We start from the raw sequence: 69,666 nt of genomic DNA, 5'->3' as shown, positions 1-69,666 counted from the left end.
ATTCCTGTGTCAGATTGGCCCTTACATGTTTTCTATCAAACCAGTCCTATTTAATTGAAGAAAATTGATTATAATATTGCACTCTGATCTTCCTGTTTTACAGGGTGCTACCTACCTTGTTCCTTTCCTACAAGTTCTTATTTGCTTTTAATTATTCATAAATATGTTTGCTGATCCTTAAGCATTCATTCCTTGAGTGGATTCCTCAAGATTTGTTTCCAATATTTAGCAGTTAGAATTGCTGTTGTAAAAATGAGCAAGTTTACTACTAAATGTATTTTTTCTAAACAGTCTTTATACTACTAGTCCACTCCATTAGTGGTTGTTGTAACAAAACTGCTTCAAAATCTTTCAATAGGTATAATTATATGTGCATAGAAGAGCTGTGGAAATGGCTATAGGAAAAACTAGTTGAAAATGTCAGTCAGGAAAGTGTTTACACTGCTGGTCTTCATGAAGATGAGGATCTTGTAGCAAGCACAGCTCATGAACATTCCATGCTGTACCCTATTTCGTGCTCTGACTTGGATTTTCCATTGAGCCTCTATAATTTCCCTTGAATTTAGCAATGCTTGCTTCCTGGGATTGGATTATGTATGTTTCTAGTACTACACAAAGCTAATGGTCTTGAATTTCTTCTCTCTAGATTTCTTTGGCCAGTGATTGAACAGACATTCAAACATGGGAAATATTTTTGCCAATCTCTTCAAAGGCCTCTTTGGCAAAAAAGAAATGCGTATACTTATGGTCGGGTTGGATGCTGCAGGAAAGACTACTATTTTGTACAAACTTAAACTCGGTGAAATAGTCACTACCATCCCTACTATAGGTAAGACTTGAGTTGTTTCCTATTATGGATGTCTTTAAGATAAAAGATACAATCCTATGCACTCTTATGAGAATAAGATAGGACAGTGAGACCTGTTTTTAATTAAAAATGTATAAAACTAGCTTGCATGTGTTGGGGTATGTTTGTAGCAAAGCCCTTGTTGCCCAACTGTAGCAGTGGACTAGTTGTGGTGCTGCATTTGTGTGATTACTGTGATGGTGATGTGAGGCAGTGTTCTTGGATGTGTTGCTATTCAGCCATGAAGAGAACAAGGTAGAACTCCCAAGACCTTTCAGGTCATTCCTCTTCATTTAGCCACCTTTAAGAGAAATAGTTCTGGAGATGAAGATGGTAGAAGGTAGAATATAGGATGGGTCTTATGAGGTGTATATGTGAATCTGCTTGTTAAGATGTTGTTGAAAACAGTTTCACTGCTTTGGTTAAAGAATCTGCTCTTACTGAGGCACAAACCAGGATTATTGGGAGAATGGTAGCCCTAAAATTAAGGTCAGTAGTATTTCTGTTTTAAAGGTGGGAGACTGACAGGTGGCATCCAAAAATCCATGAATGATCAGGACAGGGCGGTCCAATTTATTACTAAGAGGGCTATCAGACCTGGCTCCACATCCCAAGTACCCAGATGCAGAAGTAATTGGTAGTGTCATGATGATATCACTACCAATTATTTCCAGGTTCTGAGCTGCCAAAGTCACTGGAAGGAAGCAGTGGCAGGAGAAGAAGGCTGTGGCAGGGCGTCTTGATCTCCCTGCTATGCAGTTTCAGCTTCTCCTAAGGAGAAGCTGGAACAGAGCAACAGGGTGATCGAAAAGCTACTGAATCAGGAGGAGGTAGTGGGGCTTTTCAAGGGCCGCCAAAAGAGGCCTTGCAGCCTGTGGACCACATATTAGACCATCCTGATCTGGGGTTTATGTCCCCCATTTGTCAGGCCTGTGTATATAAAAAAGTCTCTTGGGTTACAGGTGTATTGGAAAATGTGATGGAAGGAATACGAGTCCGTTCAACTCCTGTTCAGATGTGTGGCAAACCATTTCAGTCAATGGATATTGCAAGATAACTTACCCAGTCGGAAGTTTAGTGCCTACCTTCATGAGAATACCAAATTAACACTACTTAAAATTATGGGGTCTGCCAGTGGCATTTTAGCTGGCACTATGTTTTGTCATCTGTCTGTGCTGAAGAAGTTTCAAACTTCTAATCCAGCAATTCACCTTTTAGGCAGTGCTTTTGCCTTTCAGATGCAGAATTCTGTGTTGAGCAACTGTTTGAAGCTCACTTGTGAAGAGTGGATAGAGTGTGTGTGTGTGTACCAGCATATGAATGAACATTTGAGACTGACAATTTAAAAGTGGTTAAAAGTACTCTGAAGGCCAGTGGGTGAGGAGCATATTGGAAATCTGAATTCTGTATCCACTTTAGTATTACTCACATGATTAATTATCCTTTTGCGTATTGACGATATTCTTTCCTACCTTTCTGTTGCAGGTTTTAATGTAGAAACAGTAGAATACAAGAACATTAGCTTCACAGTGTGGGACGTGGGCGGCCAGGATAAAATCAGGCCACTTTGGCGCCACTATTTCCAGAATACACAAGGTGGGTAGTCTTCAATAATGTTCACATACTTTTAGTAATTAGAGAATCCCATTTTGTTTGGCCAGTGCATTAAGACCCCCTTCAAATTAAATAAACTTGTCAGCTGTCCTCTGCCTGTATTTGAATGGAGTGTGATAAGCTGCATCCAAGTCTTCTGCATCACATAGAAGTTTGTGAACTGGAATGAAGTGAAGCATGCTGCAGGAGTACACTCTTTGTGCAGGTATCCCAGGTAGGATGTCTCCCTTCCTACCTAGCTTCCTTCCTAGCTTGGTGATCTTAGTTTATTCACGTATGTGACGCGTCTGTGTACTTGCACTTTGAATGCATTTTCTGGTAACTAGTGGTTGGAGGTATCCTTTTGCATTCTGTAGCTAATGGTTGCATTCTGTCCCCAGAGTATTAATTCCTAACAGTGCTCTGTAGGATGCTTTTTTGGGAATGACCTAAATGCATTTATACCAAAATAACCAAATGGTATTTTTGGTGCTGCAGCATATACAATGTGACAAATGTAACATTGAGGTTTCTTTTAGTAGTTGACAATTTAATTCATCAGTTGGTTCAGTGTTTGAACCTTTGCTTCCTCAGTGCAGGACAGCAACACCACCACCTTAACCAAGAGTAGTGTTCATGTTCTGTCATGTTGAACTAAGCAGTGTTTCTCAACCCGTGATATGTGTGGCACCCCTGGACCCCCGCTGTATGGCAGCAAGACCAGGGCGTGATACAGCAAAAAATGGTATGTGACTTGGCAGGCAGAGCTCCAGCATGCAGTTATTTGCATGCTTGAAAAAGCCGCCCTGCTAACTCAGAGCCTCTTATCAGAGTTTGGTTCATCATTCAGGCCTTCCAACTTGGACATAACTGCCGATGGCATCATTGCCAGTTGCTTCTTAAGGTATGCAAGTTATTAGGGCACACGTGAAGTGGCATGTCTCAACAACATTGAGAAACGCTGAACTAAAGTGTGACAGAAGCTACTTTGCTTTCTTACCATGTTCATGCCAGCTAGACTAGTAAAGGTTAAACTGGAGAGGAAGATAGTAGGAAATTTTTATTAACATAAGGACAGCCCCACTGGATCAGGCCATAGGCCTATCTAGTCCAGCTTCCTGTATCTCACAGCAGCCCACCAAATGCCCCAGGGAGCACACCAGACAACAAGAGACCTCATCCTTGTGCCCTCCCTTGCATCTGGCATTCTGACATGGCCCATCTCTAAAATCAGGAGGTTGCACATACACATCGTGGCTTGTACCCCGTAATGGATTTTTCCTCAAGATACTTGTCCAATCCCCTTTTAAAGGCATCCAGGCCAGATGCCATCATCACATCCTGTGGCAAGGAGTTCCACAGACCAACCACATGCTGACTAAAGAAATGTTTTCTTTTGTCTGTCCTAACTCTCCCAACACGCAATTTTAGTGGATGTCCCCTGGTTCTGGTGTTATGTGAGAGTATAAAGAGCATCCCTCTATCCATTTATCCTTCCCATGCATAATTTTGTATGTCTCAATCATGTCTCCCCTCAGGCGTCTCTTTCCTAGTCTGAAGAGGCCCAAAAGCCATAGCCTTTCCTCAAAAGGAAGGTGCCTTAGCCCAGTAATCATCTTGGTGTTTCTCTTTTGCACCTTTTCCATTTCCACTATGTCCTTTTTGAGATGCGGTGACCAGAACTGGACACAATACTCCAGGTGTGGCCTTACCATAGATTTGTACAACAGCATTAATCCAGAAGCATTAAGTTTTTTCTTAGTGAATATCATCAAAATGAGGCCTACTTTACATTTTCTTATTTCTCAGTGTTGCTATAATAGTGGAAATATATAGTGCCATGAGTGTGTTCTTGTCTATGACTTTGGTGCCCCGATGATATTGTTCTCTATGTTGCTTTATATGTGAAATCTATTTTATACCATTCACTAGTGACTCATGAGAACTTTCCCATCATCATGAATACATGAAAACCCTGAACACTGAAAGATTTGTTTAGCTCCTGGATCCAAAGTAATTTGTCAAGCCCTAGCTTGGCCTGTTTCCTGCTAATGCATGTGGATTGGGATTCATTTGACATCTTGCACCATTTATTCTGCAAGATGGTTCTGCTGACTTCACTGCAAGCTGGTTCTATTGCAGTTACATTTAACACTTGATGCTAAACTAGGTAAAAACTTGAGGAAATTACAGCCTCAGACCTTTCAACCAGCATGGTGCAAAATAAGTTTTAAAGCTGTCTCTTAAAATGTATCCTGAGCTAAGCTGTGTAAAATGTTGTGGGGATCTTTAGCCTAAGACCAGTGGTGCTATCGCCTACCACAGTCCAAAATTCCCACCTGGTAGCCATAAAAATTCTAGCTATTTCCAGACATTTCTTACCTGATAAGCTGTTTTGAAAAATTAGTAGGCTAAAAACCAGTGAAGGATATTGCTGTGTGTCTCAAGGTTCATGTCTGTTCCGTGCTTGTGTTTTCCAGCCCCCAGGCTAACAGAAGCTCTGAGTGATAGGCATGTGTTTTGTTCTCAGTTTACTTTGTGCACAGAAGGTGTTTCCTCTGTGATACAGACAGCTAACCCTTGTCAGCTGTGGTCTTAACTACACTTGAAATCCTCTGCAAAGGCTGCTTTCCTTTGCAGTGTCAAAGTTGTTGTGAACCAAGAATTAGAAGTACAAAATCTCTGGAGAAACAAGTTAACACACTTGGTTTTTGCACAGGAATTTGCCCGGCTCACCATCATGCATCAAGACATGCCTTGAATATTTCATGTGCTGTACAGCAGCTACTGTAGCATAATGTCTCTGACTGACCTGTGAACCTAGTGAAAATCTTGCCTCTTGCATATTTGGGTGATTTGTGCTTAATGTCGTGCATAATTCTGCTTTTGATAAGCAAAATGCTGGGAACTGTTTGAGAATATCACTTCAAAATGTACAGTTCAAAATCAAGTACAGTGAACTTCTGGTAATTTGCACCTTTGGGACAGTGGTGCAGGATTATTGGACATGTTGGAATATCAGGAGACCTGTGCTTGGCCAGGATCCCATCAACTTTGTTCAAGCAGCCACAGCAGCCGCCAACAGATACCGAGCCCTCACCCACCTGGACATGGCCGCACTGTGCTTTAATCTGCTCCTGGCTCTGTACTCGGCACTTGTCATGCTGTCTTACCGAGCTTCTAGTGAGGCCTGCTTACCAGTACTGGATGCCAGCGAGAGCCCACTGCTACACCAGCGGCTCCACCAGGTTGTACACCCAGAGCCAAGTCAGATGGGCTACTACCAAACCCGGGCACCTCCACAGTATCATGGTGGCCGGGAACCATTTTGGTGCCAGACCGTCGAGAGTGTTGTTCAACATCCACTTGCGCTTCTTGAGTTTTAATGTACCTTTTTGTAATACTGGCTCAGTGTTTTCACCTTCCCACACACAATCTTACTAAGATTACTTCTAACTCATCCTTCCTGCCTTTTTGAGAAATCCCAGAATTCTCTTAAAACATATTTAATCATATTACATGGTTGGATTTCGGACCCAGTCTAGAAGAGGGCTGTCTGGCAATGTAACTCTTCCCTGATCAAAGCCAATGCATTTGCAAATGACTCTGTTTTAATTTGCTGTTCTTAAATTACTGTCTTAAAACCAGTAATTGTCATTAATTATATAAAGGCTTTATTTAAAATGTGCTATAGATTCTGTTGGCAATCAGTGTCTAAAATAACATACACATTTCCTGTGGTAGGAGACCTCTCTTCACACTTAGAACTTGACTCTCCATGTCACTTTGCTCCTCCATTCCTAGCCTAATTCAATACTGACGAAGAGCAATGGTGATAATTTGCCACTTCTGATCGCAACACTGTTTGGCTCTCAGGCTAAAAATCTTTGTTCTTGAAATGTTGGAATGAGGCTGCTCTTTGTTAGGATCTCTGGCATGTTGTGAATTAACTGGTGCTTTCTTTCTTGATAGGCTTGATCTTTGTGGTTGATAGTAATGACAGAGAGAGAGTCAATGAGGCCCGAGAAGAACTTATGAGAATGTTGGCAGAAGATGAACTCAGAGATGCTGTCCTCTTAGTGTTTGCTAACAAACAGGTAAGGATTGGGAGTGATTGTGCCTGCCTGCTTGACCCTTGCCCAGTCTGGGTAGTTAGAGCTGCTTGGGAGGGGCTGACCAAGTGGATGGGGAGGGTGGTCAACTCCTTTTTGATGAAGGGGTTGCCAGCTTGCTTTGAAGCGGGAGGGGGTTTGTCTCCTCCTGAAAAACCAGGCAGTGGTTCAGCCCCTCCTGAAAAAGCCCTCCCTGGACTCCACTGTACTAAACAATTGCTGGCCAATCTCTAACCTCCTGTTCCTGGGAAAGGTGATTGAGTGGGTAGTGGCATCTCAACTCCAGAGGGTCTTGGATGAAGTAGATGATCTGAATCCTTTTCAATCTGGACTTTGGGACAGAAACTACCTTGGTGTATGACCTGTGGCAGGGACTGGACAGGGGGAGTGCATCCCTTTTAGTCCTGCTGGAGCTCTCGGCAGCTTTTAACACCATCAACCATGGTATCCTTCTGGGCCCATTGACCGAGTTGGGGTGCCGTTTTGCAATGGTTCTGCTCCTACTTGGAGGATCAGCCCCAGATAGTGATACTGGAGGATGCCTATTCAACACCCTGGCCCTTGAGATGCGGGATGCCACAGAATTCAGTTCTGTCCCCCATGCTGTTTAACATCTGCATGAAACCACTGGGAGAGGTCATCTCGGGATTTGACGTGGGAGGCCATCAATATGCTGATGACACCCAGCTCTATTTCTCCACTCCTTTAGATTCCATGGTGGTGGTTGAGGTTCTGGAGTGCTGCCTGGAGGCAGTAGGGATCTGGATGAGGGATAAAAAACTGAAATTAAATCCAGACAAGGCAGAGGTTATCCTGGTTTGGAAATCCTTGATGGCAGGGCTGGAGCATTGTCCTGCACTGAATGGGGTTGCACTTCCCCTGAAGGAGCAGGTCCACAGCTTGGGGATCTGACTGGATTCACTGCTACTCCTGGATTCCTAGGTGGCAGCTGTGGCTGGGAGGCCTTTACTCGACTTCGGCTGGCACACCAGCTGTGGCCATACTTGGATCGTGCAAACCTAGCCACGATGATCCATGCCACAGTGAGATTAGATTATTGTGATGTGCTATATGTGAGGCTGCCCTTGAAGACAGTTTGGAATGCAGTAGCCTGTGTAGTAACTGGAGGTAGGCGGTTTGGCTGTTAGGCCACTTCTCCAGCAGCTGCCCATTCATTTTCTGGGCCCTATTCAAGATGCTGCTTTGGATCTTGAAAGCCCTATACAGCTTGGGGCCAGGGTATCTGAGAAATCACCTACTTCCATATTATCCAGTTTGCCTCCTTAGGTCATAGGAGAAAGTCCTCTTATGAGAACCACCCTCCAGGAAGGTGTGTGGGGTGGTGGCAAGAAATAGGGCCTTTTCAGTAGTGGCACCAACTACTCCCCTCCCCCTTGATTTACAAGCTGCTATGTAAGACCATCTACAATGTATGGGCTATTTACAGTTCTGTGGACTGCACCCAAATACTACTCAACTCCTCACCTGCTTCAGATGTGTGACCTGCAGCGTGTGAAAGTAACGGGACTGTGTTTGCATTCTGATAGTCTTTGAACTGTGCCCTGTTAAACTGGAGGCAGATGTTTTTTTTTCTAGAACAGCGGTTCCCAAACTGATTGGGACCCACCTGTGGACCATGGGTCATGAAACTAACAAGGCAGATTAGGCTGTGTGTGTCAAGGGTTAAACAGGTTGCTACTTAGGAGGGAGCGCTGCTGCCCAATTACCATTTTAGCCACACTCTGGCATTCATAAATCAAACAGCAGCCTTTAGGGCTGAACATCCTTTAAGGTCCAATGAACACAGGCCCCAGAAAACACTCGGGAAGGAAGTCGTCCCCCTCCAAACTGACAAGGAAAACATATTGAGCTCCATGGAAAGTGAAACTGAGCCACATGTGTGTGTTTTCCTGCAAGTAGGGAAACTTTCCTTGGCTCTTATCAAAGGCTGGGTGAGGGGGAATGCAAGGCCACCAGAATGGTCCTGATCAGTGAACACGGAGCTCAACAAATGCTCCAGAAGGTTGCTCTCCATTATAGTAAAAGATAGACTTGAGCAACTGGCAAAGTGAAACACTTTTTTAGACTTCAAAAGCTAAGTGGGTCCTGAGAGTGTATCATTTTAAAAAGTGTGTCCTGATGCTAAAATGTTTGGGAGCCGCTGTTCTAGAGAGCTGGTATCTGTTTGCTGGCAGGATTGTTCTCTGGTGTGTACACACCCATCTCACTGTTGTCTCTGGAAAAAAGGGTTTGCAAGTTTTTGCATTGTTTCTGAATACTATAGATAGACATTATCCAGTATGGAGAGAAGACTATTACAATATTGATAGTTTATTTTCAATTTTCTTTTTTCTTTAACTTGCAAAAATAAAAAAAAACTTGTGTACCTTTTGGCTGCAGCAGCTTGCTGCTCTCTCTCTATTACAGGCTATACTTATTTGGAATAAGTATATGCTGCTCTCTCTCTATTACAGGCTCTCTCTCTATTACAGGCTATACTTATTGAATAAAATTTAAGGTATTTATGAAAGTTATGCATTCATAACTATACCAAACAGTACAGTTTTGTATGCAAAGTTGTACACAGAATTCATTTTGTTATTAAAGTAATACAGCAAGTTTAGATCTGATAAGAAAGTAAATATTGCATGTTTTCCCAAATTCCTGTGTTCTGGAAAAAGCAGGAAGAAATTGAAGTTTTTCTATGGGGAATTTTATATCTCCAACTGTGACTCCATGTGGGGATGGGTTTTAAAAACTCACATTCCAGTCCAATTGTAATCCATTGGTAGAAGCAAACTTCCCTGACAAACTGTTTCAGCATTCAGCAGCCAAATCATGACCTCTTGCATGGCTGCTGTGCCTGGTGCTGCAGTAATGAAGGCATTCCCAGGACTTCCTTCACTGCTTGATGCTTTTGAGTTGCTGAAGATAGCAGTCTCATGTTAAAAACTTTTACTCCTGTAGATTGTCCTGCTTGCATGTGGTGAAGCTCTTTATTGGCAGTTCCAAATTGCTGCACCTCTGAAGGGCTTGGTGGAGTTCATAAGTCATCTTCAGTGTTATACCAAAAAACAAGGTAGTGGGCTTGAACATGCCAGGGGCTCAAGAAAAAAAATCCATTCTTAAGTTTGGAAGAGATCTGTGTAAAGTCATTGTCCAAGCTCAGAGGATTATTTGAGTGTCTGTCCCTTGACCATTGCTTAGTGTTAAGCTGGAATTTTAAAAGAATCAGTATCTGTGGTAACAGAATACAAAGCTAACAAAATATATGGGGCAGAGCAGCTGTTTCTCCAGTAAGGCTGACTTTTCACATCCATCTCTCACTCCTTGGGACATCACTCATATGTGAACTTTAACTGACTGGATTCATCTAAGCAAAAAAAAAAAACCTCTAAAGTTTGTGGTTCATTTTTCAACAAAGCACAGAACCTTAGAGAAATGCAAATCTCCAGTGGTGGAGCATCAACCGGGCACTGAAAACTGCCATGTAGAGAGCTTGTGGCCAGGTTTCTGGACTGCAGCCCACTAACATTAGTGTGATAGCCAAAACAGTCTGTCTGAACAAGAGGTATTCAGGAGTTGGCCTTAATCTGCAGGGTTCAGAGGTATGCCTTGGAAAGAGTAGCAGCTGCCAGTTCCAGGGAGCATGTTCCCTAATTTCCACCTCAGAACGTCATCTGAGGGGGCAGGCAGACCACTGTCTTTACATTTGTCCAATTTAGGATCATTTCAGGTATTGCATGTACTGGTTTATCTCCATGCCAACAGGAAGCAGGATCCATTTGACCACTGTCTTGTGTGCATGTAACTGAGCAGTTAAAGAGCTTTCTGCAGTAAAGATAATCTTTTTAGTCACTGACTTTGGGGTTGGTGCTTTCTAACCTTGAATTCTCTCCTTAGCTTCTCAAAGCCTGAGGCTTCCTTTTTAGTGTTCCATCCCTAGCTAAAATGCACATAAGCAGCAATATAGATTTGTTCCAGAGTAATTGGGTTTGGTTGCAATGAAGGAAATGAAACCCCAGTGCTTCCGGATTTACAGACTTTTAAGAAATGGGTGATGTTGGCAAGTGCACTAAAAGTAACCACCTGTCCACATTTAGGCTGCATTCACAGTTGAGCTTTAACTGTTCACCTCAGCATCTTAAAACAATGGTTTTCTTATTGTAAACAGATACTACAGCTGGGACTGTGTTGCATCCACCTGCTGCCTAATTAAGGGTGGAGTTTTCCAAGGATACATGATGGCATCCTATAGGTGTATGAGAAGCAGTCTTTAAGGCTTTGGATAGAGGTTCCCATTATTGTGCCTTGTGCAGCACTTTTCCTGTGACTGCAGCTGCCTTACTTGGTCTCCATTCCCTCACTTCCCTTGTGAAATCACTCAAAGATCTTTTAAAAAAACAGGACTTGGAAGGTGAATTGGGAAGAGCGAAATTGTGGTTGCAGAGCTTGTGCCTCTTTGTCCATGTTCGCCTACTGCTGGCTGCATTTATAACAGTCAGAGCCAAAGTAGTGAACTGTTTCCTTTGACTTGGCTTGTGTTAACTCAGAAACTTTGCAAGCCGCGGAGACTCCACTGCACCTGCACAGTAGACAAATCCATTGACTAATTGGACAGTTCTAATGAGAAGGTGGGATGCCTTTAAGCTTGGAGTGGATGACAACTTGTGACATTCAGCTGCTAATATTTGCATTTATAAATGTACTACCCAGGCTTTTAACATAATGAAGATGGTATTTAGATCAGCAATTCCCAAACCCCTACATGAGAATGCTGTAAGTCATGGCAGGCCAGCAGCAGTGCTGCAGCAATTACAGTGGCACCAGGAAGAAAGGGCTTTTTACCTTACTTGGGGATCATGCTGAACTCCGGGAGTCTCACAGTCCCCTCTGTGGGCCTCGCTGCTACTGAAAATGTCTCCAATCGGAACCCATTTCTGGTTTTTGATTGAAAACTGGAAGTGGACTCCAGTTGCCAGTCAGAGCTATTTTCAACAGTGGGGAGGCTCCAGTGTGACCCCCCCCCCCCCAGGTAAGGTAAAAAGCCCCTTGCTTCTGGCACCACCATGATTTATGTGACTCTGTCAGGGTACTAATATTTGGCCACTCCACTTAAGGAGGAATGGCCTTCTTCTGGTTCCCCTGGTGAGTCACAACCCACCAGTTTGGGAACACTGCTTTAGAAGAGTCCCTTGTGACTTTCAGTTCTGGTGCTTCAGTCGAGCTCCACTGAAAAAACAATTTTCATGAGCAGTAGGAGATGGTGATGTCCAAGCAAGATGGTAGTAACTGAGTAGGAAGGTGGGAAGAGTTGATAGGACACTACTCAGAATTTCCTTTTTAGGACTTGTGATAGCTTTTGCTTTGGTCTGACTTAATGTGTCTCCTTTCTTTGATTCCCCCCCCCCAAGGGAAAAGTGCATTTTCTAAAGCGAAGTTGCTTTTGTTTCTAGGACCTGCCGAATGCGATGAATGCAGCAGAGATCACAGACAAACTAGGACTGCATTCCCTTCGTCACAGGAACTGGTATATCCAGGCCACCTGTGCTACTAGTGGAGACGGTCTCTATGAAGGACTGGACTGGTTGTCCAATCAGCTCCGAAACCAGAAATGAAGCCCTAAAATTCTTCCTGTTTCCCCTCTTCTTTCCACCCCTCATTTCCTCCTTCTCCTTCCCTTCGCTTTATTCTAACGTGGCAAACCATGCTACTTTGTGGTATTGAGTGCCGGAAGCTGTTTTCATTTCTCTTGTCACAGGATGTCCTTCACCATGCTGTACGTGTGGCAAATCAAGCCTGGAAACAGTTTAGGTTTCTTATTTAATGTAAATAGTTCTCGTTTCCAATGAGACAGTTTCTGGTACTCCTATGCAATATTACTCAGCTTTTTTATTGTAAAAAAATCAACTCGCTGTTTAGTACTGGGAAAGGGATTCAAAGTGGTTTCAGAGAAGGTTGCTAGTAGATGGTTGTACATGAGAGCTGAACACGATCCCTCTTTGCTTGCGAGGTCTGTGGGGAGGCCAGATTTGATGGCTATTTTTTAGCCTGGAGATGTCTGTTTCTTTTATTGAAAAAGGAAAATTTAAACACTTGAACAAAATGTCCATTTTGAGTTCAACAACTTGAATACCAGCAACGTAACATGTTAAAAGATCCTTGGAGTGGAAAACATTCTGGATCTCTCTGTGCTTGATGACCTTTTTGTGTTTTTATGTGAATGTGAGTCCCTCCTAAAGTCAGAGCTAGTTCAGTTTTGGCCACAGATAGAGAAATTGATGCGCAGGCAAACGCCATGATCCTCAAGTTCTCTTTGGCAAGATTTGGGCAAGAATGGCCTTTTCCTTATGCGTTTGGGCACCCTCTGTTTTCTTGTTGGTTCTCCCCCCTCAAGAAAGTGTTTTGGACTCTCTTGTTTAGAACTACTCCAGAAGGCAAATGCTTTCCACAGAGTGCACGGCAGCCTGTAGCAATTAAGCTCTGTCATCAAGTGCTGTACTTAAGAAATGCCATCCAAGCCATCTTATGTAGTGTCCAGGAAAAAAAAGCATGAGAGTTTGAAGTCTCACTTCATTCTAGAAGTAGTGATACCGTTTTTTGGAACAATCCCACCTCTGTGTATGTGTGTGAAAACCCTTCACATCCCTCATACTGCAAGGTTCAGATTTGCCATCAGGAAAGACCTAACTTCTTTCTTTTGTATTTTGATAAAACACTGAAGAAGCTGGAGCTGTTTGACTCGAGGAACGATCAGAACTGGTTTGTTTAGTGTTGTGGAAAATCTTATTTGCTTTCAATACACAATTAGTAATCAACTGTTTTGTATACTTGTTTTCAGTTTTCATTTCGACAAACAAGCACTGTAATTAAAGCTGTTAGAATAAAAATCTCTTAACTATTTCATGAGGTACTCATGCTTTGCCTGTTCATCTTGCCAGGATCCTAACCAAATGCATACTGGTTAGGCTTCCATGGTATTTGCACTTGTCAGTTTCTGCTGTGGGTGGATCTTTACCTGAGGAGTCTCTTCTGTGATCTTTGAAGTGGCCTCACGTTTTCGTATGGTAAAACTGACCAAAGTTTGAGTGTGTTAATCCTGGCATCTTCACACGGGATCAAAAAAGATGCCTGCCTGAAATCTGCAGGCAGATTTGGCATGTTGGCAGTGTGAAGATAGAAGGGTTAATGGTGTGTCTTGGTGGAAGCAGGCTTCAGCCAGCTCTGCAGATCTGAGGCATGTGCTATAGCGGGGTCTCCAAACATTTTGGCCAGAGGGCCGCATCAAATATCTGGCGTGGTGTGGAGGGCCAGAAAAAAAATTTAAATATAAAATTTAAATAAATTAGAGATGGAATTCAGATGAGTGAATAAATGAATAAATGGGCTCATTCATTCAACCTCTCTGGGCATCAGAACACCCTCCAGACACAGAGCTCAGTTCTGGTCATGTTCAGTTGAGTGGACCAGAGGCTTTAAGGCTTTCAAACTGATCCCTGGGGGAAAGCTGACAGGAGCCGAGGGGCACCCGGTTTGGGACTCCTCATCCCTATGGGATGAGGGTGGGGAGGTTAGGGAACAACAAGGTAAAGGAGAAGAAATTGGGAATGGTAGCGTGATGGGATGTGATAGACGGTTTGGCACAATGAGAGGATGCAGGGACAAAGGAGCTAATAAGCAGCCCATCCTGGAGCTTTCCTTGTACAAATGCTTTTATGCAAATGCCCGAAGTCTCTGAGCAAAGATGGAATGTCTGGTGACAAGGGAAAACATTGCCATAGTGGGCATAATGGAAACCTGGAATGCAGAGAATCAGTGGGATACCGCAATCCCAGGCTTATAAACCTGGGGAGGTGGCGAGAAGCAAACTGCTAGTGCACTTGCTTTGAAGAAAGTAGGTGTTTCTGAGAGAGCATCGAAGAGACCAGCAGCATGAGCGAGAGACTGCTGTCTTGAAGGAGGTGGGGGGAGGGCACTCTGAAGCTTGGCAGCTCTCTTGTCATGAAGAGGCTGAAACCTCACTGGCTTTGAAATGACCTGCAGAAGTTCGTGCTGGGCCCAACATTGTGTGCCAACTGTTAGAAATAAGGGCAACATTGGCTGCAGGAACTGATGGGGGTGACGTGGCATTCCATGGGCAGGAGTGTTCCATGGTGCAGGTGTTGCCACCTGTCAATCAGTTACAGTCCGAACAGTTTTTGCCTGAACTTAAGAACATAAGAACAGCCCCACTGGATCAGGCCATAGGCCCATCTAGTCCAGCTTCTTGTATCTCACAGCGGCCCACCAAATGCTCCAGGGAGCACACCAGATAACAAGAGTCCTGTATCCTGGTGCCCTCCCTTGCATCTGCCCTTCTGACATGGCCCATTTCTAAAATCAGGAGGTTGCACATACACATCATGGCTTGTAACACGTACTGGATTTTTCCTCCAGAAACTTGTCCAATCCCCTTTTAAAGGCATCCAGGCCAGATGCCGTCACCACATCCTGTAGCAAGGAGTTCCACAGACCAACCACGTGCTGAGTAAAGAAATATTTTCTTTTGTCTGTTCTACATTGTTGTTGGCATCTTTCAGTCTCAGAAGACTATGGTGTCACGCTCTGAATGGTGGTTCTAGAACAGTGTCCTCTCCAGTGCGTGAAGCCTGGGTAAAGTAGGTATGGAGGATAGGCTGCTACCCATGTAGCAAATCCCCCCTCTCCACGTCACTGAAATGGTCCAATGGAAAGGCAGAGGCCAATACGGTTGGTTCCAGCGGCGTCGCAGGAGTTGCCAGAACGTGATTGTGTTCAGCCACAAACTGCCTCAGGGACTCCGGCTCCAGATTTTGCCTCGAGGTTGACTCCTGAATTCTTTTCCATAACTGGATGTAGCCACAAGGCAGTGGAGGTTTGGGATCAGAGTTTTCCTTCTCTCGGATGAGCTGCCTTCCCAGGCTGACGAGTCCCATCTACCCGGTGGCTGTTTAGTCGCCTCTTACGACAAGTACAGCCAAACTGAGGGCCTATTCTAATCCCCAGCCCCCAGGGGATTCTGGGGGGATATGTCTGTTCTAATAATAATAAATAATAATAAACTTTATTTGTATCTTGCCCTTCTCCCTAAAAGGGACCCAACACTCAATTTGAGTGGATGTCCCCTGGTTCGGGTGTTATGTGAGAGTGTAAAGAGCATCTCCCTATCCACTCTGTCCATCCCATCATGTCCCCCCTCAGGCGCCTCTTTTCTAGGCTGAAGAGTTCCAAACACCGTAGCCTTTCCTCATAAGGAAGATGCTTCAGCCCAGTAATCATCTGAGTCACTCTCTTTTGCACCTTTTCCATTTCCACTATCTCTTTTTTGAGATGTGGCGACCAGAACTGGATGCAATACTCCAGGTGTGACCTTACCATCGATTTGTACAATGGCACTGTACATTATAATATTAGCTGTTTTGTTCTCAATACCTTTTCTAATGATCCCAAGCATAGAATTGGCCTTCTTCACTGCCAATGTGAAGTGCTTTGGGATCTTTCAGCAGTTAGTATGGTACACTCAAACCAAGAGATAAAAGTAGGTTATGTTCAAAGCTGTCAGAACCTCTGGTCCTAAATCAGATGCATTACAAATAAGTACAGTGGTACCTCGCATAACGAATGCCCCCTGCAGCGAAAAACTCGCAGAACGAAAACATTTTGCAAAGTTTGGTAACTCGCACAACGAATTTTTATGACCCGTGCTTCGCAAGATGAATTTTTTGTTTTGTTTTGGTTTGACTTAAGGGGGGGATCTTCATGCCAGTTTATGATCCCATTCACCCTAGTAAGGGGAGGATCTTCATGTCAGTTTATGACCCAGTTCACCCTAGTAAGGGGAGGATCTTCATGTCAGTTTATGACCCAGTTCACCCTAGTAAGGGGAGGATCTTCATGTCAGTTTATGATCCTGTTCACCCTAGTAAGGGGCGGATCTTCATGTCAGTTTATGACCCTGTTCACCCTAGTAAGGGGCGGATCTTCATGTCAGTTTATGATCCACTCAGCATCCCCCCATCGCTCTTTCACCCTCTCACTGCCCCATTTCCTTCACGTTTCCCCCCATGATCACGGCAAAAGCAAGCAATTGAGTGCAGCTGCTCTGTCCTCCCGAGCTTAGAGCACAATCCTGTGCGTGTCTCTTCAGAAGTAAGTCCCATTGTGCTTGCTCCCAGGAAAGTGTGCACAGGATTACAGCCTTCAAGCTCCCCACTCAGCACCCCCCCCCCGTTTTTGAAATCCTCTGTACAGTATGTATGCCTTTAAAGAGCACTTAATAAACACTTTGTAAACCAAATTTGACTTTGTTCTGACTTTTCTTGCCCATAGGAACGCATTAATGAAAAACTCGCATATTGAAAGGACTCGCTGAATGGATTAATTTCGTTATGCGAGGCACCACTGTATTGAGAACTGAAAGTAAAGTATTTGATCTTTTACCTTGGCCTCTGTTTTTATTCCTTATTCTCATCATTCTATCACCAGGCTGCTTGCTATTAAGTCATTTTGATTACAAGACGAGCTTCCTTCTCTCTGCTGCTGTGCTCTGCTTCCCAACCACTCCAGCACCAAACGACTTGGGCCAGTTACCTGATCATCTCACTCCTGCCTTAAAATTGTGAGCACTGGTGCACAAGGCTTCCAGCTAGCATTCCATACTGTGTGAATTCAATGTGGTTTAAACCTTCACAGCTTCCTCTTGGCAGAACACAGTTGGGAGTGGGTGGGTTACTCTGTTCAATGCTAGGAAGCTGCAATTAGCACACAATGGAAGTGCTGTTGGGTAGGCAGCTGCCTGCTTTGGGGATGGATGTGGACATCCCTGCACAAGCCACAAGATGGGGAGGCCTAGCTGAGTCGATTGACAATAGGTAAGTCTTGCCCCTCTGGGAAGACACCACATTTAGAATAAGCAGCCTGAAATCAGAAGCACAACTGTTTTCCTCTCAGAAAGAGCCCTGGTGAGGAGATGAGGCCTCTTAGGTGAGCTCTAGCTAGGTGCACTTCAGGTTAGATAGCATCATTGAGCAAGGGTTCAGAGGGGCACTGAAGCCTCTGGTGAATTTAGAACAAACCTGACATGAAAGTGTGTTGCAAGAGGTTAGCCTGAGTATGCTACCATATGGAAAATTGTCAGGCTCGTACCCAAAAACTTCTGTGGGGAAGGAATGCTCCTTAGAAGCTGTTGTAAAATAGTTAAAAACTGGTTACAAATAGTTTGGCAGCATATTAATTATGGGTAAAATCAAGTTTTGAGAGAACTAGGAAATAGCAGCTGCCTGAGTGCTTGTTGCTCAGCCAGGGCCATGAGGCTGGCAGGCCAAGTTGGTTTGTTTCAGGCTACTGTCAAAAGGTGGAATTTAAAAGAAACATACTACCTGCCATTTTTCTCAGATCTCCCAAGTAAAAGGGAATGTGCAGTTTTAAAAGGTGGAAGCTGGGAAAGGGTCTGCGGGGCAGTGCCTAACTTGTGGCTTTTAACACAGTTGGAGCCTCTGGCACTTGTACCAGCCAAGATTGAGCCAAAGGGTTTTTGTTAGACGAGGACATATGAGGCAGAATGGATGAGGGCAGAGTCTAGTCTGGAGAAGCCTGAACATATGAGGTTGGTTTCTAACTACTCGGGGCTTCTCTGATTGGTTCAGGCAGGGGTTTTGCTTTTGCTGTGCCTCTGAGCCATTGCCAACCTAACTGAAGCAGTAGTAACTTTATTGTCATTGTGCTACAGCACAATGAAATTTATGCACCTTAGTGATACAAGCATAACTGTTGTTGGCATCCTTCAGTCTGGGAAGACTATGGTGTCACGCTCTGAATGGTGTTTCTAGAACAGAGTGTCCTCTCCAGTGCGCGAAGCCTGGGTAAAGTAGGTATGGAGGATAGGCTGTTACCCACGCAGCAAATCCCCCCTCTCCATGTCGCTGAAATGGTCCAATGGAAAGGCAGAAGCCAATACGGTTGCTTCCAGCGGTGTCGCTGGAGTTGCCAGAACGTGACTGTGTTCAGCCACGAACTGCCTCAGGGACTCCGGCTCCTGATTTTGCCTCGAGGTTGACTCCTGAAGCCTTTTCCATAGCTGGATGTAGCCACAAGGCAGTGGAGGTTTGGGATCAGAGTTTTCCTTCTCTCAGATGAGCTGCCTTCCCAGGCTGACGAGTCCCATCTACCCGGTGGCTGTTTAGTCGCCTCTTATGACAAGTACAGCCAAACTTATGTGCAAGCATAACTATATACAACAAGCATAACTATATACAACAATTCCAACAATCACACTCTACACACTCACCCACACATTCTATACAACATCCATCATAATATAAAAACAGTATAACAGACCATAATGCCCAGGAGCAGGGTAACAACTATATCGCCTTATTCAATGTAATGGCTGTGGGATAAAAACTGTTCAGGAGTCGAGTGGTGCTGGTCTCATAGTTCTGTATCGTCTACCCGAAGGCAACAGTTCAAAGAATTTATGAGTCAGATGGAAGGGGTCTTTCAGAATACTATGTGACTTCTGCAGACAGCGAGATGTATAGATGTCCTCCAAAGCTGGTAGATGAAGGCTGATGATGTGCTGCGCGATCTTAATAATTCTCTGCACAGCTTTTTTGTCCCCTGCAGAGCAATTTCCGTACCACCCCAAGATATCATAGGTTAGGACACTCTCAATGGTGCAACAATAGTAAGACACAAGCAGCAGCTGTGACAAATGTAACCTCCCAAGCTTCTTCAGAAAATATAACCGCTTTTGTGTCTTCTTTATCAACATGCTGGTGTCAATAGTCCATGAGAGGTCCTCTGTGATGTCAATACCTAGGAATTTGAAACTAGCAATCTACTCCACCTCCTTACCATTTATGTATAATGGTGTGTATACATCCCTCTGAAGTCAGTTATAAGTTCTTTAGTATTTTTGACATTAAGTGAGAGATTATTTTCTTTGTACCACAATAACAACTCCTGTACCTCCTTCCTATAAGCAGACTCATCATTCCCGCTAACAAGCCCCACCACTGTAGTATCGTCTGCAAATTTTATAATTTCATTGGTGTTATGTGATGGGGTACAGTCATGTGTATACAGGGAATAGAGGAAGGGGCTCAGCACAAACCTTGGGGAGCTCCATATCAGAGTGGAAGAATGATAAGAGCCCACCCTAACTGACTGGCCTATTTGTCAAAAAGTCCTTTATCCACAGACAAATGTCTTGCTGTATGCCCAAACTAGTCATTTTAAAAAACAGCCTGCTAGGTGGAATGGTGTTAAAAGCAGAACTAGAATCCACAAATAACAGCTGTACATATGTACCCTGTTGTTCCAAATGATGCAGGACTGTAAAAAACAATAGAGACGGCATCATCAGTCAACCTATTACTCCTGTATGCAAATTGACAAGGATCCAAAGTGGCTGGAAGAGCAGACTAAATATGTTTCAACACCAGCCTCTCAAAACACTTCTTAATTACCAAAGTTAGAGCCACAGGTCGATAATCATTGAGAGAAGCAACTACTGTCTGCAGAGGAACAGTAGGCCAAGCAGGCTGGTGCATTTAGTGTATCTAGTTTATTTCTGGAAAAAGGCAACATGAAACCAGAGTTGAAAAGCACCATATACACAGGTGAGAAAGTGGATGTTTGGCTATCCTCTTGCAAAATGTTCAGGATTGGCTTTGAATGCACAGGTGTTTCATAATACATTGCACAATAAAAGTGAAACAAATCCCACTGCACAATGTTCCTCTTATCATAAGAACATAAGAACAGCCCCACTGGATCAGGCCACAGGCCCATCTAGTCCAGCTTCCTGTATCTCACAGCGGCCGACCAAATGCCCCAGGGAGCACACCAGATAACAAGAGACCTCATCCTGGTGCCCTCCCCTGCATCTGGCATTCTGACATAACCCATTTCTAAAATCAGGAGGTTGCGCATACACATCATCGCTTGTACCCCATAATGGATTTTTCCTCCAGAAACTTGTCCAATCCCCTTCAAAGGCGTCTAGGCTAGACGCCAGCACCACATCCTGTGGTAAGGAGTTCCACAGACCGACCACACGCTGAGTAAAGAAATATTTTCTTTTGTCTGTCCTAACCCGCCCAACACTCAATTTTAGTGGAAGTCCCCTGGTTCTGGTATTATATCCTCTTATCCTCACCAAGTGTAGCATCATCAATTCTGCTATCAGTTTGAGACCCAGATACTTCAATGATAATCTCTTCTCACAGGGGTCTGCCATTATTAGTGGTCATCACAGGTTGCTGTGCTGTAAGCTGTCATCTTTTGAAGTGACTTACCTGCAGTAGGGCCTTTTTTGTTGCCCAGGCATCTCCAACACTCCCCCATCAAGATTAGGATAGCCCCCATCTTGCTGACCTTCTGCAGGGGGCTAAAGACCATTTTACTTTGTATCACTTTTGATTAGGGTGCTATTGGTTGCTTTTATAGTATTGATTGGTTTCAGTTAACCCATTTCTGCCCAGGCCACAAGTGTACACATTTGATCCCTGTGTGTGTGTGTAATATGCACTGTTGGGCAGAAATGGCTTAATTGATCTTTTTGCTTTTTATGCCTTTTATGCAGTGGCATGGCTAAGGGGGTGCAGAGGGTAGCAGTTGCACTGGGCATCAAGCTTTAGGGGGGCAACAAGCTGAGCGTGACACTAGTGACCAAAATTGTGAAAATCTTGGTATGTATGAATAATACCATCATGTTATATATCATTGGAAAGGTGATTTAAAGCAGAATGCAATGAAACAAACCCTATTTGAATATCTGTATTCTATCAAAGGTTATGGCCAATTAACCAGAAAATGAAAACACAACTGCCCTATGGAACAAAAAATGGATTTTCATATTCAGTCTCATAGGTCAGTTTTGAGTTGTTCTGAGAGCCAATGACATGTTATTATGTTATTGACAAGTTGTCATGATACAGCATGAAACCAATAAGATGTTATGTCAGCTCTCATTTCCATGTATCATAATACAGTTACCCCTGCTAACTGGGTAAAAAGGCACTTTTCAAGTGGTTCCCCCTTACATTTAGCAGGGGGAGAATAACCATCCCTCTTCACTCCAGCACAGTATCTCAAACCAATCAGGGGTACACTGTTCATTTATTTACTTAATTGGAATCTGATTTTGTCTGGGAAAGGCTACAAACCTTTGCCCCCAGGTTGCAGATAGATGCCTTAGCTATGCCACTGAGGCAGCAGAACAAGAGAGCGGTGAGCTGCTGGGGGGAGGAGGTGGGCTCCTCTCAGTTTTCACTTTTTTAAAAGCCCAGATGTGATGTCACTTCCAGTTGTGACATCACTTCCAGGGCAATATTTTGAGGTTGGCACAGGGCTGCAGGATCATTAGCTATGCCACTGCTTTTATGCTCCTGGAAGGTTGGAGAGGCAGGTTATAAGAACTGTAAATATGAAATTGTTATCCAGCCTTTCTGCCAAGGTTGACAAATCAAGAATGCAGGGAATTGCCACTTGAAGATTTCAAAATGAAACAAGAGACTTTTCTTTGAATTCTGAGCACCAGCCAAAGGAGCCGCTGCCTCATTTAATCCCCAGTTTGTGCAAAGGAGCCATTTAGGGGCTGGTCACTGGATTTCAATGTAGGGTCTGTGTAGGAGGATTTCTGATGTTAGCCAGGATGGTAGAATGGTGTGAAGAACATTAGGATGAGGACAGTGTGAGGTCATGTTCATGGAACAGAAGGCCTCAAATGAGCATTATTTTAATAAAAATAATTAGCATACAAAAGTGTACAAAACTAAAAATACAACATAAGAATTAATAGAATTGCACACTATGTAAACTTTTAAATGCTTTGAGAAATGGCTTTCAAACAGACTCATATAGATCCAATCGTAATTGCCATTGATATGCTGTATTGTATTGGCAACCTTCAGTCTTGAAAGACTATGGTATCGCGCTCTGAAAGGTGGTTCTGGCATTCACTCAAAAAACAGTAAGTTCAATCATCCATCCAATGGGAGATGATTGGTGGGCTTTTGTCCTTCCAGTTTGGCAATATCCTTTTTGCCATTGTAAGGGCACAGAGAGGACATGGAAATGAATACCCTTCCCCACTGCTTCTACCTTTCCTCAGCTCAGCTCCACAGCACCACCTTCTGTTACAATCATCTTACAACTGCACTGAGCTGTGGAAATCTCACAATGCTTTGGGGGCACGTTTGGGAGAAAGTTAGCACAGCAGGGACAGCCTTTTACCATGCTGTATTCCTTTGCTGCCTTCCATTGATTTAAAAGCCTTTTGGCTTTTCTGACAAGATGCTATTCAGGTTCAAAGGTAAGCTGCCCTGAGCATACTTTTCCAGAGTCAGCGCTCTATATGTAGCAATGAGCCTGTTTGTTTTTAAATGTAGGAGAGCATTAAAGAAATGGCATCTACTCAGTGTTTGAAAAATTTGACAGTAGGTCTTTGCCTACTTTGTCTCCGGTTAAATGGGAAACAGACACTGGAAAGAATATTTCACAAGTGTATGGTCCCTGAATTTGATACAATGTTGGAAAAACATGATTAGCACTGATTTTAAAAGGAAACACCCATTCTTATGAGATCCACTTTCATTAATACCTGAGATCTTTTGTTTAAAACATTCTTATTACATTCAAATAGATCCTTGTTGCAGGCATCACATAACAAATGTGAACTTTGTACATATACTTTGGTCATGTATGTACATGGCTGATCTTTGGAAATGCATTCTTAATGGCAATAAAGCCATGACTGGCTGTGACATACTTGAGGGTAGTACACAGGGGCTGCTTTACAAACCTTGAAGTGGTCGGTTGCCTTTGATGGCCAATGAAATTTGTGCTGCAGGAACATGGATTTCATTGCAGTCACCAGCGATGTTTGGTACAAATGAATTTGCTCAATTATTAACTAAGCAGGACTATTACAGCAGATTTCAAGAGCCTGGAACTATGCCTCTCTCTTGCTTGTGGACTGGCAAGAGACAGGATGCTGGACTAGATGGGCCTTTGGAGGGAGTCAGCAGGTTTTTTCTTCTGTCCTGCAAAACTCCAGCAAGATAATTGCACCAGAAATGAGTCTTTGTTTCTTATTGAAATTATGCATATAATTAAAACCTTATATAACTTTTTGCACCTTTTAAAGTATTTTTGTGTTTGTGAAAAAATTGTGGTACTGTGTTTTTTTTTTTCAGGCTTTCACAATTCAAAAGAAAAGAGCATCCCCCCCCCCCCCGCGGCCAGAAGTCATGGCAGTTCATTCTCTCCCCTCCTTCTGCTGCATGTGTACAGACCAAGCCCTGAGCGTCTGTTCCCATGTGCAGAAGGAAGGAAGAATGGGGTGAGGGGATCTCTCTTGCCTAGTGATGATGTATGATCACAGGTTAATCTCCTCTGCCTGAGGAGTGACCTATTGCCATAGAGAGAGAGAAAAGGAAATGAAGATAATTAGGGGTTGTCAGATTCAGGAAAACTCTACAAATTAAGCTATCTGGCTGACATTCAAAGTATGGGGCAAGGAATAGACATTGCCCATGGCTGTGGGGCTCCCCAACTATTACTTCATTCTCCGAAGCTTCCAACAGGGAGTCAATGACAAGGAGAGGACTCAACAGGTTTGCTGCCAACAGGCCTCTCCAGCTGTTTGGCTTGGGCGTCAACAGTAGCTGGCAATCATAGACAGAGGTTAGCCCTCAATCTGTCCCCCCATGGTCATTGTTGTGACCTGGGAACGGCCTGAGATGCTCCCCTCTTGATCCACACTTTGCAGACAAAAATAAACCCATCCATGCAACATCCCAGCTCACGTAGCAAGAATCCTTTGGTGAGACCAAATTGCTCCAACTATTTTATATTGTCAGGGCCTCTGCTCTGCTTGCTGCATTTGTTTGCTCTCCAATAGGCTGTCCTCTGCCGATTAGGAAGCTAAGAGGCTTTAAGTTCTTTTCAGACAGTCTGCTATCCAGGTTCAGAGGTCAGCCACCTTGAGCATAGTTTTTCTGAATTGGAAAGACGGGCTATCATATTTTTAACATAAATAAGGTGCTTGGATGGCCACTCCCAAGCACTGATAAGAGTCCAGCCGCATCAATTCACTGCTTGGAAACTGACATCTGTTACAAATCCCTGCACTGCCTTTCATTCAAATATTAAGCTAAAAATGCAGTCAGGGATAAAGAAATCAGAGATTTCACTTCTAGAGATCCTAGAGAGAGAGCTGAAGAATGACGACGCGGGCTGGTGATACATGATTAGCAGCCACGGTAGCAGGGGCTTACCTGGAGGCATGCTGACTACCTTGGTCAGGACTCAGATGGGAATGGATAACATGGAGGCACCTCCCTTTCTGCATGTTCTCTCGCAAGCAACTTTATTAACTGCTAGCCCTGACTCACCTCAGGAAGGTGGGGCTGGTCACCTGAAAGTACAAGTCTTCCTTTCAGACCTGCCTGCCCCCCCACCCCCACCCCCAGAGGGGGAGGTGGACTCATTAGTCCATCACTGACAAGGGCAAGGGCTGCAGAAAATCCCACCCTTTGGAAGTGAGCGAGGCCTTTGCCTGGACAGAACCACTTCCTGACCTTTCAGCTGCACAAAGTACCTGTGCATGATTTATGCCAAGAATAGAGATTGCAAGGGGGGGGGTGTGCGTGTGTGTGTGTGATGAAATGAAGTCATCACCACTTCCTGTCAGCTCTGGGAGGAGACCAGAATGCTTTGCCTGGACCCTTCTGGGCAGCAGTTGGCTAAAAGAGTTAATCACACTCCGCAAAAGATTGTCAGTTGGGCAGGTGCTTGATCAATGCCAAGAGTGATTTGCAGCCAGTTAACACAGAGAGAGATGCAGGAGCCCCAGCTGCATTGCTGTTGGAAGCTGGCATTCACGTGCAGATCTCTGGCGTCCTGTGTGTGCACGCATGGCTGTCCATGTGTGACTCCAGGGGGGATCCAGAATCCAGGGGGGATTCTGCTCCTTTCCTCAGCATTATCAGCAATGGTCTCACCAGGGCTATACAGGTGTAGCCAGGAGCCAAGCATGCACACAGCACCTGTTTATGCTAGGCTTATACACTCCAATGCAAATCCTTGCACAGGGGCATGCCTCTAGCTCTACTGGATGGGCCCAGAAAACCATAACAGCAGATCCACCTTCAGCACCCGGTTTCTGAAGTGGGCGGTTCTGTTTTGTTCTTTTACAGCGCTCCGATTTCAGTGACGGTTTCCTTTTCCTGCCCCTCCTTGCCCAGGCTCCCTGCCCAGGACTTCCAGCACACCAGCAAGGCTTGTAAAGCTTCATTTCTCATGGCTCCCCCTCCCCCTACTTAACACATAGGTGAGAGGGCCCTCCTCTCTCCCCTTTATTGTGTGCAAGGTTATAGAGGAGTTGTTTTCCCTTCAAGGGGATATTTTTCCATTTCCTTTCTTGCTTACAGCAGGAAACTCAGGCCCCAAGAGCCCCACAATGGAGCCAGAAATATGTTTTAAAGAAAGGCTCATGACATGCATTTATGGCCCTGGGGGCATCCCATTGTAAAGCAATCCAGCAATTTAAAAAAGAAAAAAAAATCTATTGTCCTCCTAAAACAAGCGTCCCACCTAGGTAGCAGAGCTACCCAGTGCACCAGGAACAGGTACCAATCTCCTTCCACCTAAATGCAACAATGTTTGTTTGCCCCAGTAAAGAGATGTTGTGTTTTTCAATAAGGGAAGAGTCATTTGCGACCCACTGACCACTTTTCCTAAGCAACCAGGTTCTGCACCTACTTCCTGCTCCTCTTGATATCACTGCTCCCATTGTGCAAGTTCAGAATTCAGCCTGGGAGAGGGCGGTCCTGAAGTGTCCCACTTAAACTGCAGTCCTATCACTGCAGCATAGCTAGAGGCAGAAAGCACTAAGTGCTGCAGGGAGCATCAAAAAACAGATGCAAATGCAGCACATGGGCCGTCAAGGCAAATGTCTCCATTTTACTCCCACTGCCAGGAATGGCTCCGAAGGGGAGGGGCCGCTTGCATGCCAGGGTGAGACTCCCTGCAAAACTTATTGCTTTGCACCCCCTCTAGCTACACCTCTGGTTGGAACCCATCTCATTAGGAGCATGATTTTAGAAATGGGCTATGTCAGAATGCCAGATGCAAGGGAGGGTGCCAGAATGAGGTCTCTTGTGATCTGGTGTGCTCCCTGGGGCATTTGGTGGGGCCGCTGTGAGATACAGGAAGCTGGACTAGATGGGCCTATGGCCTGATCCAGTGGGGCTGTTCTTATGATGTGCTATGACCCAAGAAAGCACACACTGTCATCATCGCAAGAACTTGCAGGAAGACACCCTGCTGTGATGCTTGCGGGACCCCACTGCATAAGCCAGAGGAAATCGGGTGGCTGAATCCTGGTCTGCACAGCTTCATGGACCTGTAAAGTAAGAACCACAACCTTGCAAGTTAACAAAGCCTAATTATATGATGAGAAGAGACATGTCTGGCCCAGCTCATAGACAGAACAGCCTCACAGCAAATTAGAGAGAGAGCATATGTCTACTTTTTAATTAATTTTCAGCGAAAGTGTTACACACACTTGAGCTATTTCAGGTAGCTGTCATTTTTCATTTAAAAACAGTATTTTAAATGGTAAGAAAATTCTGTTCAACTCAAAAGTTTGCCTGTTGTTTTAACAAAAGCCATATTACCTCACTATGTGTCTTAGGGCGCAATCCTAACATGGGCATGGGCTGGCTCAAGTCCCTTGTGCTGGCCCAGTATTGTTGTAAATGTGCCTTAAGGCACATCTGCAACGACTTGTGAGTCGGGGAGGCTGATGTGAGGACGAGTGCCAGCTTTCCCATGCCGGAGCAAGCCCCAGGACCAGTACGTTTGCACCAATCTTTCCAGGGTGGTGCAGGGGGGGTCTGGAGGGATGTGTTTCAGGGCAGGGAAGCGTAGGGGAGGGCGAGCAGCAGGTGGCTCCGTGGGTGGGTGGTGGGTGGACAGGGTGAGGGGCCAGGAGCCTGCACTTGTGCCAGATCCTAACCTTGTTACTGGGCAGCCTGGATCTGTGCCACCTCTTTAGGTGGCGCAGATCCAAGTAGCCCCATTGGGGCTGCTGTGACTTTACCCAGGGGAGTGATTTTCCTTGCCCTGGGCTGAGCCGCTTTTGGCCCCAACCTTACGTTGGATAGGGGGCAGGCCTGCCAGCCTCCCAGCGCAAGTTAGGGTGGGTCTGCCCAGGAAGTATTGTAGCTACTCTGCTCTCTCTCATAAAAGCAGTTAAGTACAAATATTTAATTAAAGAGCGTCCTTCCTGCCATTCCTCCTCCCGAATAATGGAGCAAATTGGCAATAGGCAGATAGAAACTAGACTCCAGAAAAAGACAAATAACTCAGATGCCTGCACCAACTAAGAATCAGACCCAGCAGGTAAACAGGAAGAGATTATTTTAAAACAAAGGCTCCCAATGATGCTTCAGTCATCAGAGTCCGTGTCGTGCCTCCTCTTGGTCCTGTGTGCTGTGGGGGACCTGCTTCTCCTCCTCCTCTGGCCTTCTGGGCCCTTGCCTCTGGGAGGGGGGGGCCTGCTGTCACTGCCGCTTCGCCACTCCCTCCGCCCAAGCCTGGGAGGCCGTATCTTGGCTGCTGACCGGCCACAGGGGGCCCGTTCCTCAGCGCTGCGGGAAGAGGTCGGGCTGCAGTGCCGCCTGCTGGGGGCTTTCTGTTCTCGGGCAGGGGATGAATGGCTGTCAGGGTGGCTGGCTCCGGCCCGCTGGGAGGATGATGGATGGTGCTCGGGAGGTGAGGTGGGTCGCCTTTTTCTGCAAGCAGAGAAGAGACCGGGTCAGCTCATCAGAACGCCCGGCAGTTCCCAGGGGAGCAAAGAAAAGGGCAGGGGCCCAGCAAGGGCACTGTCCCAGGCCATCTTCAAAGGACGCAGCCACTTTTCCTGACAGGCAGAGCACCCCAGTGGCTCCCAACAGCTTGCACTAAAATAGGCAGCCCACACACAGAGCCCTGTTGCTTCTGCAGTGAAATTATATCCTCTCCCCACAGCCTTCAGGCCAGAAAACTCTGCAGAGAGATAAAATGGAGACTCGGAGGGCCAAATCATGCATTCACCTTAAGTGCCCTTTAAAGACTCAGCCTGCTGGAAGAGCCTTTCACAAACAGGGGATGGGGACAATCCTTCCCGGCACATGGGAAGGAAGGGGCGATCCCCTCTTTGCCCTCAAGTCGTTTGCCTTGAGAAAAATGACTCCTCTCTCTGCGGCTGTTTGCTGCAAGCAGCTGCTTTGAGGACAATTTTCAGCAGGGAAATGGCTAAAGAGTTAAAGGTCCCTGATCAGGACCGTGGTGTCAGGGAGGATCAGGTCCCCCCACAACTGTTTCCTGTGACAGCAGAGATGCTTCTGGTTGCACAGCTGTCACAAAGGCATTTAGGCAAACATAGTTTGGTCCTCAGAGTACACAAATGCCCAGTGGATGCTTGCCTGAAAGTTTCCAAAGTAAGGAGATACAACAGCCTCTGCAGGCCTGGCACTCAGTTTGCTCAGCTAGATATCTGCAAAGATGGCCAGATGGCATTTGCTCCATGCTAGACACAGATCCAGAAGGGAGGAGAAAAGCCCACAGCCCCTGCACATTCTGCCAGGTTTGATGCCAAAATGCAGCTGCAGGATCAGCTCAAAACCTTTGAAGCAGACGATTAGATGCCCACAGCGCACTCCTGTGTTCAACGGTTGAAAATGCACTTAAGAAAAGACTTGCAGGTCTTGTTAATGGTAAACACACAACACACCCAGGGTTACTCCAACTCTTTATTTAGCTACTATGACGCCTGCCAACATGCACATAAATCTTCTGAAGGATGGGGACTTGTTCTGCTTTCTCCACCACACTCCCCCGCCCCAGATGGCATTCATGTATGAACAGACAACCACAGATCCAACAGCTTGGACAGGACCCTCATCAGCCCAACAGAGCATGCTTTTCAACCAACCAACTTCACACATTCAGCTACTAGCGGAGCGTAATTTTAACCGAGCAGCTGCACAGATCAGACACTGCTCTTGAAGAAACTCATACCACATTCACACTGAGCATTCACCAGTGGGGACATAGCTCAGAGGCAAAGCACATGCACTGCATGCAGAAAGCCCCAAGGCTCAACCCCTGGAATCTCTAGGTGGGGTGGGGTTGGGGGGCAGGGACAACTTCTTTCTGGAACTTTGGAACGCCAATCATCAATCAATTATCACCAATCATCACAGACAATACTAAGAGACCTCTACTACGTAGATGGAACAAGGCTCTGACTCAATACACAGCAGCTTCATACACTCACCAGGCTTCAAGCATGTGCAAAGTACACCTCCCCTATAACTGAACAACCCCCCACTACCCCAAAGTAGGGGACCAGTCACCAGCCTTGTTGAGCCTCTTGTCCATGTCCAAAACCCTGCACCCAGAAGAGCAAGTAGATACACATATACACACCTGCCCCTGAACCATGACACACAATGCAGGTGACTGCACACAGATGCTTAGACCATGCAGATGGCCAGACTCATTCAGTGAGAAGTGGTCTCTACGAGTGCTTGAAACCCCCCCCCCCCACGGACACACACAGTTGGCCAATACAGGAAATGGTGGCAAAGATCTTCAGGTTGGGTTAGCACCTGAACCAGATCGCGAGACATAAACACCATGAAGACCCACAAATATAACCGATGGAGGCACCTTTCTCTGTCGTCTGGAGAGGAAGAGGCCGAAGAGGGAGCAGTTCGCTTTTTCTTTTTCTCTCTCTCCTTTTTCTTCTCTTTCTTGTGCTTCTTTTTCTTCTCCTTCTTTCTGGACTTCTTGCCAACCTCTGGCCTGCAGGGTTATAGAGAAATGGGCAATCTTTCCCTCTCGCATATTCTTCTATGAAGGCCAACTCAAGTCAGAATCTGGTCATCTTCAAGAAACAAAGCACCAATCCCAAGCCGTAGGCAAGTTTCCAATACAGACCTGATGAGCCTGTACTATTGTTGTAACACTACGTGAAACTTCCCCTATGTCACTGTTTCCCAACCTGTGGTCCAGAGACCACAGATGGTCTGCAAGACTCTGAGAAGTGGTCCGTGAGGTCTCAGGAAAAAAACAAACCTTTCCTTGCACGGCGAGACACTGGAAGCGATCAATCTCCCATGAACCCCCAAAGAGGGCGGAGAATGGAATGCCCACAGCCACAATCATTGAAGTGTCAGCTGTGGCTGTGGACAGGCCATTCTCTATACTGTCTGACAGTCCACGGGGGGGGGGGGGGGCTTGCCTCCAGTGGTCCACGAGCTTCTAAAGGTTGGGAACCATTGCCCTATGTCAGAGCTGCCTGCACACAGACAGCTACAATGCCACAGAGCTGCTTTTAAGCTCCTCCTCCCCATTCTCCAACATTCGGGAAGATTTTGCCAAGGTGCCTTTGAACCAGCCACCTAACATAAGAATAGCCCTGCTGGATCAGGCCAAGGGCCCATCTAGTCCAGCTTCCTGTATCTCACAGTGGCCCACCAAATGCCCCAGGGAGCACACAAGACAACAGGCACAACCTGTGGCCTGGTGCCCTCCCCTGCATCTGGCAATCAGAGGCAGCCCACCTCTACCTTGCACATACCTACTATAACTTGTAACCCGTAATGAACTTCTCCTCCAGAAATTTGTCCAATTCCCTCTTATTTTGTCCAATCCACCTCTCCCACATCCATTCAAGAAACTGTTTAATCTGGTCAAGACTGTCCTGCATACTTGCCTAGACATCAAGATTGGGTCTGAGGCTTGAAAGATGTCACAAGGTCTTTTAAGGGGCTGCATGATATGCATGAAGCATAAGAACATAAGAACAGCCCCACTGGATCAGGCCATAGGCCCATCTAGTCCAGCTTCCTGTATCTCACAGCGGCCCACCAAATGCCCCAGGGAGAAAGCAGTACTTCTTCACAACCACAAGGTCCAGAAACTTAACAGAGCTGAACAGCAGGCCAGGAACCCTCCAATATTCAGCCTCCAGAGTACACAAGAACATGAGAAGAGCCCCACTGGATCAGGCCAAAGGCCCATCTAGTCCAGCTTCTTGTATCTCACAGTGGCCCACCAGATGCCTCAGGGAGCACACAAGACAACAAAAGACCTGCATCCTGGTGTCCTCCCTTGCATCTGGCATGTCAGAGATAACCTACTTCTAAAACCGGGAGGTTGCATAGACCCATCATGGTTTGTATCCTGTGATAGATTTTTCCTCCAGGAATTTGTCCAATTCCAATTTTAAAGGCATCCAAGCCAAGAGAGAGTAGAATCTCTTCTATCCAGAGCACTCCCAACTTGTATCAGGCAATCACCACCAAGGTAATTTCATGGACAGTCTACATTGATAGTTCATTGCCTGGAAAAGCTGACCCTCAGTTGCACCAGTGCAGGCTGCAGATGCCTCACAACCACATTGAAAACTGGTTATCAGAAAGAGGTTTCTAACTTAACATATCAAGGAGAAAGCTATTTTTTTCCCCCCAAATGTGGCAAGTGCATTTTCACATGGAGGGCCATTAAATCACCCAACTCCCTCATTTGTTGTCTGACATGCTATAGCCCCAGAAGTTTTCCAATGGGATCTGCAAGGCCTCCGTGAGATGTCCACAAAGCAGGGGGCTTTACTGATCAAATACTCTTTCAGTCAGGAAGACCCTGCTCTAGTTATGTTGCTTCCCCCACCGAACAACCTCAAACTTGGCTACTTCTTCTGAGACTCTGGGAACACACTCACACCCCCTATTCTCTCTTCAAGGCCTCTTTGGCCTCTCTTTCATCCCCAGCTCTGCTTCCTAAACCCTTCTTCTCCACAGGCTGCCCACATCCTCCCTAAACCCAGGTGCCCAGAAATGAACACCCTGATTGAGGGCCCCACAAGACACGGTCAGGAAAGGACAGCTGCGCAACTCTTACTGTACTGCTTCTGCTTCTTCTTCCTTGCTTGAGTTAGTAGTTAAAGTCTCTGGAGCGCTTGCCACTTGATGATGCTGGGGGTTTGGAGACACAACAAAAATCAACCCAAAAGAATCCTATTAGACATATATCTGTTGAAGAGGCACAGTCTTTCTTCTGTGTGTTCAATGAAGATGCATGTGGCAAGGAGTGAGGGAGAACACTGTACAAGCACTTATTGGCACATATGGGACATGCCCACACGTCAGGGACATGCAGTTGGTGGGGTGGCAGGTGAAGCAGAGCCTCCCCACCGGAGTCCCTCAAAAAACACCGCTGCCATGTGAAGCGTGCAAGCACTCACAACCCATGCGCTCTGCCTTCCCACCCACCGCATGCCCTTGTCACATGCGTTCAGAGATGTTCAGAGGCTTCTAATACTCTCACATTGCCTTGAAAGCGGATGGGGCAGGAGGACAAGAAGGACAAGTCACTTACTGTAAAAACCGAAAGCCCCAGTTTGACAGCTTCTTTGTCTTCTTTGGAGAACACCATCCTGCTCCCCATACTTCTGAAAAGACATTGGGTTGAAATGGAAGGATATTGAGAAGCAGGTTCTCAGTGATAGAAAAAATATCTAAACATGGACCAATGCAATTAGGAGACCTTGAACAATGAAACACGCAGGGAGCAAGATAAGAGTTCTACGACTGAATGCAGCTAAATCAGAAACTTGTTGCCAAAAAAATAAAGAGCTAGAAATGGTTCCACTGATGTTTCCAGCAGTGTGGGATAGACACATATAGAGAGAAGGTGGGAGGAGATGAAAACAGCCCCCTCCCCAATACCGCTAAGGCAAAACACAAACAGGGTGGGCGGGCAGGTGCTGATCTTTCCCCCAGCAGTTCCTCACACCTCCACAAGACGTCCCAACCCCCCCCTTTTGAGAGGAGCATGAGGAATTATGAGGTACACCGCAGTACATACCTTGAGCTCCCCAAGCCCAACACCCGATCCACACCCTTCTCGTCACGTTCCGCTCCGTCACGTTTACAGACCTCAGCAAGATCCTTGAAAAGAGTAGCAGGTAGAGGGTTGACACTAAAGCACATGCTGCATCTGTGGGGCACTGGGGAGTTACTACAGCTCTGTAGTTATCTTCCCTTCAACCCTTTCTGCTGCACATAATCCTTCAAAAGGAGAGGAGCCAGCATCACAGGCTGAGAAAAGAGGCAGTCTCTGAAGGAGAATGGTAAGTGCTGGTTTTTTTAAAAACAGAGGTACTGCAAAAGCCCTGAAAGTCTGCTTTCCTGTAGAAAGCAGGGACGTGCGGTGAGTGAGGAGGTAGGTGAGGCAGAGCCTCCCCACTGGAGTCCTTTGAAAAGCACCACCACGTCCGAGGTGAGCAAGCACTCACATCCCACACACTCTGCTTGTGTGAGCTTGCACACTTCACATGTGGCCGCGCTCTTGGAAGGACTCCAGTGGGGAGCTCTGCTTCACCCGCCTTCCCACCCACTGCACGTCTGTGGCAGAAAGAGACTACCTGCAAAACAGACACACAGGCTTCCTTCACTCTACCTCTTACTGATCAAATTTCTCACAGAATTCAAAGTTCAAGTTTAATGTCAAGAGGTAGTTACTAAGGTGGGGGGGGATAGCTCAGGTCTTTCATAATTATTAATGCTTAAATTAGGGCTGCCACCTGACTAATTAAGCCTTAGTGAATCAGATCAGTTCTATGGAGTCAACAAAATAGCTCTGACAAGAAAAAAATACCGCAGATACTCGCCTATAAGTCAATCCCACAGATAAGTCAAGGGCAGGTTTTGAGCCAACAATCATGGAATTTTCTATGACCCTCGGATAAGTTAAACTTAGGGGGGTGTCTGACTATAGTTTGTCTGATTTTACTTGAGGCCAGATCCTGAAAAATAGCCCACCACTGATTGTTACCCAAGAACTGTAGTCTCTAATTTATTAAAAACATAGTAAAAGATCATAAGATATATTTTTATTCTTTTTAAATTCTGGTCTTCAGCACCTTTTTGTGAGCACTATCAGAGTAAGTGCACTGCAAACAACATACCAGTAAATCAGTGGTTCCCAACCTGGTATTCATGTACTCCCAGGGACACTCAACAGGACCTTTAGGGGTACTTGAAAAAGAATGGAATAATGGCAGAAAATGGCAGGTCCTGCTCCAGAATGCCTTGCAAGGACCAGCAAGGCAGGAAGGGAGGCAGCTAGTTGACTGTGAAAGCCCCACCAAGAGCTAGTTTTTGGTCATCAATTCATGTATGAATCAGTGATTGAAAACCAGCACAGTAAAAGAGCCGAAACACAATATGGAAAGTGATCAATCATTCAGAATTTCTCAGCACACTTCTGGTGCAAAACAGTGCAAAGGCAGAGTCTTCTGTTCTTCAAACAGATGAAAAGAGAAAGCATGTGATGAATACATGAAGTCTGGACTTTCATAGAGAGGAGATGAGATAATTGTATATTAATTACAAACATTTTGCTAATATGAAGGGTACAATTTATGGAAATGGGCTGCCAAGGGATATGCAAGTAAAAACGGTGGGAACCACTGCAGGAGAACCAGGAATCAAATCCACCTTTAAGGTGTCTGGTGTGTTAAGCCAGAAGCTCAACGTACAACATACAACCCATAACACATAACTGGAAGTGTGCAATTCAATTCACAGCAGAGAGATGAGATATTTGCAACCCTTTTTACTCAGAAGTAGACCCACTGCTTTCCATGAGTGTTATTCTTAAGTAAGGGTGCACTGAATTGTAGCCTGGGAAGGAGGATCACATCCTGGTGTTTCAAAAAACAGACCTGCTTTGCAAGCATTTGCAAAGCAGAACCAGGCTGCAGCAGAAGGAAGAAGAATAAAAGGTTCATAAAAGGTACCATAATCTATGGTAGTTTGCTTTTATACAATGCCCACATATAGTCATACCAACCACTATCTTTGAAAAAGCATTCCACCTTCTCCCACACACAGGAGAGAAAACCTCCCCTAGTCATGCTTGCCTCCAGAGATCTTTGCATACACTTTTATTAAAAACAGTTACACTTCTTAGAAAAAGGTAATTTGTTGCTCAATTAATCAGAGGCAGATCAATCTTGACTCTTGAGGAGGATGTGGTGATGGCGTCTGGCCTGGATGCCTTTAAAAGGGGATTGGACAAGTTTCTGAAGGAAAAATCCATTATGGGTTACAAGCCATGATGTGTATGCGCAACCTCCTGATTTTAGAAATGGGCTATGTCAGAATGCCAGATGCAAGGGAGGGCACCAGGATGAGGTCTCTTGTTATCTGGTGTGCTCCCTGGGGCATTTGGTGGGCCACTGTGAGATACAGGAAGCTGGACTAGATGGGCCTATGGCCTGATCCAGTGGGGCTGTTCTTATGTTCTTAATCATTTAAAGCTTACAATCACTAAATGCTGTAAGCCTTGATTAATTAGGGTTGCAATCCTCAGTCAGTGTGATTGGAAGATTAATCAATTAAAGCTTTAAGCGCAGATTAAAATATGCCCCTGAACTGATTGGGCTTATCAATCAATTGACAAGGCAGCTCCCTGGTCTCCCAAATATGATAGAAAAATATAAAAGGGTTCTCTCTTTGAATTTGTACCAAAGGTAGCAGCTAATTCAAGGGAACTATGGCACTGACTATGGTCTTAGTTCTGGCAATCAGATCCACAAGCAACTGATCCCACCTGTGTATAGTGGATATGAACATCCAAAAAATTGTTTTAAGTTTAATCTGGGGTTCTTACAATGATAGGTCTCAAATGTGTTCATCATCTGAATGAAAAACAATTTAAAAAGTAATTAGTTCACTTTTTTTTTTTTTGAAAGCTAGGGGTCTACTCACCATGAGTTATAATCAAAATGAAATAAATGAACAATTTAAAAAATTGGGAAAAGATACCTCTTTACTCAGGCCTGTAGGAAGTTTCTTCACATTCTTGTAACCTCTGAAAAGAAACAGCAGCAAAGGAGAGTTACTAATTCTGGTCAAGCAGATGAGAACCCTATGGCAGTTCTTTGAATGAGGCTGGTGCAGAACTCCCAGCAGATTGTCCACTTCCCATTCTGCTACCATTGATGGAATCCAAAATCCAAGGCAGGGGCCCACAAATTCACTAAACGTAGTATTTCTCCCTGATCCAGCACTCTAGATAAACCCCAGACTCTGAAATGGAGGGAGGTCGCCAATTGTGCCCATGTTCACATGGCACTCTGGAGACACTCAAAGCACCTCTGAAATGTTGTTTGACATGGGTGACCTCCTCAGCTTGGAGACAGGGAGGTGATCCTCTGTAGTGCCTTGAAGATGCCTGGAACTCTTCCAAAATTCAAGAGGGTGTCAGACAAGATCTCACCCCTCAGCAGCTGGTGGGGAGGAGAGAGGGAAGGCCACAGGTCAGACTTACAAGGCTGCCATCATAGCTTCCTGCTCAGCTTGCCGGACGGCTGCTAGTTCGTCCTCCCGGGAGAGAGGCGCATCCCCTTTCTTCTTTTTGGCATACCATGTCAGATCTTTGCCCTTCTGCCATCGGCCAACTGGTGCCATCAAGGAGTTTCCTGCACATCAAAGGCCGCACACCATAACATCAGAGCAGAAGCAAAGAGCATAAATACGAAGAAGCCACTGACCAGGTCTCCAGGCTATGCAGAAGCTCTAAGCAGCAGGTCTCCCATTCAATCCCCAACATTTCAACTTACAGGTTAGGATACCTAAATTTATGTTATGCGGTGTTATTTTTTAACCCCTTCAACTTTTCACCCCAACTTTTTGGTCTTGAACACTCTTATCAACACTTTATTTTACTGTTTTAAGTCCCACCTTTCCAATCTTGCAATGACTTCAAACAACAAAAGCTATCACAAAAATTAAATAGCCATATTTTATATCAGGAAATGTTGCAGACTGCAATATTAGGGATGGTGAGGGATGGCGATGGAATATCAGGATGGCGAGGGAGGAGGTGGTCAGCTGCGGCTGAGATGGATGCTGGCTTGCCTCAGCTGAGTTGAGATTTGAACCAGGGACTCTTAAATAGATTTTAGGTCATTGAGGCAAGGAACAAATACAACCCCTAGCCTGCCACTGAAGCTAAACAAACATTAAACCATCAATGAAGTCACGAGAATCTCCATACCGAGGTAGTTCTCTCGCTGTTTATCCGTCTTGACATCCTCCCAGTTGAACTGGTCCTGCCCTCCCCTCACACCACCTCGGGAGGAGCCAAACATAGTGAAGCAGAAGAACAGAAAACTCTGTTAAAAAAAGAAGAGTCCAGATGTCAAAGAGAGCTTCAGTTCCAGTCTGCAGGTAGATGGACTCAGACTGCCAAGCTCCCAGCATCACACGGCCACCACATACTGCAACTTCTGGAGGGTCTTCAAAAGCAGCCACACAAAGGGCGCAGGCATTGCCACAGTTGAATTTTGATGTCACCAGTGCAGGGACCAGGTATGAGTGACAAGAATAAACACATCACTGCAATATGAAGTCCAAACACTTGCTAAAAACCCTGCCTCCCAATAACCCAAAACCTACTTCCTTACAGGTAAAGTACACAACAGCTGAAATCAACATTCCCACCCCACCAGGGGTGCAGACAGCTTCTGTTGTTGTTTTTAAACACTAGTATCTTGAGCCAAGTGCTCTAAGCCAGCATTTCTCAGCTGTACCGCTTCACATGATTCACCTATGAGAAGTACCACCAGAAGTAATTGGTGATGATGTCACTGCCAGTTACTTCTGGGTTGAGAGGTCAGATGAAAACTGACCAACACCACTAAGAGGCTCAGGCTGGACAGGAGAGCTTTTCAGAGTGCGTGAAAAGCATTTTTTGGAGCTTTGCCCACCAAGCCTCCTACTGCTATTTGTCACTCGTCTTGCTGCCAAGCAGTAGATGTCTGGGGGTCCCACAAGTACCACCAGTCACTACATCAAGTACCACTGGTGGTATCCATACCACTGGTTGAGAAACACTGCATATGCAGAGTGCCCTTGACAACCCCCTCTCCTTTTTTTTATAGATTCAAGAGGAAAGCGCCACTGAGCACATCCTCCTTTTCTTTCCTGAATGAAACTGGCTACATTTTGAAAATGAATGCAAGGTTCCAGTGCCCCTGAGCATATGCAGACTGCTTTTTTCTTCTTGTGAGAAGCAGATGTTTTAAAGGCATCTCTGCAAGCACAGATAGCCCTTGATCATGTCCTACCAAGCCATAGAACCTAAGAACCTAAGAAGAGCCCTGCTGGATCAGGTCAAGGGTCTATCTAGTCCCGCTTCCTGTTTCTCACAGTGGCCCACTAGATGCCTCTGGCAGCACACAAGACAACAAGAGACCAGCATCCTGATGCCCTCCCTCGCATCTGGCATTCTGAGGTAGCCTACTTCCAAAACCAGGAGGTTGGAAGGTTACATACCCATCATGGCTTGTAACCGGAGATGGACTTTACTTCCATCAATCTGTCTACAAGGCATCTAGGCCAGATACCATCAGGACATCCAGCAGCAAGGAGTTCCAAAGATAAAAGGACTGCTCCCAACTAGAGATGAGACAAGCTTAACTCAGGGATACCCATCACGGCTTGTAAGCTGTGATGGACTTTTCCTCCAGAAACCTGTCCCACCCCCTTTTCAAGGCATCCAGGCCAGACGGTTGTTGGCAACCTTCAGTCTCGAAAGACTATGGTATCGCGCTCTGAAAGGTGGTTCTGGCACAGCGTCTAGTGTGGCTGAAAAGGCCGATTCGGGAGTGACAATCCCTTCCACACCGGGAGCAAGTGCAGTCTGTCCCTGGTCTGTCTCCCTGGCTGTGGGCATTCCTTCTTTGCCTCTTTGCCTCAGCCTGTTGGCAAAGTGTCTCTGGGAACTGGGAAAGGCCATGCTGCACAGCCTGCCTCCGAGCGGGCCACTCAGAGGCCAGGGTTTCCCACTTGTTGAGGTCCACTCCTAAGGTCTTCAGATCCCTCCCAGGCCAGATGCCATCCGGCTATCCAGTGGCAAGGAATTCCAAAGAAAAAGGACTGGTCACAAATAGAGATGAGACAAGCTAAAACAGGAGGGATACCCATCACAGATTATAAGCTGTGATAGACATTTCCTCCAGAAACCTGTCCCACCCCCTTTCAAAGGCATCTAGGCAAGAAGTCATCCAGTGGCAAGGAGTTCCAAAGACTAACTCACAGCTCACTCTCCCTCCAAGGGCTAGATCTAAAAGCAACCAGCAGAAAGCAGGGCAACAACTACCAAGGCAGCCACCTGTGGCTCTGGTCTTGCCTTTGCTTCCCCTGGGCACGCAGCGGACCACAGCCGAGCCCACCGGGATGCTCTCCCCGCAGGGCGCTCAGGCTGCTGCAGGCAGCGGAGGCTCTCCGGCCGGGACACTCACGTGCTCCAGCTGCAAGTCCTCAGTCACTTCCGCGAGCCTCGGGAAAGCCCATTGCAACGCAGGTCGGGGGTGATGCTGGAAGGGCGGGCTGCACCAAGTTGCAAGGGGGGTGGGGAAAGCGCCCCCTGCTGGAGCTGAAGCCCATTCCCTGTCTGCATGTCAGCTCAGCAGCATGCAAGCCCAGGGACATGTGGCAGGTGTGCAGAGCCTCCCCACTGGAGTCCTTCAAAAAGCGCCACCACTGTGCAAGGCGTGCAAGCACTCACAACCCATGCGCAAAGTTCTTTGAAAAGCACCACAGTCATGCAAGGCAGGTAAGCACTCACAGCCCATGTGCAGAGTCCTTTGAAAAGCACCACCACAGTGTGAGGCCTGCAAGCACTCACAACCCATGCACAGAGTCTTTTGAAAAGTGCCACGCCGTGCAAGGTGAGTAAGCACTCACAACCCATGTGCAGAGTCCTTTGAAAAGCACCACCACAGTGTGAGGCCTGCAAGCACTCACAACCCATGCACAGAGTCTTTTGAAAAGTGCCACGCCGTGCAAGGTGAGTAAGCACTCACAACCCATGTGCAGAGTCCTTTGAAAAGCACCACCACAGTGTGAGGCCTGCAAGCACTCAACCCATGCACAGAGTCTTTTGAAAAGTGCCACGGCCGTGCAAGGTGAGTAAGCACTCACAACCCATGTGCAGAGTCCTTTGAAAAGCACCGCCACCTTGTGAGGCGTGCAAGCACTCGCAACCCATACACTCTGCCCATGGCAGCAGCACTCTTCAAAGGACTCCAGTGGAGAGGCTCTGCCTCACCTGCCTCCCCACCCACCACGTGTCCCTGATGAGACTCACTCCCTGGTATGTGTGCCCAGGGAACCAAAGCAGGGGGGAAAGTTCACTCAGGAAGTAATGAAATGCACATAGACACATCTACCTACATAGACACATTTTGAACTATTTCATCTCTCCTTTCACAGTGTGCAGAAGAGCTCACGAGCATTACCAGCCTGGATGCATCATTATTCAGTGAGTTCCACGACTGTTGAGGCTGATTTATGACCAGCCACTCAACAGGTGGGGCTTTCCCACCGTGGCTTATTCTGGCATAGGCTGAGTGTCAACCTTACACCAGGTTGTTCTCCTATTAACTCTGGCCTGAGGGCCCAATCTGAGCCAACTTGCCAGTGCCAATGCAGCTCCAATGCAGCACCGAACTGCTACCTACAGGAGGCCTCTGTAACTACCCCCCCCCCACTGCAGGATGCAGTGCATGCCCACTTGGCACAGCTCTGGAAAATTGGACAGGATTGGGTCCTCATTGTCATTGTGTTACTCTGAGCATGACTGTATCATCTCCAGTGCACAGGTAAGGGCCCCAGTGACTGAATGCTCCTCCTTGCGCTCCCCCTATATATTGCTTAATCCTATATTAAACTATTGGGGAGAAGGCTAGTCTATGCCCCTTTTCTTCCAGGTGTGCTAGTTTACTACGGGCAGGCAGTATTTTTTATAGGAACACACAATTATGCCCCCCTCCCTAGGAACTGCCCAGGCCCAGATTGATCCATCTCAGTCAGAAAACTGACCAGGCAAACTCCTCCTTCTTAAGATACTACAGTTCCTCTGCTCGGAAAGGAACAAGTAGCCCCATCCATTTAACCACAGCAAGGCAGGCCACATGGCTGTTTGTACTGCAGTTCACAGCCAGAAAAAGCAGACATCTTCCCTCCTATACACCCAGTCCCCACACTTTCCTGCGAGTAAGCCCCATTGACTCTGATGAGACTTCTGAGTAGACATGCATAGGATTGGGCTGTCAGACTGCTACAAGGGACAGGTAGAGTTCTACTGATGAATGAACCAAACCATCTGAGTCCTTAAACAAATATGGATGTCAGGGTCTGCTCTATTCCCCTTCAGCACCAGCAAGCTATATGATCATCCCTGCCCTCCTATGAAGAATGAAGGGTATATACACCCCACCATTTGACCTGAGCATCTGGCAATCAGAGAAGTGCTGCCTTTGAAGAGAGACTTCCCATGTAGTTATGAAAGCTAACAACCATTCACAGATGTATCTTACACAATTTGCCTGAGTTAAAATGTAATGCATTCTCTCTCTCTCTCTCATGACGTGTGTTTGTGTTAAAGAGAATTTTACTGGCTGTGGGGACAGTTCAGAGAACTGATTTTAAAACTGTAGAACCCTAAATGGCTTTGGGACCCAGCTATTGAAAGGAATGCTCTCTGTCATAGGAATTTGCCCAGAATTTGAGTTGAACTTTGGTGGTCCTCCTCTGGGTGCCTCAAACTTCAGAGGTTAGGTAGATGACAAACTGAAAATAATCTCAATGGCTTATGACTTTGGGCCCAATCTTATCCAACTACCCAGCACCTGTGAAGCTGTGCCAATGGGGCATGTGCTGCATCCTGTGGTGGGGGGAGCAGTTCTCCTTAAGGTAAGGGAACATTTGTTCCCTTGCCTTGGGGTTGCATTGCAGCTGCATCAGTGCTGGATAGGACTGGATTCTTAGGGCACAATCCTAACCAGGTCTATTCAGAAGTAAGTCCTATTTTGTTCAATGGGGCTTACTCTCAGGAAAGTGTGGGTAGGATTGCAGCCATAGACTTGTAAGTAGGCAACATCTGAGAAGAAGTCTTATCTCCCACACAGGAGAGAATGCCTTTTCTAAGACAGTGCCTGCATGGTCTAGAAACAAAGGCTTTTTCCTTTGGAGCCACTTCTTTTTCCTGATTCACAACTGAATCAACTTAGGGCTCAGTCCTATCCAACTTTCCAGTGCTGGTGCAGGCACAAGGTAAGGGAACAAGTGTTCAGTTACCATGAGGACACCTTTGTGATTGCCCTTTCACTGCAGGATGCCGCGCATGCCCCACTGGCATGGTTGCATCAGTGCAGCGAAGCTGGACAGGATTGGGACCCAAGATTTCTTCAGCTGGGTGACAGTCATCATGCTAATCACCACAGGGTCCTCAGACCACAAAATAAAACAAGAAGACAATTGGATGTAAGAAAATTTATTAACTCATGGACCAGGTGATCTCTTAGGAACATTTTCATCACACTATGAGCATCCAGCAGAACCAAATTTTTTTCCTCTCCCAAAGTTTCAAGACAAAACATCATTTTTTCTTCCAAAACTTTCTATAATTGTCTAATTTAAAGTCATCTTCAAAAGACATCTCCTGCTTGGGCTTCAGCTTGCCAGCATCCCTTCTCCGCAACCGGGCTTTCCTTTCAGCTTCAGGGAGGGTGTTAATGTCCACAGGTATCTATAGGAGAAGAGTTTTATTTAAAAAACAGAATGTATGATTTTAGTAAAAATCCTGCCACACACACACACACACACACACACACACACACACACACACACACAGGCAGGGTTCTATTTCCTTTAATACCAACAGGCAGAAATTCAGTAGCTCTAGCCTTCCCCAGACAAGCACTTTTGGGTAGTGCTGTAAAGGGTTTAATGTCTGGGAGCCACTTCTGATGTTTCACATTTGAGCTTCAGTTTATGGATGAGGCATCTGAAGACTCCCCTTAAAAAAGGAAGAAATTCAGTGATGTTGTATTCTCAAGGTCAGATCAATCTGACCTCCCCCCCAGGATGGTCAACATCTCTGCCAGATGTTTTCAAGTCGCGAAATCCTGGAGTTTCATAAAAGCTTATTTAACCAATTTACTTGCAGGAAAGTGTACATCAGATTGCAGTGTTAACCATTTAAAAAATGACATTATAATTAAACACAAGTACAGTTTATTGATTAATAAGACATGCAGTTCCCCATGAAGTTTTTCAACAATTATTCACATTTTTTTATAAAACTGACTTTGCCGCTTAAATATTTCTGGAGTACAACTGCTAGTTTGGCAGTTGAAGGGAGAATTAAAGCCAGAAGCAGCTAGCAAGTACTCCTAGGAAGATGTCACCTGCACACTTATACATAAAGGTGTTTGAAAACAATGTTATTTATTTTATTTAGAAGTAAGCCCTTTATGTTCAGTAAGACTTGGGCTGTAAGCTAATCTTACTCACCAGAAACAAACATCTACACATATGGGGTTCTCCAGTGATATGATTGGAAATGGAAGGCAAGCTTTCCTCAAGGACAGCTTGTGAATTGTGAATTCTCTTTCTTCTGCACTGGGTGGTCAGCAGGGGCATGTTGAACTATAGTGTTCATGCAGAGGCACTAGTTTTAGCCTTGGTATGCTGGCAATAAAGCAAAGCACATTTTGCACCTGCACAGAGCACACTCAGCATGGCCTTGGTGACATGCTGAGTCTGAAGCTCCATAGCCAGTCAACAAGAAGATGTTATGGAGAATCATATCTAGGAATGTGGATTGTGGTTAAGCTAGAACTAGCTAGTAAGCAGCCAGTATAATCTTATTACCCTTTAATAACCCTTAATGTTGTAATAGTATTGTGTCATGTTTTTAAGATTCAACAAAGGCTGAGCGGGCTAGCCGGGAGGATCGCATTTCTCTCTCGATCTCCCAGCGTTCTGCTTCTAGCTTTCCTGCCAGCATTTTACCCTTTGAATCCATGACTGCCGTCTCATCCTTGCTCTGATTCCTTGCTATTTCGGTTCCTACTAACCCTTCAGTGCATCTGCTTTCTGTACTCCCAGCAAGCCACCAGGCCCTAGGCCTTGTGGGCTTCCCAAGCAGTGTCAAACTGCGACAACTTTCAGTGCTCTACACTCCCAACAAGCAACAAGGCCATAACAAGCCTTGGGTGCTTCCCAAAGCAGCATCTTGCGCTGCTACATCAAACAGGTACTCAAGTGCTCTCTAGTGTTTATGCAGAACAGTGGTCAAGCCTGCTAAGTCTGGCCTGTGTTCCACTAACTCAAGCTGAGGAAGGACTGCACCACAGGGTCCAAGCCTGTGTGCTCCAAGTTCCAAGCCTCATCTACATTTCCAGGGGGCGGGCCTGGGAGAGATCACCATTTGACAACCTGGACAGCTGCTGCCAGGCAGTGCAGACAAGAACTAGGATACTCTCAGCTGGAAGATTCTCTCTCTCCCCCCCCCCCCCCCAGGAAAGGCCGAACGCAACACTCACTGAAAGGATCCTCCTTGGTTCTTTGTAGCGGATGTGGATCGAAGAGCCATCAGGCCTCACTAGCAGCACTGGATAGGTCCTGGCATATTTTTGCCTTGGGATGCGGACAACAGACGTTCGGTTGGAGTTGGGCTGGCTGGTGGACGTGTGGATGCCACAAAGTCTTGGGAGGAGGCCGAAGAAGGCCTCTGGTCGAAAGGTTCTGAAACAAATTCCAGACAGAATTTGACATACTGGAAGCACATGCACATTTTGAAAACACACATGCATGCACACACACACACACACCCCAGAAGCCAGAACATACCCAACTCTGATGAGGAGCCACTACAGTGTACTGATTAAAATACTCAACATCATACAGCAATCACTTAAAAAGTAACAAGTTCAACAGAAATCCATTAGAACCAGAAAGACACCCGTCAAAACAGAGGGAACACCTCTCTGAACAGGCCACACTAAGGCTGCAATCCTAACCACACTTTCCTGAGAGTAAGCCCCATTGAGTAAAATAGAACTTACTTCTGAGTAGACCTGGTTAGGCTTGTGCTCCAAGGCAGCTAACAGTTGAAAGATCCCATATAACCACAACAGTAATCCAGCAAGACCTGCATTTATGGCAGGTCAAAGAATCAGATGGATATTATGGAGCTGGTCAGCCTCCATCACATCATCTAGAGTGCAATATTTTTCTCCAAGAAAAGGTATCTATCTGTATGAAGCATTTCAGGGCAAGGAAAACCGGCTATCAAGGACTGCGGGTTCCCTTATGAATCTGCCAAATCACTCAGATCATCCTCATAAACATGAAAAAGCTTGATAGTAAACACATAGGAAGCTGTCCAAGACCAAGTTAGGCTATTGGTCTGTCTGCTCTCAAGGGCAGCAACTCACTCAGCATCTTAGATACAAGCACTACCTAGCCTTTCTACCCAGTTGCTTAACTAGAAGTGTTGGGGATTGAACGTGGGACTCTGCCTGCAAATGACATGCTCTAACACAGCCTCTCTCCCCATAACAATGGTGCTGAAGAAAGCAATGAAATACGTGGCAGCAGCTGACTCACTTGTAAATACAACTAAATCTCAACTTGCACTTGCTCTTTACCCACAAAGTGAACTATGCTTACTCAGAACCAGACTGCATTGTGTTTGGCAGTGGGGCTTACCAGTGGGTGACTGTTTATGAGAAGACAGGCAGAGCCTGTTCCTGCACAAAATCACAAGCACCAAATCATGATGGGGGCTGGGTTTAACTGAGTAGTGAGGTTTATTTATATGTAAGGTATACATGAGAACCAACACATTAAGGGCTATATCACTTCTGGCCCTGTACAGCACCTAGCACTCCATTCAGGCCCACTGTTCAGGAGTAGTACATAAGAACAGCCCCACTGGATCAGGCCATAGCCCATCTAGTCCAGCTTCCTGTATCTCACAGCGGCCCACCAAATGCCCCAGGGAGCACACCAGATAACAAGAGACCTCATCCTGGTGCCCTCCCTTGCATCTGGCATTCTGACATAACCCATTTCTAAAATCAGGAGGTTGCGCATACACATCATGGCTTGTACCCCATAATGGATTTTTCCTCCAGAAACTTGTCCAATCCCCTTTTAAAGGCGTCCAGGCTAGACGCCATCACCACATCCTGTGGCAAGGAGTTCCACAGACCAACCACACGCTGAGTAAAGAAATATTTTCTTTTGTCTGTTCTAACTCACACAACACTCAATTTGAGTGGATGTCCCCTGGTTCTGTTGTTATGTGAGAGTGTAAAGAGCATCTCGCTATCCACTCTGTCCATCCCCTGCATAATTTTGTATGTCTCAATCATGTCCCCTCTCAGGCGTCTCTTTTCTAGGCTGAAGAGGCCCAAATGCCGTAGCCTTTCCTCGTAAGGAAGGTGCCCCAGCCCTGTAATCATCCTAGTCGCTCTCTTTTGCACCTTTTCCATTTCCACTATGTCTTTTTTGAGATGCGGTGACCAGAACTGGACACAATACTCCAGGTGTGGCCTTACCATAGATTTGTACAACGGCATTATAATACTAGCCGTTTTGTTCTCAATAACCTTCCTAATGATCCCAAGCATAGAAACGGCCTTCTTCACTGCCGCCGCACATTGGGTCGACACTTTCATCGACCTGTCCACCACCACCCCCAGATCTCTCTCCTGATCTGTCACAGACAGCTCAGAACCCATCAGCCTATATCTAAAGTTTTGATTTTTTGTCCCAATGTGCATGACTTTACACTTACTGACAATGAAGCGCATCTGCCATTTTGCTGCCCATTCTGCCAGTCTGGAGAGATCCTTCTGGAGCTCCTCACAATCACTTCTGGTCTTCACCACTCGGAAAAGTTTGGTGTCGTCCGCAAACTTTGCAACCTCACTGCTCACCCCTGTCTCCAGGTCATTTATGAAGAGGTTGAAGAGCACCGGTCCCAGGACAGATCCTTGGGACACACCGCTTTTCACCTCTCTCCATTGTGAAAATTGCCCATTGACACCCACTCTCTGCTTCCTGGCCTCCAACCAGTTCTCAATCCATGAGAGGACCTGTCCTCTAATTCCCTGACTGTGGAGTTTTTTCAGTAGCCTTTGGTGAGGGACCGTGTCAAACGCCTTCTGAAAGTCCAGATATATAATGTCCACGGGTTCTCCCACATCCACATGCCTGTTGACCTTTTCAAAGAATTCTATAAGGTTCGTAAGGCAAGACTTACCCTTACAGAAGCCATGCTGACTCTCCCTCAGCAAGGCCTGTTCGTCTATGTGTTTTGAGATCCTATCTTTGATGAGGCATTCCACCATCTTACCCGGTATGGAAGTTAGGCTGACCGGCCTATAGTTTCCCCGGTCCCCCCTCTTTCCCTTTTTAAAAATAGGCGTGACATTTGCTATCCTCCAATCTTCTGGCACCGTGGCCGTTTTGAGGGACAAGTTGCATACCTTAGTCAAGAGATCAGCAACTTCATTCTTCAATTCCTTAATAACTCTAGGGTGGATGCCATCAGGGCCCGGTGACTTATTGATCTTTAATTTATCAATGAGGTCTGAAACATCTTCTCTTTTAACCTCTATCTGACTTAACTCCTCGGTCAGGAGGGCCCGTTCGGGCAGCGGTATCTGCCCGAGGTCTTCTGCCGTGAAGACAGATGCAAAGAACTCATTTAATTTCTCTGCCATCTCTAAGTCTCCTTTTATCTCCCCTTTCCCTCCCTCACCATCCAGAGGGCCAACCACTTCTCTGGCGGGTTTCCTGCTTCTAACATATTTGAAGAAGCTTTTATTATTCCCCTTAATGTTGCTGGCCATGCGTTCCTCAGTCTCACTTGGCCTCCCGTATCACCTTCTTACATTTCTTTTGCCACAGTTTATGTTCCTTTTTATTCTCCTCATTAGGGCAAGACTTCCATTTACGGAAGGAAGCTTCCTTGCCCTTCACAGCCTCCCTAACTTGGCTGGTTAGCCATGCGGGCACCCTCCTGGATTTAGTGGAACCCTTCTTTCTTTGCAGTATACACCTCTGCTGGGCCTCTATTACTGTTGTTTTAAGCAGCCTCCATGCACTCTGGAGAGATTGGACTCTTTTTACCCTCCCTTTCAACCTCCTTCTAACCAGCCTCCTCATTTGAGGGAAGTCCGCCCGTCGGAAGTCAAGGGTTTTTGTGAGAGATTTGCCTGGTATTCTTCCCCCGACGTGCTGTACCTTAAAGTCCTGTTGATAGCTGCCATACTGAGCTTGCATCGAGGCTGGGCAAACAATGTCCAGTTTCTAACACAACGGAACATCAGAAACAACTTCTAGGATGAGCACAGGCTGCAAAACCTGGCAAGGGTCATGATCCGAGAGCCAAAGTCCCACTCTACAACCTGCTGGAAAAGCAAAGGAAGATTTTTCAAAATAGGGTTTGTGTGGCTCAGATATGACAGTGTGGTCAAGTGGTATAAGCAACAGTCCTAATCAGAAGAAGCGATAGCCCACCCCAGAAGCCAAGATGTAGCAGGCATCACCTCCAAAGAGAGACGTGCAGTGGGCGGGGAGGCAGGACAGGCAGAGCCTCCCCATGTTCTGTGCGTGGGTTATGAGTGCTTGTGCACCTCACATGGTGGAGGCACTTTTCAAAGGACTCTGCTAGGAAAGCTCTCACCTGCCTTGCCTCAAATGGTGGTGATGCTTTTTAAAAAACTCCCTCTGGGAGGCTCTGCCTCGCCTACCTCCCCACCTACTGCATATCCCTGCCTCCAAGCAGACATGCAGGGAATCCAGTTGCAAGCCTCATGGGCACTTGCTTCCACAGGAACAGCCTTGCTGGATCAGGCCATAGGACCATCTAGTCTAGCTTCCTGTATCTCACATTGCCCAACAGATGCTTTAGGGGGCACACAAGACAACAAGAAACCTAATTCCGGATGCCCTCCCTTGCATGGGGCATAGCCCATTTCTAAAGTCAGGGGTTGCACATACACATCATGGCTTGTAACCTGGGATGGGCTTTTACTCCAGAAATCTGCCCAATCCCTTTTCAATGGCATATAGGGCAGGTGCCATCCCCACATCTAGTGGTAAGGAGTTCCACAGGCTAATTACATGCTGGTGTTCAGAGACAGCCTACTTCTGAAACCAGGAGGTTGCACATACGGTGGTGTAGTGGTTAGGGAGGTGGACTTAGAACTGGAAGATCCAGGTTCAAATCCCGCCTGAGCCACAAAGCTTCCTGGGTGACCCTGGCCAGTCACTTTCTTTCAGCCTCACCTACCTCACAGGGTTGTTGTGAGGACAAAAGGAGGGGAGCTGCTGTGGGCACCGGCCGCAGGGCGGTATAAAAACGTGAAAAATACATCAACCTACGATGGATTTTTCCTCCATGCCTTTCAACAGCACCCAGGGCAGGTACCATCCCCACATCCAGTGGCCAGGGGTTCCTCCACCAACCCATCCGAACCCTTACAAAGACACCTGGGCCAGGCGTCCCCCTCTCGTGGCAAGGAGTCCCACAGGCCAGTCCCATGCACATGCCCACCGTGCCAGGCGCCTCCAGAGCAACGCCACTCTGGGCAAAGAAGCATGGAGGGCCCCACTGATGCTCTGCTCTGCCCCGACACTGGCCTCCTCCCCAATGGTCTGCCCCGGCGGAGCTGCTCACCCTGCCGCTGCGCCCCCCTCCCCTCATCTGCGCATGCGCCCGGCTCTCCCACGCCCGTCCCGGCGCCGCGTTGACGTCACCGTGCCGCGACGCCGCAGTTCTGGCGCGGAAGGGCGAGGGAGGGGCGCGCGACCATGACGTCGCCCGGGCGCCAGGCGGGAGGGGCGGGGCTCGGGTGAGCCCTGCTGCGGCGGGCGGCGGCTGCGCCTCTGCCTCTCCCGATGACCTGGCGCCGCCTGCTGAGCCGCGCCCTCGCAGGTACGCCTCGGGAGCGTCTTCCCGGCCCCGCGACCCCGTTCCCCTCCCCGGCTCGCCCCCGGCCTCAGTGCTGCCCCTCCCCTTCGCCCTCCTGTGCGCAGCAGGCACTGAGTGTCTGTGGAACTCCCTGCCGCAGGACGGGGTCAGGCAGAGCGCACGGGGGGGGCAGCACAGGGTGTCTGTGGAACTTCCTGCCGCAGGACAGGGTGACAGGCAGAGTGCTTAGAGCAACCATTTTCTGGTGTGCCGCGAATGGTCCCCAGGTGTGCCGTGGGAATTTGGGAGAAGGTCATTTATCAATGGGACCGTTGGGGGGGGGTGAGCCCCCATTGACAGCACAGTGTGCCTTGTCAGCTGCAAAAGGCTGCTGGTGTGCCCTGACCATTGTGGTGCCTTGCCAATGTGCTGCAGGATGAAGAAGGCTGGAAATCACTGGCTTAGAGGGTCAGCACCAGAACCAGGTGACACCCACTAAAGTTGAGTGTGGGGAGAGTTGGGACAGACAGAAGAAAATATTTCTTTACTCAGCGTGTGGTGGTCTGTGGAACTCCTTGCCACAGGATGTGGTGGCGGCATCCAGCCTAGGTACCTTTAAAAAGGGATTGGACAGATTTGTAGAAGAAAAGTCCATCATAGGTTACAAGCCATGATGAATTTGTGCAGCCTCTTGGTGACAGAAGGAGGCGACCTCAGAATGCCAGATGTAAGGGAGGGCACCAGGATGCAGGTCTCTTGTGTGCTCCCTGTTGCATCTGCTGGGCCACTCCGAGATGCAAGAAGGTGGACTGGATGGGCCCCCTTTGGCCTGATCCAGCAGGGCTCTCTTATATTCTTAAGTTTATGGAATTTGTGCATTTGTGCCGCATGTGCCATTTTTTCATCTCAGAGGGTTTTTGTCTGAGAAAGTGTAAGAAGTCACTGGAACTCCTTGCCACAGCATGTGATGATGCTGTCTGACCTAGACATCTTTAAAAGGGGATTGGAGAACTTTATGGAGGAAAAGTCCATCACAAGGTTACAAGCCATGATGTGTATGTGCAACCTCCTGATCTTAGAAGTAGGCTACCTCATAATGCCAGATGCAGTGTGTGCTTCCTGAGGCATTTGGTGAGCCTCTGTGAGTTACAGGAAGCTGCACTAGATGGACCTTTGGAAGCCAGGCTTTTCTTAGTTCTCAGTTTTGCTCTGTGGAACTTATGGTACTTTTGAGTAAATACACTTAGAATTGCATTGCATGGATGTACAGTATCTACATGAGGTTTTTAATGTTGTAGGAGCTCTCCTGTGTTGATGGGTTACATTGGAACCTCACAGGATACACGTGAGTAGATGATGCTGACTAGGGGAAGCAGTACATGTCATCTTGATCCAGAGTTTAGAATAGGAGTCATTACCTGCCACAGTGTCAGCCCCAGGGCCAAAGTTGGGTGTGGAATTTGTGGCAGGACTTGTTGGCTAGCTGCTTTGGGGATGGGGGAGTTGTGGCTTTAAACCTCCTGTCTGACTTAATTACCCAAGTGTTCAAGTTGTTGAACAGGAGTTTAAATTTAAAAAAATTCACCATCAACGTACCTTTCCAATATAGCTGTCCTTTTCAAATATGTTTTCCCTTCTAGTAGAATAACTGTATCTGTGTTGCTTCATAAATAGAAGGCCTTCTATGTGAAATAGAAGGCCTACTACTGTGGTCTACCAGGTAGACCACAGCTTCGATACAAGGACATCTGCAAGAGGGATCTGAAGGCCTTAGGAGTGGACCTCAACAAGTGGGAAACCCTGGCCTCTGAGCGGTCCGCTTGGAGGCAGGCTGTGCAACATGGCCTTTCCCAGTTTGAAGAGACACTTGGCCAACAGTCTGAGGCTAAGAGGCAAAGAAGGAAGGCCCATAGCCAGGGAGACAGACCAGGGACAGACTGCACTTGCTCCCAGTGTGGAAGGGATTGTCACTCCCGAATCGGCCTTTTTAGCCACACTAGATGCTGTTCCAGAACCACCTTTCAGAGCGCGATACCATAGTCTTTCGAGACTGAAGGTTGCCAACTATGTGAAAATGAAATTGCTCGAGGGCCTGTAAAATTACCAGCAGCAAAACCACAAAATTAGTGTGTACTCTGTGTAGCTATCAGCCTTAACAAACAGCATCCTGGAAGGAAATAACAGCCAAGCGCACAACATCCCAAAGATGTCTCTATCTAAGGTTTTTACAGTGTTTCAGTAAAGCCTGGCTATTTTCAGAGAGTCACACATTGGTTTGCAATGCTAAGTGTCAGTGCCAATTTTATCTGCGATGCAGCATCTTAGGCACGCTGTTTGCAATTATTACTCATGTGTCTCTGTCATCTGATAAGCAGAAGGGCTTTTATTTCATGTAATTTTTCATTAAGTGCTGCACGAAAACTACTGAAAGAGGAAATATCTAATTACTGCTGCCTGCCACTGGCTCCTTGCCTTCCCTGCATCAAACAACTCCTGACGTTTATTTATTTGACATTTGTATACTGCCCTTCCTCTAAGGAGCTCAGGGTGGCATACAAAGTTACTTCCTTTCTTCTTTTCTTACAACAGCCCTGTAAGGTAGGTGAGGCTGATAGTGACTGGCCCAAGATGATCCAGGAAGCTTCATGGCTGAGCAGGGATTTGAACCTGGATCTTCCAGGTCTAAGTCCAACTTCCGAACCACTATAACATCCTAGCCCCAGATGATTATTTTTGCCAGTCAGACTGCTCTCTTACTTGCCACGCACGTACTGATTTTCATTATTTTATGACTGACGTTTGCTTTCCCACCCCAGAGCTTAAATATTTGTGGACATTATATTGTTATTCCATAACAGCTCAGCCAATGGCTGAAAGGCATCCTAACCCAACTTTTCAGCACTGACATAACGGTGCCATTGTGGCATGCACTGCATCCTGCAGTGGAGGGGCATTCAAGGGGGCCTCCTCAAGGTAAGGGCATGTTTGTTACCATACCTTGAGGCTGCATTGAGGCTAGGTCAGTGCTGAAAAGTTTGTTAGGATTGCGTCCTTAGTGGCTTAATAGGGAAAGCAACCGGGGGGGGGGGAGGGAGGAAGAGACAGGGCGCCAGAGGGCAAGAGGGCGCCAAGAGGGCAAGAGGGCGCCAGCCTCCTTCCCTTCAGCTCCAGCACCATCTTCTTCCTCATATGCTTGCCTGGTCCTGTTTGAAACAAACCAGATGGGCATAGCATTCCCCATGTGTTTTGCTCATCCTGTTTATATCAGACAGGACTGGGTGGGCATAACAGGAAGGCAATGGTACTGTTGTTAAAGGTAAGGTGGCTGTCTCTGCCGTGCCTTGCCCCCCTTGACCTCCCAGCTGCTTTCCTAAGCAGCCAGGTATGGGAAGAGATGGGTAGGGAGGTGGTTATGGTAGCAGTGCATGCATCTGCTCAGGTGCATGTAAGAGATTTTAGTATTACTGTTTTGAGTAGAGGAATCCTAGATGTTGGTAGATGTGCCCCAAATCAGGGGCAAATCTACTCAGACTTCTCCGGGCGTTAGACAAAGTGACATGCCAGGAGTAGTTGTTACCAGCCATGGGTGAGCATCCATCTGTACAACTATCTCTCGAGCGCTTTAATCAATGCACAAGTAATAGCTGGCTCGTAAACTGAGCCAACATTTGTGGACCCCGGTAAATGTTGTACCTTTAACCTTTCAACTACAGAGGTTACGTTTGGCTGCTCTTTGCCCCTGTCTTATAAAAGGCAGAGAAAGGTACACTTTCCAGGACATGCTGTAAATAGGAAATGCGATTAAAATGCTTAATCTCGAAACCTTTCTTGAGGCTATGACAGGAACTGCCTGCTAATCTTCTTTCCTCCAGATGCTAACTTGCTCTGCCTTTTCTCCCTTTAAGCCTGCACGCTGGTCAGAACGTGCTTTGGGTATCTCTTTCTCTGCTTATCCCTTGCCATCCTTCCAGAATTGCTGATGGGCTTTAGATTTAACTCCCCTCCCCAGGCCAGAGTGCAGGGCAGTAGAAGTGGGTGCTTCCCTGCCAATCTGTTGCCTGAGCAGGCTGCCTCTGTTGGCTTCAAGATGGGCTGGTCCTGTATAAGTTGTTGGCAACCTTTGGCAAGTTGGCAAGACTCTGGTATCGCGCTCTGAATGATGGTTCTGGCACAGCGTCTAGTGTGGCTGAAAAGGCCGATTCGGGAGTGACAATCCCTTCCACACTGGGAGCAAGTGCAGTCTGTCTCTGGTCTGTCTCCCTGGCTATGGGCCTTCCTTCTTTGCCTCAGACTGTTGGCCAAGTGTCTCTTCAAACTGGGAAAGGCCATGCTGCACAGCCTGCCTCCAAGCGGGCCGCTCAGAGGCCAGGGTTTCCCACCTGTTGAGGTCCACTCCTAAGGCCTTCAGATCCCTCTTGCAGAGGGTCCTGTATACTGTATTCATAATATATGAAGTACAAGAAAGTAACCATATCAAATGTGTACTGGTGTTCTCTCCCCGCTTAATTTGGACTATATTAAAGAATGCATCTTTGATCATTACTGAAAATCTCTCCCCTGCCCCCATGTATGAAATAATGCATCAGGGGGGCAGTTGGGGGGCAGTGGAGGCTACACACCACTGGCAAAATGCTGAGCTCCTTAGAGGAACGGCAGGAAAAAAACCTTTGGCTCTCTGCTCCCTGTTTGATTGGGAATAGTGCAGGAGTCTTTGAATTTGATGTTGGCTCTTGTTACGCAGTGTGTTTTTTCTTTATGTCCAGACACGATGATACAATGAAAGCTTAAACACCAATAACTATTCTCGGACAGGTGTGCATTATGCAGGTAGGCTCAACTCAGGCCACAGCTAAAGCATTAAGCTGGAAGCTGGGAGGCTGGAAGAAACCACAGGAGGTGATTAGGGATTTGGGGGAGGTTTTTTCTCATTGGCCAGTCTCAGGGAAGGACTGGTAATCAAGGCTTTAGGTGCTAACAAATAGCCTGGTGCTCTGTTAGCTCTGCTTTCCCCCCTGTTTCCTATGCAATCAGCTGTTTCCTTGCGAAAAACCCCAACAGGATTATATACTTGAACTGAAAGGACCACAAAAGAAGAGCAAAAGGTAAGGTGTAGACCAACCATTTTCAACCACTATGCTGTGGCACACTGGTGTGCCACAAGTGGTCCACAGGTGTGCCACAGGAATTTGGGGGAAGGTCATTTATTAATAGGGTCAATGGGAGATGTGAGCCCCCACTGGCAGCATGGTGTGCCTTGTCAATTGGCAAAAACCTGGTTTTGTGCCTTGACCATTTTAGTATCTTGTCATTGTGCCTTGAGATGAAAAAGGTTGAAAACTCAGTGGTGTAGACAGTTTGAGAGTGCTGGTGTCATGGGGATGTTTGCAGCTTTCCAAGATCTCAGATGTGGGTATTCTTCACTGCTGCTCCACCGCTTCTGCCAACTTGTCCCCTCTTTCTGATGTTGTTTTGGGGAGGGGGCAGGGAATGAATCTTATCTCCCTGGCAAGAAGACAAGCAAATAAAGGATTCCAGGACCATAATACCAAAAACCTAAAAACAGACTTCAGAAACAGGAAACCGGTCAGGGGGACAGCGGCTAGAGAGTAGATGTAAAGGGAGATCATGGAAAAACAAAATGAGCACTTTCTGTCCATCTTCACTGCAGAAAATTTTGGATAAGTGAAAGGCATGAATTGGTTTTCTCACAGAGGGCATTTGAAGCAGTAACAGCACAATGGTAGGCATGTCTCTTCAGAAGTAAGTGTCATGAATTTCAGTGAGACTTACTCTCAGGTAGGTGTGTATAGGATTGTAGCATGAATCTAGTAGATTTGACAGCAGATAAAGTTATAGGGACCAAATTAATGAAGCACCAGATCGCATACATGGCAGAGTTCTGAAAGCTCAAATATGAAACTTGATCTACAAAAATATGCAACTGGTCTCTAAAACAGGGCTGTCAAACATTATGCCCAGGGGCTGGATGTGGCCCATGGAAACTCTTTATCTGCCCTCAGGCTCTCTGCTGCTGAGCAGTGCTGGGGTGTTACTGCTGTAAAGGCAGCCCAAATGAAAATTGGGCTCTCCCATAACTTGATATATGATCAAGATTTGAATATTTTCTGTCATTTGCAAGATGCTTTTGGCAAAGTCCAACATACACTTAGTAAAGAGCAAGTTATTTTATCGATAACTGACTGCTTAAAGAACAGAAGGTTGGAATGAAGATTTTGCAACCGAAGAAAATAAGCAGCGGGAAACGCATAAGGATCTCTTTAGAGAGTAGTGATGCTGTTTAACTCATCTGTCAATGATCTGGAGTCAGGGTGAGCAATGAAGTAGCCAGATTTGCCAATGATGACAATTTATTCAGGATACAGAGGTGGAAAACCTTTTTGTATCGGAAAGTCAGATTGTATTTAAACGTGATCCTATTAGTTTGCATGCTGAGAATGTAACACGTTACAGTTATATAACATAAGAACAGCCCCACTGGATCAGGCCATAGGCCCATCTAGTCCAACTTCATGTATCTCGCAGCAGCCCGCCAAATGCCCCAGGTATTTCTTAGTTCTTTCTCTAAGAAGCTTTCGGGCCGATGACGTGAGTCACTGGATGGTTGCCAGTCTGCCAATTACCTAGTTGCTATTGACAGGATAGAATATATCAAAGTTACTGAAAAAATACCCTGAGTTTGGCATTTATAATAGGGAGGGGGAAAAGTGAATTTAGTATTTGCGGGCAGGTACCCAAAAGGCTGCAGCTGGTACTCCAAAAGGCCACAGGTTCCCCACCCCTGGGATAGTTCAAACCCAAAAGGTTATTTCCAAACCCAGTGACTGGGCTTCACATTGTGAAATGAAGTTCAATAGAGAGTGATTTCCACTAGGGCAAGAACTCCAGTTCATATATCATTTCAAAGGAACTGAATTGGCTGTGATTCTCCATGTACAAGATCTACAAGATTTACCGAGTGGTAAAGACCAGAAGTGATTGTGAGGAGCTCCAGAAGGATCTCTCCAGACTGGCAGAATGGGCAGCAAAATGGCAGATGCGCTTCAATGTCAGTAAGTGTAAAGTCATGCACATTGGGGCAAAAAATCAAAACTTTAGATATAGGCTGATGGGTTCTGAGCTGTCTGTGACAGATCAGGAGAGAGATCTTGGGGTGATGGTGGACAGGTCGATGAAAGTGTCGACCCAATGTGCGGTGGCAGTGAAGAAGGCCAATTCTATGCTTGGGATCATTAGGAAGGGTATTGAGAACAAAACGGTTAGTATTATAATGCCGATGGTAAGGCCACACCTGGAGTATTGTGTCCAGTTCTGGTCGCCGCATCTCAAAAAAAACTTAGTGGAAATGGAAAAGGTGCAAAAGAGAGCGACTAAGATGATTACGGGGCTGGGGCACCTTCCTTATGAGGAAAGGCTACGGCGTTTGGGCCTCTTCAGCCTAGAAAAGAGACGCTTGAGGGGGGACATGATTGAGACATACAAAATTATGCAGGGGATGGACAGAGTGGATAGGGAGATGCTCTTTACACTCTCACATAATACCAGAACCAGGGGACATCCACTAAAATTGAGTGTTGGGCGGGTTAGGACAGACAAAAGAAAATATTTCTTTACTCAGCGCGTGGTCGGTCTGTGGAACTCCTTGCCACAGGATGTGGTGCTGGCGTCTAGCCTAGACGCCTTTAAAAGGGGATTGGACGAGTTTCTGGAGGAAAAATCCATTATGGGGTACAAGCCATGATGTGTATGCGCAACCTCCTGATTTTAGGAATGGGTTAAGTCAGAATGCCAGATGTAGGGGAGAGCACCAGGATGAGGTCTCTTGTTATCTGGTGTGCTCCCTGGGGCATTTGGTGGGCCGCTGTGAGATACAGGAAGCTGGACTAGATGGGCCTATGGCCTGATCCAGTGGGGCTGTTCTTATGTTCTTACAGGTTACAGCATGCATCTCACTGAAAATACCAACAGTGAGAAAAGTTTGGAGAAAAGTTTGCCTTGGAGAAAAGGCAAACTCTCTGCTAGGGATCCTTGAGAAAAGGATAGAAAATAAAAACACTCAGTGTTGGGATCCCTTCATATAAATCTGTGGGGCAGCCTCACCTGGAATACTCTGTATGCTTGTTGTTGCCTCATCTCAAAAAATATGGAGTTGGAAAAGATGTAGAAAAGGACAACCAAAATGATTGGAGAGCAGCTTTCCTGTGAGGACAGTACAGGTTTTGGGGGGGTTAGTTTGGGATGGGGACATGATACCAGTTTATGGAAGTATGAACGGTGTGGGGAGATTGGACAGGAGAGGGTCCCGCCATACTTCTAGAATTTGGGGTCACTCAGTGGTCTTTATTGTGACTGATAATTCCAGGCTGGTAAAAGGAAGTTTTGCTTCACGCCATACCTAAGTAATACGTGAAATTTAGTGGTGCCAAATGTGGTGGTGGCCACTGGCTAAAATGGCTTTAAAAGGGGATTAAGTCTTTGCTTGTGCACTTCACTGAAAGATGGAAGAAGCATCTTTCCAGATGCGCAAGTCACAGAAAGGTAGGAGGCTGCCTTTGGCTGAGTTCCAACCAGTGGCGTAGCCAGAGAGAGTGCAAAACACTATGGTTGGCAACCTTCAGTCTCGAAAGACTATGTATAAGCCTACAGCACCTTGTATTCCCAGGCGGTCTCCCATCCAAGTACTAACCAGGCCTGACCCTGCTTAGCTTCCGAGATCAGATGAGATCGGGCATGTGCAGGGTAACAATTGCTGCGCAGGAAGCCTCATCACAGCATGCAAGTAGCACCTCCCCTTTGGAGCCATTTGGGCAGGGGGAGCAAAATGGCTCAGAGGGGGAGGGGCCACTTGCTTGCTGTGGTGAGGCTCCCTGCAAAACTTAGTAATTTGCCCCCTCCTAGCTATGCCACTGGTTCCAGCTGTGGTATTCTGTCTTGCTCAGTGTTGTCAGGGGTTTCTTAGGATTTTGCAGGTGGTTGTTGTGAAGGAAGAAAACGTACCTGGGAGTTTCATTTCATTTCATTACAGTATTTATACCCACCTTTCATCTCCTACGAGAGCCCAGAGCTTCTAATTGCAAAAATAAAATAAAAGCAGTTGCATCAAAAACAATCATAAACATTGTTCAATAGCAAATTTAAATCAAAATTAAATCAATGCAATTTATTTCAGTCACCCAACAATTATACAGTGTTCACTTCCTAACAAAACATTAATTCATCAAAATACAGTAGAACCTCATCTACTTTTACCCAGGCTTCGCGCACTGGAGAAGACACTCTGTTCCAGAACACTATTCAGAGCGCGATACCATAGCCTTCCAAGACTGAAGGATGCCAACATTAGTAGAACCTCTTTAAGTTGACCACCCAAGGGACTGGAGGAAATTGGTCAACATAGGGAGGTGGTCAACATACGGGGGAAAAAAGACATTTAAATATTATCATGTTTAGCTCCCAGGACAACAAATGTAAGACCAAGTTATTATTTAGATTGAATTTTTAAAAAGTTTTATTGCAAATACCAATGAGAATTGATCCTCTTGTGATGCTTACTATTTATATAATCTATATCTATATTAAGAGACAGAGAATAAACAGCCCACAATCAGTGTTTAAAAAAACCACTGAAAATTTATAAGCTTAAAAAAAATAGTAAGTTAAAAAAAAATACTTGGTTTCATAGCAGACAGGCAGACCAATGCTATCTCTTGCCAGCCCATAGCATGTTACATAGCCCCAACAGCTTTAAAAAAAACAAAACACTTTTTTACTTGGGCTACGTGGCCTCCACTGGGTCTCACTAAATGTCAGAAGGTGTTTGATACAGTCCCTCACTAAAAGTTGTTGAGAAAACTCCAATCAAGGAATAAGAGGACAGGTCCTCTCATGGATTGGGGACTGGTTGAGGACCAGGAAACAGAGAGTGGGTGTCAGTGGGCAATTGACAAAAAAAGTGGAGAGAGGTGGAAAGTGGAGTGCCTCAAGGATCTGTCCTGGGACTGGTGCTTTTCAACATCTGGAAAACAGGGATAAGCAAAGAGGTGGACAAGTTTGTGGATGACACTAAACTTTTCTGAGTGGTGAAGATCAGAAGGGATTCAGAAGTGCTCCAGAAGGATCTATGCACAAGCAATCTCATGTCCCTCACAACTTGGTACTTATCCAGGTACAGTCGGCAGCCGGCGCAGGTCTGTCGGCTATGTGCAGTGTACCCACCTATAAAAACCCTTTTGCACACGCGCTAGCAAGCGTAGGGGAGGGATTGTTGCATAGCTTCTTGCTTTTCCAAGATGGGACAAACCAGACGAAACACAGGCCCACAGTATTGCGTTCAGTGGGCAACTTATGGAGGGTAAATTAATACTTTGTGCAATAGTTGAAGTGGTCAAGATACAACTTAAGGAGGTGGTCAATATAGAGAGGTGTTTAACTTTGGAAGTTCTACTGTATTTTGTTGCAATAAATGCTAAACTCGAAACAGTGACACAGACTACCCGTAACTGCAACCAGCACTAGACGTTCAGGGTTCACAGTTCCCATTTATGCAGGGTTGTATTGAACGGCCTTTGGCAAGTAGCTTCCTTTTTGCCTCTGAAACAGGGCTAATGATCTGTCTCACAGCAGGGGTTGGAAGGATGGACTAGGCAGCATTTTGCAAATTGGAAGTGCGGCATAGCAAGGACTGGTTTGTTGCAAAGTGGGCAGGGCAGGGCAGGGCACTCCTGCAGCTTGTCCTTATGTCTGCCTCTGGCTGTCTGAAGTCAGCTTTATATTTAGAATCCCTTCCCAAGTGCCCCTACAAACAGTCTTTTGGGGTGATGCTTTGACTTTAACTTCCATCAGTTAGGTTCATGTCTTTGAAACCACACTGGACAGAAAGGGGATATCGGGTTTAAATTTTCAAAAATGCAGAAGATACACAGAACATTGCAGCGCAAGACTAAAAGGGTGGTGGGTTAAATAAAAGAGTGTCATCCATCTGTATACTGAAAGAGGTGCTTTGTCCTGATTAGCTTCCTCCAAAGTATCCCGACCAGGAGATACTCCATATACCACATACCTGTTGGAGGTGGAGCACTTCAAAAGAGATCCATGCATGCTGAATATTGTTAATTACTAGTGAGGCACTCACCAAATGAGGGGCAGTGAGCATGAAAGTGCAGCGTGGAGGTGAGAGGGACCTTGGCTAATGGGAAGAGCTTCCTCGCATTCTTTGTTTGTCCCAGAATGTGAAGAAATGCATCTTGTCCCTCACAACTTCTGTGCTCAGAGAACACCTCTGTTTTTCTCCCCCCACCCGTAATGGCTCCAGTGGAGAGGGTCACATGCATGGCACATTCAGGTACCTGCAAGAGTGCTTTGCACCCCGTCTAGCTGCACCACTGGTTTCCAGGCAGGTGCTGTGCTGGTTGTTTGTCTCTCACCTCTTTATGATTATGAGAAAAATGGTTATTTGTTAACCAAGTTGTTAACCTTGCCAAGTAAAAGCCAAGGTGCTGTACAAACATAGAATTAACAGTTATGAGATCCTGCTTGCAGACTTTCAGTCTAGCTTATCAGACACAGAAGGAAGGAGAAGGAAGGAGGGGGTAAGGAAAGAAAGTGGGGGGGGGGAAGGAGATGCTAAATTAACATCTTAGCACATTAGGAAGGGCTGTACCAGTGGCCATGTGCTGGGGTGCTTCCTGAGGAGTAGAAAGAAAAAGAATGTGAATATCCGGATGCAGTGAGTGACCACGGATTATCTTGCCCTTGGCGTCAAAGTCCCTTAAGCATGCCCACCACTGCCCCTTCCTTAACACGGAGCAACTTTTGCCTTGTCTCCCCACAGCGATGACGGGACCGAGGCCGGTTGTCCTGACTGGCCCTTCAGGTGCGGGGAAGAGCACGTTGCTGAAGAAGCTGATGAAGGACTACGAGAACGTCTTTGGCTTCAGCGTCTCCCGTGAGTGGCTCCGTCTCTGTGGGGCTGGCGGGGATGCAGGAGGGTTGCGGCAGGGCCGGCACAGGAAGTCCTTGAGCACCCCCAAAAGTGAAGCCAACACTGCAAATGGTGTTCAGTACTGTTTGAACCTTATGTTTTCAGGGTGCTGAGTCCTGCGGGGAGGTGCACTGATGCTCAAACTTTTCTCCATATTTTTTTCCTTCTATTTCTATTGGATAGGATAAAAATATCTATATTTTTGTTTCTCTGTTCTGTCCAAGAGTGCAAGTATATAAAGAAGCTGCTTCTTCCCATCCAGAAAGGGTCTTTTGTATTCCGCTTCTTCCATCTTGCATCTCCACCGCATCAGTTTTGTATTACAAAAATAGAGGCCATACCACTTTTCTGGTCCATGTTTTCCTCCTCTCTCCACATTGCCTCTCATGCCTGATAATCTGCTTTAAAAGCAATGCCAAGAGACTGGCTGTGATGGTCCCTTGGCTTGGTTCTAGGAAGTTAATCTTAAATGAAGCCACGAAGGGCAGCTTTGATTGTGGAGAGGGGGGGGGGGAGAACTTTGCTCTGTTGTGGATTTTCCAGGCATTTCATCAGGTGTGTTGGCTTTATTGTCTGTTCTTAAACGTCTGTTGCTTTCAGATACCACGCGGCAGCCAAGACCTGGAGAGGTGAATGGCAAAGGTCAGTGTCCAGACCTGTCCTCCGTGGGAGATGGGAGGCTGAGCTCAAGTGTCTATCTCTGTAACAAATGATTGACTCTGGTTAGTGAGGGACAGGATGTGCCTGTGCTTGGCCCCAATGATGCAGGGGGCTGTGGTTACACAAGAGTGAGGGTCAGATGGGTTAGGTAGGAATTGCCTGTTCTAGGGGCAGTTGTGGGTGATCTGAGGTTGGGTAAAACTAGAGTAAGGGGGAGACTTGGGTGTGGGAGCAGGTGACCAAGACCACCCCAAGGATACGCTGTCCCTCAGACCCAGGATCCAGTGGTGTCCTTTGGTGTAGATAGAAAGTGGGCTGTTATTTTCTCCCTTAGCTGAGGAGCTGGCTTCTGGATCCTGGTGCTGTCTTTTAGCAGAGCCATGCGTCTTGCAGCCCCTGAAGCTGAACTGAGCCTGCCAGGGACTCAGATAAACCACCTGTTTTTGCAGCCTGTCAAATGGCCACAATGCAAAGTTGTAGATCTTCATTGTGCTTCCAGGATCAGCAAGTCTTATAGCCCTGTTTCAGAGAGGAGACACTGTGTCTTCTGGGATTGGATCCCTGGGGTTTGGAGTTTGTATTTCTGGGAATTCCCTGCTGGTCTCATTTAATTTGTTTAAGAAATGCACATCCTGGCTTCCAACCTGGAGCCCTCAGGGCAGTTTACATGCAAATTAATTTAAAGCACAGCAAAAGCAAGGGCATCAGTACAAAAGATAAGGCAGAACCGCCAAAGCAGCAGCAATGGCAGCTTAAAAGCAAATCAAAGAGAACTTAAGTACCAACAAAAGCATGAGAGAACAGGGCAGATTTTTCCTGGTCTCTAAGAGAGAACAGTGGGCATGCCCAGACAAATGCACCTGGGGAGAGATTTCCATAATTTGAGCCTGACCACAGAAAAGTGGTCCTTTACATAAGCATTTTCTTCCTATGTTGAAGAATCTCCTCGATCAGTGTCCTGATTGTGGGTCGTGAGCCAATTTCAGGTGAGTCCCCGTTCATTTCAATATTTTATTTTTAATCTGTTCGACTTGATGCTACCAAGGAATGTGACTACATTTGGAGAAATGCTAGAGACCTGTACATTTAGGAAGCTACTATGTATATTCTTTTAACAATGACAGTAAATGGGACTTATTCCTGCATAAGTGTGGATAGGATTGCAGTCTAGGATTGTTAAAAATTTTCCTGCTTGATGATGTCACTTCCAGTCATGACATCACTTCCAGTGGGTCCCGACAGATTCTCATCCTAAAAAGTGGGTCCCGGTGCTAAAAGTATGCAAACCACTGTCCTAGATCCTCATCTTCGCTATGGTTGTCTCCACCCAGCCCTTCTTCTCTGTGCCGTGAGAGTCCTTGTGATTAGAGATGGTTTAAGCTGGCAGAGTTGAATATTTTCTTGGGAGGGGAGGCTTACTCGTGGAAGACCCAAGGGAGCAGGTGAAGGGTTGTGTGTTTCTAACAGTGTCTTCACTGTCTATGTCGAAGTACATACAGTGTGCATTCCTGTGTACATGCTGCTATGTAAAATATCATTTTTATCCAGATTACCATTTTGTGACCAGAGAAGAGATGCAGAAGGAGGTCAGTGCTGGAGGATTCATTGAGCATGCAGAATTTTCTGGGAATATGTATGGAACAAGGTATGTCTTTTGGGTGGGAGAGGCGTGATCTGTTTGCTTCCATGCAAACAAAGTCAAAGTGCACAGTTTTTAAATCATGTGTTCAAGGGGAGCTGTGTGAGCTAGAACTTTCCTTAAACATTAAACTGGGATTCTTGAGGGCCCTAAATAGAAGCTGTGAGCTGCACAAAAAAGGCTTAAGTCTGGAGAGAAAGTTCCAGGTGTCTCTGATAAGCACCTTTTGCCTTCACCACTGACCTTCAGCTTCCTTGTGGAAGACCCAAGGGGGTGGGTGGATCCACGAATGAGTTTTGACAGAGCATCTGCTTGGTATGCAGGAGGTCCCCAGAAGCATCTCCAGGTAGGGCTAGGAGAGATCCTGTTGGAAACTCTGGAGAGCCATCAGTAGTGCCAGGCTAGGTGAATACTATGTGGTGCTGGCAGCCATCTCTTGGCCATTGCTGTACTGCAAACTATGAGGTCAGTGGCGTTGCTAGGGGGTGTGTGGGCCACACCAGCTGACACACACGGGGGGAGGTGACACCACTACTGGCCAAAAATTTTTAAATCTTGGTATTTTTAAATAATACCATCATGTTATGTATCGTTTGATGCATAATTTCATGCAGAATGCAGTGAAACAAACCATGTTGAAATATTTCTATCAAAAGTTATAGCCAAAAAACCAGAAGGGGTGGACGATGGTGCATCACCACACCCACTGCCCAGTGCGTTGCTCCGTCCACTGCATGGGAAGACGTCCATCATGGGGTGACACGCTAGCTTCCCACACCGGGTGACGTAAACCCTAGTGAGACACTGTATGAGATGCCTCTTCTAGACTGCTGCTAAGTGCTGACTCATTTAAGGCACTAGTCCTCAAGGTTCCACTGTCTTGTGAACCATCTTCCACAGCAGGATCTACACCCTGTAAACATTAACTGTTCTCCTCTCCTTCTCAGTAAAGCTGCTGTTCAGGCTGTCCAAGCGCAGAACCTCATCTGTATTCTGGATGTCGACATGCAGGGTGTGAAGAATCTCAAGAAAACCGACCTTCATCCAATCTACATCTCTGTCCAACCGCCGTCCATAGAAACCTTGGTGAGAGTGGCTCAAGATCTGGTAGCCATGCTGCCCTGCTGTGATTGTAACTGGTGCAAACCAGTGTAAATGTCTATGCTGCTTTATAGGAAGGGGCTTCTGACCCAAGGAGCCTATATTTCAAAACTGGGGGAGCCGACAAAGAGTGAGAGGAAGGAGGGGAGGGGGTACAAAAGGTTAAAATTAGCAGTGTAGCTACACATTGTTGCATTTTAGTAAAGGATGAAAGCTAAGGGGTTGCCCAAGGATTCTGGGGAAGAGTGAATTTGAAGGAAGAGTGGGAGGTGGAACATCTTTTTGGAAGATGTTTCAGCCACAAGGGGTCGCAGAGGAGAATGGAGAATTTTGATTGCTGTTGCAAACTTGCCTCCATAGGTCTCAGAAATCACATCCCATCAAGGCTCCCAGTGAAGTTTCTTCACTGCTTTTTGTGGGGGTGGTCTGGTTTCTCTTAACTGTTCTGCTGACATCCCTGACTGCAAAGTGATTAATTTTTGGTTCTGTATAAAAGCTGCCTCACGATGACCAGGTCACCCACAGAAATAGAATACTCTTTGGGGGAGCGTCGGAAGGCTGCTGTGCTCACGTTTCTGTGGTTCTCAGAACTTAAGAAACAAGCATCCCGTTCTGTATCCTAGTTCCCCCACCCCAGTTCATGCTCCCTTGGATGGTTCCTGTATTATGGGGTGATGAGCTGGTGTGTGGAGCCAGCTTGAAGCTGGTGGTGGACTCGGGGCAGGGCTAATTGGCAAGGGTGGCCCTTGTCGGCTTTCATGGAGCAGTTCTATGTGTTTTTTTAAAAATTGAAGTTGATGGAGTCCAGTTGAAGAAGTCCTTCTCTGGCTCATCTCCTCACTCCTTTCCCAGCGTCATAATCCCCACAGAATAGCCAGCAAAGAGGCTTCTGCTGAAGGGAGAATTAGAAGTCTCCATCATCTGAGTCCAGTTTAAGACATGCCCTCTGGTCCTGAGACAGCATCTCTCTGGCTCTTGGCTTCTTCCATGCCTAAGGCAGCCTGGGGGGTTGGGATTGGCAGCATGGAGTATTGAGAGGCAGAAACAGTGGGACAGGCAAGCCACAATGAGCGTGTGCATTTCAGTTGTTTTCCCCTGGAGTTTAGGAAAAAAGGCTACGGGACAGACAGACGGAAACAGAGGAGAGTTTACAAAAGCGGCTGAATGCAGCCTGCATTGACATGGAACTGAGTGAGTACAAAGGAGTGGCCAGCAGGGGCGGGTGGGCAGAAGGCAGGCACGAGGGCATGGCTCACCTTGATAGGATGGGCTACCTTGGATAGGGGTCTGCCCCATCTCCTCTTTTGCTGTTGCTCCAACTCTTCCCCACATACCATTTTTTCCCCTGGATATAAGGGGAAATGAGGAACATGTTGCAGTGATTTAAAAAAGCCCGTGTGTGACAGCAGTTGGAATTTTGGACCCGGGACAGGGAGGCCTGGGTTCTAGTCCCTGCTTAGCCATGAAGCTGGGTGATGTTGGGCCTGTCAGCTTAACCTACCTCACAGGGTGGTTGTGCAGATGGGAGGAGGAGGGACCTCCGTGTACACCATAATGAGCTCCTTGGAGGAAGGGTGGGATTTAAAATCTGACAAGTAAAATAATTATCCACCAGAAATGGTTTGGAGTTGTCTTTCGAGACTGAAGGGTGCCAACCATATATATGTCTCACTAAAAATCAGCAACACTTTTCCTTGGGAAAGTGAACTGTTCCAGGGATAACTGGCTGCAAGAAGCTTTCCTATTGGGGATTGTCTGTTGAATGGGTGGCAGAGTCCAGTCTGGCGAGTGTCAGGGGAAGGAGGGGTAGTTTCACTGGATTGAACATCTCAGTGGCTTTGTATCTGTGGCTCACTGCTTTTTGGGGGAGTGGAGGTGTAAAGGGCGAGCCCTTAAAGAACTGTATATTTCTAAGATCCTCTGTGTTTGTGTTTACACCAGTTGTCTTTACACAATTGTGTTGTCTTTACACCAGGTAAAGAACCCGGCCTTTTTGATCTGATTATTATCAACAATGACTTGGAAGAAGCTTATTCCAAACTGAAGGCGATTCTAGCAGAGGTCAGTGTCTTGGCTTTCTTGTTCTGCAACTCTCCACTTAGATTACAGAGAAGCTGAGCCTCCTCCTTTACTCCTGTGCCTAAGCAAGGAGAGAACTGTTTGAATTGGTGGCAGTGCCCATTGCCTAGAGATCACTCAGTTCTTATCAAAGGAAAAGGACCACAAAGTAGCAGGGCAGTGCAAGAAAAGGTGAAACATGAAAAGGTGAGCTTCCCTAAACCTCATAGGTGTTTCTTCAGTGCTGGAAGTAGAAAGTCACACTTCCTCCACAATGATCTCCCGCCTATAAACAAAACTAAAAAACCAGCCATTGCCCAGGAGCATCACAAAATGATTGGCTGAGTTGGAGTAATGCTGCTGAATGTTCAGAAATTTTTTGATTTCTGAGCTATTTGACTGCTTTGAGATAAATGAGATACAAACTTTGAACAAAGCCTCATTCCAGACACAAAGGCCCAACCAAGGGGACACAGGCAGGGAGAAAAGCACCACATAGATCCTGGAAAGAGAGCTGCTTCTGTGTTGCAGGAGAGGCTGGGAAGGCTGACAGCACTACGAGTTGGGAGCCAAGGTTGGGGGTAGGGAAACCCCTACCCTGGCCCCCTCCCTACAGGGAGGGGCACAAAACTAGGAAGAGATGAGCAAAGTCAAAATAGCTGGTTGCGTGTTTAGTAGGTTTCTTGAGTGGCAGGACTAACACTTTGGTCCTCCATGTCCAGCCATGGTGTGCAAGGAGGACTTCCTCTTTCCCTAGGAGTTGCCCACAGCTCTGTCCAGAGAGCAGCATCCTGCACAGGCATTTTCCCTCTTGGTGCTGCTTCTGATGCAGGTCCTGTGATCATTTGTCTTCTGCAGGTTGATCTGCGAGTGCCTGCTGGGGCAGATGGGCTGGTCCCAGTCTGAAGGATCCATTTAATCGCTTCTGGTTCTGTAGTCCATTATTTTACACAGTTTTTATCTGGGTCCCTGAACCAAAGTGCAGAGGGGTGTGGGCATCTCAGCAAAGCGTTACTTACCAGAGAGTTAGAAGCTTTCTTCCTTCTCTTTGCAGGAAATCCAGAAGGCACAAGAATCCACGAAGTCCTGAGTCTCCAGGCCAGAGATGCTTCAAACTCACAGAGCATTCCTGGTGTCTTTCGCTGCTTGCTGTTCCATGCTAGAGAGAAACTGACACACACACACACACATTCCCTTTTAGCCTGATCCACTATGGAATTCTTCTAGGAGCCTTTCTATTAAAGAAGAAATTATCAAACTATCAAATCCACCTTTCTGTACAATCGCAGACTTTCTGTGCCAGCATTCACATGCAGCCGAGACAAGGTATTCGGGCTGCAGCAAGCGTCAGGGTTGCACTGTGGCTTGACTGCACAAATGTGCTCTGTTGAAAAATGTATATCCTGCACTTTCCCAACTCTTGAGGTGCTCAGGGCAGCAAGCAGTAGAAAATCAAAAACAACGGTGAAGCCACAGCAGCAGAGCTGGAGCCTGAGGTTCTTGACTGCCTTCTCTGCTTGTCCTCCTTAATAGCACAGTTCAGTCATCCTGGGGTGGGGGTGGGGAGTGTGGAAGGAGAACATGGTTCAGCTGAGGCAGCGCAGAGACTGCAGGTGGCTGGCAATAACAGATGAAGTGTGCAATGGTTTAAAAGCCTTGGATCCCTTTAAAAGAGAATTAGATGGTACCTCCATGTTCTGCGGCCACTGTTGCTGCTTTCAGACTGAGGAGGGTCCAGGATTCAAGGTGAATGCCTTTAGAAGTCCCTCCCTGTGCATCTCCCACA

At 46.4% G+C, this 69,666-nt stretch overlaps 4 protein-coding genes and 1 pseudogene across 8 annotated transcripts in view; 2 read left to right on the top strand and 3 right to left on the bottom strand.

Annotated features, from left to right (window-relative positions):
* ARF1 (ADP ribosylation factor 1) overlaps positions 1-13,456 on the top strand; it is a 24,924-nt gene extending 11,468 nt beyond the window's left edge. For both annotated transcript variants that reach the window (XM_066627359.1, XM_066627358.1), the window contains exons 2-5: positions 647-829; positions 2,333-2,443; positions 6,413-6,537; positions 12,009-13,456. In XM_066627359.1, the coding sequence (XP_066483456.1) occupies positions 682-829; positions 2,333-2,443; positions 6,413-6,537; positions 12,009-12,170 (546 nt within the window). In that variant the 5' untranslated portion in view covers positions 647-681 and the 3' untranslated portion in view covers positions 12,171-13,456. The remainder of the gene's footprint in view (positions 1-646; positions 830-2,332; positions 2,444-6,412; positions 6,538-12,008) is intronic.
* A 13,654-nt stretch (positions 13,457-27,110) lies between these two features.
* C5H1orf35 (chromosome 5 C1orf35 homolog) lies at positions 27,111-39,926 on the bottom strand. 3 transcript variants are annotated; one of them, XM_066628667.1, is made up of 9 exons: positions 39,805-39,926; positions 37,699-37,816; positions 36,970-37,120; positions 36,465-36,510; positions 33,499-33,581; positions 33,010-33,082; positions 32,533-32,606; positions 30,298-30,432; positions 27,111-28,376 (listed from the first exon to the last, which is right to left on the bottom strand). In XM_066628667.1, the coding sequence occupies exons 2-9, from the start codon at positions 37,790-37,792 to the stop codon at positions 28,031-28,033; spliced, it is 1,002 nt and encodes a 333-aa protein (XP_066484764.1). In that variant the 5' UTR covers positions 37,793-37,816; positions 39,805-39,926; the 3' UTR covers positions 27,111-28,030. The 3 variants fall into 3 exon arrangements, with proteins under 3 accessions (XP_066484764.1, XP_066484763.1, XP_066484765.1); XM_066628666.1 differs by having other exon boundaries at positions 39,835-39,926; XM_066628668.1 differs by having other exon boundaries at positions 33,010-33,079; positions 39,835-39,926.
* A 3,046-nt stretch (positions 39,927-42,972) lies between these two features.
* MRPL55 (mitochondrial ribosomal protein L55) lies at positions 42,973-50,078 on the bottom strand. Its single transcript, XM_066630997.1, has 4 exons — positions 50,004-50,078; positions 48,753-48,919; positions 45,038-45,239; positions 42,973-43,236 (listed from the first exon to the last, which is right to left on the bottom strand). The coding sequence occupies exons 2-4, from the start codon at positions 48,833-48,835 to the stop codon at positions 43,087-43,089; spliced, it is 435 nt and encodes a 144-aa protein (XP_066487094.1). The 5' UTR covers positions 48,836-48,919; positions 50,004-50,078; the 3' UTR covers positions 42,973-43,086.
* Positions 50,079-50,298: 220 nt separating this feature from the next.
* GUK1 (guanylate kinase 1) lies at positions 50,299-69,150 on the top strand. Of its 2 annotated transcripts, XM_066631149.1 has the most exons (9): positions 50,299-50,448; positions 51,723-51,769; positions 62,273-62,386; positions 63,023-63,064; positions 64,631-64,727; positions 65,669-65,807; positions 66,929-67,013; positions 67,798-67,883; positions 68,935-69,150. In XM_066631149.1, the coding sequence occupies exons 2-9, from the start codon at positions 51,739-51,741 to the stop codon at positions 68,968-68,970; spliced, it is 630 nt and encodes a 209-aa protein (XP_066487246.1). In that variant the 5' UTR covers positions 50,299-50,448; positions 51,723-51,738; the 3' UTR covers positions 68,971-69,150. The 2 variants fall into 2 exon arrangements, with proteins under 2 accessions (XP_066487246.1, XP_066487245.1); XM_066631148.1 differs by lacking the exon at positions 51,723-51,769 and having other exon boundaries at positions 50,318-50,448.
* LOC136654839 (5S ribosomal RNA) lies at positions 59,080-59,201 on the bottom strand (annotated as a pseudogene).
* Positions 69,151-69,666: the final 516 nt, after the last annotated feature.

This window comes from Tiliqua scincoides, chromosome 5 (genome assembly GCF_035046505.1).
Source record: "Tiliqua scincoides isolate rTilSci1 chromosome 5, rTilSci1.hap2, whole genome shotgun sequence".
NCBI classification, from domain to species: Eukaryota; Metazoa; Chordata; class Lepidosauria; order Squamata; family Scincidae; genus Tiliqua; species Tiliqua scincoides.
The sequence above is the reverse complement of the archived record's forward strand: the minus strand, read 5'-3'. Positions and strand labels throughout refer to the sequence as shown.

What these genes read in the sequence shown, in the direction of transcription:
- GUK1 (XM_066631148.1), top strand. Translation starts at nt 50,412, where the DNA reads ATGACCTGGCGCCGCCTGCTGAGCCGCGCCCTCGCAG. An exon ending in CTTTGGCTTCAGCGTCTCCC is followed by an intron (nt 62,387 to 63,022) that starts GTGAGTGGCTCC and finishes TGTTGCTTTCAG; the next exon opens with ATACCACGCGGCAGCCAAGA. An exon ending in TGAAGGCGATTCTAGCAGAG is followed by an intron (nt 67,884 to 68,934) that starts GTCAGTGTCTTG and finishes TTCTCTTTGCAG; the next exon opens with GAAATCCAGAAGGCACAAGA.
- MRPL55 (XM_066630997.1), bottom strand. Translation starts at nt 48,835, where the DNA reads ATGTTCCGTTGTGTTAGAAACTGGACATTGTTTGCCCAGCCTCGATGC. An exon ending in GCTATCAACAGGACTTTAAG is followed by an intron (nt 45,240 to 48,752) that starts GTACAGCACGTC and finishes AATTTGTTTCAG; the next exon opens with AACCTTTCGACCAGAGGCCT. An exon ending in AACCAAGGAGGATCCTTTCA is followed by an intron (nt 43,237 to 45,037) that starts GTGAGTGTTGCG and finishes CTTCTCCTATAG; the next exon opens with ATACCTGTGGACATTAACAC.
- C5H1orf35 (XM_066628667.1), bottom strand. Translation starts at nt 37,792, where the DNA reads ATGTTTGGCTCCTCCCGAGGTGGTGTGAGGGGAGGGCAGGACCAGTTC. An exon ending in GAAGCTATGATGGCAGCCTT is followed by an intron (nt 36,511 to 36,969) that starts GTAAGTCTGACC and finishes GTTTCTTTTCAG; the next exon opens with AGGTTACAAGAATGTGAAGA. An exon ending in TGGGGCTTTCGGTTTTTACA is followed by an intron (nt 32,607 to 33,009) that starts GTAAGTGACTTG and finishes CCAAACCCCCAG; the next exon opens with CATCATCAAGTGGCAAGCGC.